Raw genomic sequence first — 72,089 nt, forward strand, 5'->3', positions numbered from 1 at the left:
ATTTCTAGGCTAGTACAACCCAGCCTTGGATCGGCAACTTTACAAAATTGTTGGAATAAGGTGAGGATGTCATGGTCAATTCTACTTGTTGATTAAAGTAGCTTGTCAAATGTGTTTGAAGTATTAACGTTACTGCATGTTAGGGATGAGTGATATCATATGACAATACATATTGTAGATTCGTAGCAATAATATAAAATATGTCACTCGATGGAACTTTTTTTTCTAAATCATTTTGTATTTGTATTTTAAATACATTTCCATGTATTTATGCCCATCTCTGACAATAGTCACACTATTCCTCAATATCCAAGCAGCAAAACCTGTTCCAAGAGACCAAAAACAACATCAAGACTTTGTAAAAGGGCAAAATCTTTGCAGAAGACAGTGTGCAGATGAAAATAGACACCATTAAATGTCACTTTTGAGCAAAATGCATTAGGGAAAGAGAGTGCATAAGAGTGGATTGTGTCCAATAACATCTTAAACCTTTTTAAAATGTTCTAAAACCATAAACCTTTTAAATTCACCTGTGAGGCGTTCATAGCTGTGTGGTTTAATAGGGGGAAAGGTCTTTGTTCAGTTCCTGGATATATTTGGCTTTTCCTGACTCAAGGTAAAGTACATTTCATCCGGAAAGTATTCACAACGCTTCACTTTATCCACAATTTTTTATGTTACAGCCTTATTCCAAAATGGATTAAATTCATTATTTTCCTCCAAATTCTACAAACAATACCCTAAAATGACAACATGAAAAAAGCTTGTTACAGCTTCAAGTCTTTTTGAGTATGATGCCACATGCTTGGCACACCTATTTTTGGGCAGTTTCTCCCACTCTTCTTTGCAGGACCTCTCAAGCTCCATCAGGTTGGATGGGAAGCGTCGGTGGACAGTCATTTTCAGATCTCTCCAGAGATGTTCAATCAGGTTTAATTCTGGGCTCTGGCTGGGCCACTCAAGGACATTCACAGATTTGTCCCGTAGCCACTCCTTTGTTATCTTGGGTGTGTGCTTAGGTTTGTTGTCCTGGTGGAAGATGAACCTTCACTTAGTCTGAGGTCCAGAGTGCTCTGGAGCAGGTTTTCATCAAGTATGTCTCCGTTCATTGCTGTATTCATCTTTCCCTCGATCCTGACTAGTCTCCCAGGTCCTGCTGCTGAAAAACATCCCCACAGCATGATGCTGCCACCACCATGCTTCACTGTAGGGATGGTGCAGGTGATGAACAGTACCTGGCTTCCTCCAGACATGACACTTGCTATTCAGCAACCCCCACCCCCCCCCCCCCCAGCATAAACAAAATTCTTCTAAACTAACATAGAACACTGCTAAATCTCCACCATAACATTAATCTTGCACAAAAACATTATATAACACTTAATTTTAACATTTACTCTTTTAAAGTGTCATGGCAAAGCATGCTGGGAAATAGAAATACCAACCCAGATTTTGTGAAATTTATGTTAGCCTAAATTAAAAGAACATTCATAAAACTCAAAACCATGAAACTATTCAGATGACTTAAAATGTGTGGGGTTTTGTGAACTCGAAAGAAAAAAAAAGTTCTAAGTACTCATAAAAGTTAATTTTGTTGAACTAATTTCTTTAATTTGAGTTGACTCTACTCAAACCAGTTAATTACTTTGAGCATAAAGGTTTACAGTAGGGGTGTCCAAACTCTGTCCTGGAGGGACGCTGTCCTGCAGAGCTTATCTCCAGCTTGCCTCAACACACCTGCTGGAAGTTTCTAGAATGGACCTGTCTCAAATGGCACACCTCATGTGCACTTTCGGTCTTGTGGACTTAATGGCTGCTGTGTGCGCATGTCAATTAAGTCCACAAGACCGTGGGGTGTCCCATACGTCATTTAATCTTTAAGAAAGTGGCTGTTATGCGCCCTCGATACTCACTTCAGCTGAGCCCGCAAGTTTGCAATCTACGCAGAGGACTTCTACCCGGCAGTCAAAGTGGCATTACGTTGTGAAAGTGCGGACTCAGAGGAAGACCGTAAGGGTTTAGGGTGCCATTTGGGACAGGGCCATTGCCTAAAACCTTGATTAGCTAGATCAGGTGTGTTTCATTGGGGTTGGAGCTAAACTCTGGAGGACAGTGTAGGATTAAACACCCCTGGTTTACAGCATAGCAGATATCGGAGTCAAACTGCTTCTGGAAGAAGAACAAATGTAGGGCAGGGCTTAATTTAGTCCGTGGGGAATTGATTGGATGGCTGTGGTCTGCTATTGTTGGATCTCATTTGAGTGACAGGTTGCCCCGCCCTCATCACCAGAGAAGAGAAGAGAAGAGAAGAGAAGAGAAGAGAAGAGAAGAGAAGAGAAGAGAAGAGAAGAGAAGAGAAGAGAAGAGAAGAGAAGAGAAGAGAAGTTATTCTGATTACCAGGAACATGGATTTAAACAATAATGATGTGCACAGATCAATACATCAGAAAATACTACATTTGAGTATTTTATTATTAATAGCTCATGATGACTTTAAAAAAACAATAGTTCATTGCATTTGATATTTCATGCTTGCTTGCAAAAGATATGTTGACCCATCAGACTGAACTGCTTCAAACTCTATAATGCCAAACCCTGGTTTGTTTACATCTGGTTAGTTCCAGAAAGTAATCTCCAGAGCTGATACTCAGGTGTAATGAGTAAGAAGCTCCTCTGAGATCAGTCGTGAACAGAAGCACGGATAGTCTCTTCAATGCAAGCAATAAAATCTCTGTCTCTCTCATTTCCTTTCTCTCTTTCCCTGCAGCTGTCTGAGACTTATCTCTGTACCAGACCAATTCAATCAAAAATACCAGGCATGCAAACTGGGCGATGATGACAATAAACCTCCTTATCTGACTGTGTTTGCTTTCCTTTGCTCATTTTCTTTCTTTATTTTAGCATATGAAACTATGAAAAAGGCATGCAAACCAAACCATATTAAACCAGATTTAATCCCAGACTAGAGGAAAGTGTGAGTGCTAAATTGCTACATGATACATGCTACAGTGTAGTGAGAATTTGTAAAGGGGTTTCGAGGGTGTTCTGGGTGGTTGCTAAATTTGTGTCATGTAAAGTTATTAGTTGATTATTCCACTATGTGTGAAAGAATTACAGACTAGAGACTTTGTTTATTACAAAGTGTTAAGATATTAAAATATTTACAAAATTAAAATAATTTGTAGTTAACATGGAAGCTAAGTGGTAATCCATTACTTTATGTAAACCCTTTTCTTTAGACATTATCCCTAAAAAGTTATAAATAATACATTTCAGATGTTCAAGCTTAGCCAGAGCTTTTTTTAAAAGCAAATGTATATTCGTTTGTAAAGTTACAGGTAGGCCACTGCAACAATGAATGACCCACTGGAAATCAATCAATGCTTGTCAACGTGTTATCATAATGAATGCAGCTACAACAACACACTTTGTGTGCTTACAGGGCTCGTGCGTGACTCAACAAAAACTGAAGGTTTATAAAAGAGGCCTCGCACGCACTTCTGTGTTCACTGCACTTAAGGAACAGCTCACACACAGCCTTCACACCACACTCTATCCTGCTACACGAGTAAGTACCTTATCTACGTCTCACATGCATGTTTGAGTTTACGTTTAAGTACGAAGGGGAGAGTGGGGTAAGATGAGACATTTTGTACTTATGTGGTCCTTTCAGAATGTTTCCTATCATTATACATAATCAGATAATATCTATAACAAAAGGTTCTTAAAATATGGCTCCTTATAAAAAGTGTTTGTGTGGCTCAATTTTCCCTTAGGTTAGGGATAAGTTGATCCGGATAAGTTGCATCGGGGAGAAAACTGACCATTTAAATGAATCTGAACCTAACCCATGTGAAATTTTAAAGATAATTTGTTATTTGAAACACTAATTTAATAATCAAATTTAATTTCATGTTTAAAGATAATTTAAACCACCTAAATGAAGTTGAAATGTCCATATCTTTAATTGTTTGCATTTCTAAAACAATATGTTGAACACCGAAGTTGTAACCTTCACAAAAACAGACTAAACAGGTGAGTACAATTAAATCAAAACTGAATTAGAATAAATGAATGAATGTCATTGAAACTAATAAACATTTTAATCAGACATTTCTTGGCATGATAGTTTTTCTGCAGTGCCAAACATGTTTGTCTATTTAGGGACTATGGGTGGAAAGGTAAAAAAAACTAGCCTTCTTACCAATTTAGGCTAATATTTAACTAAATAATTTTGATGGTTTTATTCATTGCTAAATCACCAACATAAATCATAAAACAAATGTAGGCACAAAGTTTTTTTAAGTAAATAGGTGCCTTCCACTCCTCCCATGTGCTTCTCCTTTGCACAGTCTGGCAGAAATTAGGGGTGGTTTCGAAATTGTAAGTGTAAGGTTTCCAAGATAAAGGGGGTGGGTCCATTTACACTCTGGCTTATCTTACCCCTCTCTCCCCTACTGTATGACCATTATTGTCAGATGCATTGCTTCACTTGCAAATAATTACATTGCGCTGCTACAACAAATGATTTATGGTGTCATTTGTCATGTACTTTTTAAACAGATCTACTCAAGTCAATTTAATGCATGCATATCAAAAGTGTGCTGCATAGGTTTTTAGTACAGTGCAAATCTTATTTTCATGCATTTCACATAACATTGCATGACTTTTTTTCATTTTATGTGACCACAATGACCGGAAGTGTTACGTAACGTTCAAATGCTTGTGTATTGAGGGGTGTGGATGGAGCATGCAATTCAATATCCAATACTAGAATGCAAATCTCCCTTTACAATCACTGTAATGCATTTGTTTTAGGATGATTTCATATGTTGCGCAATTTCCGCTCTTGACTGTTTTACTTTTATTTTTAACTTTTTTTGCAGTGCCTCCCTACACACTCACATACTTCGCAATCAAAGGTTTGTATGAAAGCCTGTTTCATAATCTTGCATGATGCATGTCTCTCTAAAGTCTGGGGTTCAGTGTTATAATGCAACGGAGCTGCGAAAAAAGAAGAAGTGCAAGTTGCATGCAACACAAGCCATAAGCAACTATTAAAGAACATTTTAGTAATTGATTAAATTTGCATGCAACTTTAAAACATGCATATCATAATATAGCTTATTACTAGATGATGCACAACTGCACGAATGCACTCTTTGTTCAGAGAATATTCTTCGCTCCACTGAAAATCTTTGGCTTCCTCCATGTTCTCTGAGCCAGCTCTTGGTTTCGCCAATCAGAAGGCATTTGCCCTAGATTGGAAAGGAGGAATGAATGGCTGTGAACCTTTTTTCTTCAGTGCATGTATTCACTGCTTCTATTGGCAAATTGCAACACCCCTTCTCAATCATTGAACGTGAAGTTGCCTGTAACTACAGTCTAAAGTAGTTTTTGCATTATCATTGAGTCTAATCATGTCTAACTGATGCATGTAATTGCACACTGAGAGGATTGTAGCTGTTGCTATAGTAACTCCCCAAACCCTGTGTCATGTGCCCCTGTAGAAAACTGTACATTTCTCGTCATTACCACCCACTGCTACTTAAACCAATGACAGAAATAGCTAAATATGTGAGAGAGCGTTGCTTTACTGTGACGATTTTGTATCGGAATAGAGGTAGCACATGAACGTAATACCAAATCAAAACTATAGTTAGCATATATTTTGCAATTGAAAAATTTGAATGAAAAAAATTGGCTTATGCTTACACTTAAAATTGTTCCAAAAAAGATGATGTATGAGAAGTATAAGATGATGATAACTTGTACCATTAATCGTACCCAGCAACAATTGCTGGGATAGAAAGAGAGAGAAAGAGACAAAGAAAAAAGGAGGCAAAGAAAGAGAAGAGCAGAGCCAAAGAGCAGGCCCTAAGGAGAGAGAGAGAGAGAGAGAGAGAGAGAGAGAGAGAGAGAGAGAGAGAGAGAGAGAGAGAGAGAGAGAGAGAGAGAGAGAGAGAGAGAGAGAGAGAGAGAGAGAGAGAGAGAGAGAGAGAGAGAGAGAGAGAGCATAACAGAGCACAGAAACAGTTGCAATAGTCAATTATCCCTTCCTTGATCATGTGACTGAAACCCAAATGGGAGACATTTAAACTGACCAATCAGATTTTTACAATTTCTCCACTGTAAAGGTGTGACACACATTTTGGCCTACAGCCCTCATCTCTTTGTCTTTAGGAATGCCAAATGGCCCTTGTGATATGAAAGATAGGGGTTGAAACAGTAAAGCAAACGTCTTTGTTCAAATATGATTATTTTCAATCCTACACCCCTTACAGGCAGATGTGGAGCCTTGAAGATTTTGCTGGCAGACAATGGGCAGCAGCTGAAGGAGAACCTGGTGACCTATGAAGAGTGGATGAAGGGTGATATAAAAGCCAGCTGTGTGAGTTTCTTCATTTTCAGTTTGGTTTTTATATTAGAATTACCCTTTGAATTGCATACATGTAAATATTCCATATATGGTTTAATGTAGCTTGAACAGAATACCTTGCGCTTCATATTATTGATAACATCTTACTTTATTTTTTTTCAGACCTTTGGACAGTTGCCTAAATTCCAGGATGGTGACCTGGTCCTGTATCAGTCCAGTGCCATGTTGAGGCATTTGGGTCGCAAACATGGTAAAAAAAGCACAAAACACATTTAACCTAAACCTTTACCTACAAACTTCACACTATGAGAATTGTGACACAATAATGCAGAATAAAATCAAGCTTACATAAGTTTTTTGATAATGTGATGATAATGTGATGATCATTGCCTTATATGAATAAGAAATTTGGAAATCTTGCACTGTAAGCCATGCTTTTTATATACATTGACTTGATTTGTACACTTTGTATGCATGAATTTCTGAGACGATATCTTAATAGCATGTGCTAACAGTTTTGTATAGTACTTTTTGAACTCTTTATTGCATAATGCATTCTACTGTATGCACAGAACTTTCATAATTGATCCTTTTACACATTCAGCTGCATATGGAAAAAACGACTGTGAAGCTTCTCTTATCGACATGATGAACGATGGAGTCGAGGATCTGCGCTCAAAGTACATTAAGCTGATCTACCAGGAATATGTGAGTGCTGTAAATCTTGCAGACAATGTCGTAGCAAATTCTAAGTCCCAATTGTCTTAAGTATGTCAATGAAAATCTCACTGAGTCGAAGTTCCAGGTCTCAGGAAGGTAAACTTTATGATGTTTGAACAACAAAGTGAGACGCCAGCTGAACATCTGACCATCTCTTTCTAAGCTCACACTTTTATACAGAGCTAACTCATGATTTCATTGCAGGTGCATTACTCCCCACACTCTTTGCCACAGTTGCTCTATTCATAAACTTAGCCTTCTTTGTAATGGTGGCCAACTGCCACTTGTTTTTCTTTCTCATCCAATAGGCATCATTCTATTTATCTTTCTTGATAGTCACCTCATAGTTTTTCCACAATTATATACAAAAGCCATTCTTTTCGCGCTGCTGGACAAAGTTACTATAGTTAATTTCCTCTACACAATTCACAATTCGACACTGGAAATAAAAAATAATCAGTCTTTGAGCCATTCAGAGCAAACGCAAGATAAATATCAAGGTTTTGTCAACGATACGCTTGATATTTATCATGCATTTGCTCTAAAATAGCTGAGGGCTACTGTATTTATTTTTTTATTTACCCAATAAATGTATATTATTTTTACCCCATCTGTAGGAAACTGGTAAAGAAGCGTTCATCAAAGATCTGCCCAACCATCTCAAACCATTTGAAGCCATTCTGGCCAAAAACAAATCTGGGTTCCTAGTCGGTGATCAGGTGAGATCCAGCAGAAATGCTAACCGATGTAATAAAGTCCTTTGTTCAGTTCTGACCACCAGCCATGTTTCATTTCTCCTCACAGATCTCATTTGCCGACTACAACCTGTTTGACCTTCTGCTGAATCTTAAAGTGCTTTGTCCCACCTGTCAGGAGTCCTTCCCGGCACTCAAGAGTTTTGTGGATAAGATTACTGCCCGTCCCAAAGTCAAAGCCCTGCTGGAGTGTGACAATTTCAAGAAACTTCCCATCAACGGCAATGGCAAACAGTAATTCTTCAGCCCTAGAGAACATTGATAGAACATTCTCAAACAATGGCTCTTCCTGTTAAAAGGCCTCGACTGGTGCTCGTGATCAGAAAAAATATCTCAAGTCTTTATATGAATATGCATTTTGTATGTTTTTGTTTCAATTAATGTTTCAATTATTATGAATAAAACATTCAAACATCCAGAATGGTTTCATTACTGCTTGTATATACTTTGTTATAGAACAACCCTGTAACTATATATAAAACATGTTTTACATTTTTATATTTATTAGAATTCATTAGAATAATTTTGAAGCACTCCAATAAGCCCTTCTTTACATTAAAGGGTTACTTCAGCCATTAACATATGGCTTTGTATCAGTAGAAACCCTGGAGTATATTCAAATGATCGTGCTCCCCCCTCATATCCCCCTGAGACAAGAGATTTATGCATTTTATTTCTGGAAAAATTCCTCTCGTGACGCAAATTGACGATATTTGCGTCACGAGAGGAATGTTTGCCCAGAGCCTAAAGACTACAGCCAGCAGAGGGAGCTATTCCGCATGTTTTCAACTCATGCATGGGGAATGGAGATCACACTTACAGCACAGCTCAGCTACAGGCATTCATTTAAACGGATGCTGAGCAATGTAAGTGTTTTAACTTCTCAAATTAATTTCTATGAAAGTTAAGCTTCCAAAGGCATGAACTGAAAACGCGTTGTGAATGTATGCCGCGAACGTGGTCGCGAATACCTCAGCTCTCATCACGAGAGCTCATCAACTCATTTATGACGTTAAATGTAATCTGACTCCTAATCTGAGTCTGCTGTGAGACTCACACGGCAACTCGATCGTTATATTGAACACACACGTTCAGTATTTAATTGCACTTTCTGAACTCAGTCACTGTAATCCAGTAGCGGTGGCTTTGAGAATGGCCTCACAGGGCAGCAAAGCATTCTGGGAATTGTAGTCTTTCATCCCCATGAGACAAAAATACATTTTCTGTCTTTTCTCAGTCTAGAAAGCACCAAATTCAAAAATAATTTCACATTTCTACTACATTAATGACCCAGTTTAAATACAGATTCATCTTCCCAGCGCTGAAGTACCCCTTTAAATATTTAATATGTACCTCTCCTTGAACTGTCACCTTATCAAGATGGAGGGGTTTGAGTACTCAGATGATCCTAGGAGCTATATGTTGTCTGGGGCAATATGCTCGTAGTAGGTTCTCCCAAGGCAAACAGGTGCTTGGTGACAGGCCAGACTAAGAACAGTTCACAAACCCGTTATGACTACAATTCAATCAAGGAACGAGACATCACTCTGCATGGCGCAGCCAGGGACCCACTCTGGAGCCAGGCCCGGGGTTGGGGCTCTTATGTGAGCGCCTGGTGGCCGGGCCTCCCCCATGGGAACCCACATTCTGCAGGAGGGATCGTAAGGGGCCTGTGCAGAGTGGATCGGGCGACAGTCGAAGGCAAGTCTCGCACAGGGACCACACTTCTCGAGAGAGGCTGGACTCTCTGACACTCTGGAGTTGCCCATGGTGAGAGTCGAAGAGCTGGAGTGGGGTTGCTTATATCCCCCCAGCTCAGCTGCCATGTGTTGGAGTTCACCCCAGTGAACAAGAGGATCGCTTCCCTGTGCCTTCGAGTCGGCGATAGGTCTCTCACTGTCATGTGTGCCTACGAGCCGAACAGCACTGTGGAGTACCCGGCCCTCCTGGAGTCTCTGGGAGGGGTGCTGGAAAGTGCTCAGAATGGAGACTCCATCGTTCTACTGGGGGACTTCAAAGCCCACGTGGGCAATGACAGTGACACCTGGAGGGGCGTGATTGGGAGGAACAGCCCCCCTTATCTGAACCCGAGCTGTGTTCTGTTATTGGATTTCTGTGTTAGCCACGGCTTGTCCATAATGAACACCATGTTCAAGCATAAGGGTTTCCATCAGTGCACATGACACCAGGACACTCTAGACTGGAGGTCGATGATCGACTTTGTTGTCCTCTCATCTGGCCTTCGGCCATATGTCTTGGACACTGAACTGAAAAATTAAGAAGTAAAAATCAAATCAATCAAAAGCTCTTCTAAAAAAGGTAAGTTTTACTTTTAAGATCACGTTTAAAAGCATCTACACTCTGTGGGGTCCACAAGTGGTCAGGAAGAGCATGTGGATGTTTGTGTGGTGAGAAGTTCCTTGAGATGGATGCACTGGTGAGTAAGGAGGGAGATCTTATACTCAATCCTGAGCGAGACAGGAAGCCAGTGGAGTGATTTGAGGCCATGGAGAAAAACTATGGTTTTTGAAGAGATTCTGGCACACCGTTTGATGCCTCAGGAGGGGGAAGCAGTGCCCAACCAAAACTGTTTACAGTGGAGATTGGCAGCTGTTGACCTCAATTAGGGATATCATCAGGCGTTAGAAGGAATACTTTGAGGATCTCCTCATTCCCACCAACATGTCTTCCATTGAGGAAGCAGTGGCTGAGGGCTCAGAGGTCTCATCCATCACCCGGGCTGAAGTCATTGAGGAAGTTAAAAAGCTCTGCGGTGGCAAAGCACAGGGAATGGATAAGATCTGCCCTAAGTACCTCAAGTCTCTGGATGTTGTGGGGCTGTCTTGGCTGACAAGCCTCTGCAACATCGTATGGCAGTTGGGGACAGTGCCTCTGGATTGGCAGACTGGAGTGGTGGTCCCTCTTTTCAAGAAGGGGAACCGGAGAGTGTGTTTCAACTACAATTCTCAGTTCTACAGTTCAATCACACTTCTCAGCCTCCCTGGGAAAGTCAATGCCAGGGTACTGGAGAGGAGAATTCGGCCGAAACCTAGGATTAAGGAGTAACAGTGTGGTTTTCGTCCCAGTCGTGGAACTGGACCAGCTCTATACCCTTCCCAGAGTGCTGGAGGGTTCATGATAGTTTGCCCAACCAGTCCACATATGTGTTTTGTGGATTTGGAGAAGGCATTCGCCTGTGTTCCTCTGTGTACTGGTTGTTTAAAGTGAGCACAAGGGAAGAATCTATTAATCGTGTTAGGTGTCACCCAGCCCGCAGCATATCTCTGTCAGTGAGGCGTCATGCGCCAGTACCCAGGGAGAAGCAACACTCCTAGTGGAGTGGGCTCTCATCCCGAGCGGGCAAGGCCTTGGGCATAGTACGTCAAGGCGATGACATCCACTATCCAGTGGGCCATCCTCTGCTTGGAGACAGCCTTTCCTTTCTGCTGGCCTCCATGACAGATGAAGAGCTGTTCTGTGGTCCTGAAGCTTTTGTTCTGTCCATGTATACCACGTCCACAAGCGCAGACAGGATAGAGAAAAGCCAGAGCTGGGTCTGCCTCCTCTGAGGGCAGCACTTGCAGGTTTACCACCTGGTCCTGGACCTTTGGCACATATTCGGACTGGGGTCTCAGGATTACGTAAATTAACCCGTCTGAATTACAGGTATGAATTATTGACCAAAAATGAATAGCCTCATAGCGGTCCCTTGAGGTGGCCCAGTGAAAGACATACTGCTAACAACTTGAGGCAGTTGATGCGCCATTGCAGTTGAGACCCCCGTCCAGAGATCCAAAATTGCAAGCCGTTGTATGTGGCTCCCCAGCCGGTGGTGGAGGCATCTGTTGAGACCACAACATGCCTGGACACTTATAGAAACGAAAGGTCCGCCCACGGGCAGAAAGTTTGGCGGCAAATCTGTGTTATTGTTATACAGAATGAATCGCTCTGCCACGCCCATCTCAGGACTCTGTCGTGTAGCCAGCGTTGAAGCAGTCACATATCAAGCAATCCGAGCAGCGTTAATGTGGCTGCAGATGCCATATGCTCCAGGATCCTCTGAAAATGTTAAATCTTGAACGGCAGCCTGTGCAGGGACAAATTCAAGAACTGCAGGGATTGGCCGTAACCCAGAGGCCTGTCTTCATATCCGCTGGAGAGACTGGCTCTATTGCATCCTTTGCCAGTAGCTCTCTACCCGTAGATCAGGAGCACCCTCCTTTAACACAGAGGTGAAGTGGATGCCCCTGAATTTGGGGGGCGCTGAGCAAACAAAATCATATAGATGAGTCTGACAGTATGGATGAGGAGTGAGATGGGCTGGGGAGCACTAGCAAGGCTCCCACCAACCGAGCAAATAGGAGCAATGGCACCACAGACGTACCCACAGTGAGGCAGCGGGGTGGCATGCAGGGACCTGACTCTGGCAGCAGAGTGTGCAGTGCAACTGTAACCCAGGTTACTTCCTGCTTTATTTTCTCTTCTCACAACTCCCCACTGTTCACGTTATCATGAGATTCGTGCAAGTATCGCAAGACTTGACACAGAGGCTGTGTCACTTCCCTTTAAATATTTGTGTGTGTGTGGGAGACGATGTGTTGAGCAGCTGCAGGTATTTAACCCTGAAAATGTTATCCATGCCAACCTGTTTAATGCCTCCATTTCGGTTGAGACTGTGCTGTGTTGAGTGACTTAAGGATACAGAAACTGTTGAGTGTCATTGTTACAGTAGTTTTTTATTTAAATTACACACACACACACACACACACACACACACACACACACACACACACACACACACACACATATATATATATATATATATATATATATATATATATATATATATATATATATATATAGGGTTATTTGTACAATAATATGTGTATTCTGTGTATACTACGTGTGCGTGCTGAGTGTTGCTCCTGGTACAGGTTGTGGAAAAACATTTAAGATGACAATAAAGAATAAATCTGAAATTGTTTGTATCAAACGGCACTAAAAGGCTAATGCTAGCGCTCTTGTGTATTGCATATGGATCTGTTAGCCGGTGCTGGCAGTATTGTATTTAATCAGATTATATATTATGTGCTTAATTGTATCAAATTCATATGAACAATGCACTAATATTTGATGACATTTATAGCAACATTGGTATTTTAATGATTATGAAACGGTACACTATTTAATACTGAGTGAAGTTTTTATTAACAAAATTTCGGGAGGAGCACGGGCAGATAATTAAACCTAATTAAACACAAGTGAAGTACATCAAGCTAATCAACAATAAGAGGTGTGTGTGTGTGTGTGTGTGTGTGTGTGTGTGTGTGTGTGTGTGTGTGTGTGTGTGTGTGTGTGTGTGTGTGTGTGTGTGTGTGTGTGTGTGTGTGTGTGTGTGTGTGTGTGTGTGTGTGTGTGTGTGTGTGTGTGTGTGTGTGTGTGTGTGTGTGTGTGTGTGTGTGTGTGTAGGCATATATACAGCAGATTTACCTTGACCATTTTCATTTTAGCATGGATGGCTTTTCCGGCTGGTTGTCTCGCCAGCCCTTGCTGTATAGATCGCTCAAACAGCTCGAAGCAATTCTATAATCCTTACAGAGTTTTAAGCCATTTCAGCCACTTCCATCACGGTAAAACCAATTCTGCTTTTCCTGAATGTAATTGTGTTTGCTACAATTCACAATTGCGTTTCCGTCTTCCAGAGTCTAATCATTGTTCTAAGGTAACGTTATGTTCACAGCTGGTTGTTTTAGAAAAAAAAAGAAAAGAAAAAAGACGACAGAGTCGCGCTCGGACAGTGTAAAAAGTGCACACTGCAGACTTGCAACAGGGGAAACTACAACAGAAATAGAAAATGATCTTAAATAATTTGTTACAGGCATCAATCTTACTTGCGATTGCCACCTCTGCGTACTACAGACAGATACTTTTCACACGAGACAATTGCGTCCATCATGGACCCGCACACGGTTACTGCAGTGATGACTATAAATATAATGTTACTTGCTGGTAAAGCTAAATCACTAATATATGCCAAAACTAAGCGCATATTACACCAAACGATCAGCCACTAGTTCAAACCAGCTGATAATGCGAGCCTCACGTTTCAGATTCTGATCAGTAACTCACCAAAAGCCTTTTTTACGTACCAAAGTTTGTAGTACTGGCCAGACTTAGGCTACTTACTACAGGTGAAATTAACTGGAGTAAACCTGGCTTGACATGGTCATTCGATGCCCGTGGATCTAGGGGCCGTCTCTAAAGTTATATACAACTTTGGTATAGGGCTGCACAATTCTAATTGAATTTCTAATCGTAGATGTTAAAGGGATCCCCTGGTGTTGAGACTTGTATGGCTTAATATAACATAAATGATGTCTCTTACTGAAATATGTAGAAACCCCATGAAAGATCTACTTTATTTTAAAAAAATTGATTATTTATTTGGACCATGGGCGGTGCCATTTTGTTTGCGTTCTAGGTTGATGACGTAGAATGGTTGCACTCGGCTGGCATTACCCATAGCTATTTTTACCACAAACACTTCAAAAGCAGTGAAGTTTAACACTTCAGAGTTAAACAAAACCAATGAATTGCTTTGTAATTGTACTTAAAACACACTCAAACATACTTGTGCACACAAACTCACCTACACAAAGCCACAAACAGATCGGCAGGCGCGCACACACTGACAGCTGTCTCAACAAACACTGTTGGGCTGCTCAGTCTCCACGACAGGGGCTGAATCTGAAATCGACCCCTTATACCCTGACATAGGGCATTATTTGAAGGGACAGCCATTTGTAATGTTGTTCGACACCAGTGGACATGTTCGAGTGCACTCATTCAGTCTCACATTGCACCGCAATAACGAGTGTTCAGCCGATTTACACACAACAGCTGTCCGACTTCACGCACTTGTCTTCATTCACTTCTTCAAGTTGAATTAGTGAACAAAAGTAGGGAATGTTATTTGTGTCTTAAAGGGTTAGTTCACCCAAAAAAGAAATTGATGTCATTAACGACTCACCCTAATGTCGTTCCACACCCGTAAGACCTCCGTTCATCATCGGAACAGTTTAAGATATTTTATATTTTAGTCCCAGAGCATAATGCAGTCAATGCCCACTATACTGTCCATGTCCAGAAAGCTAATAAAAACATCATCAAAGTAGTCCATATGTGACATCAGTTGGTTGATTAGAGTCTCTTGAAGCATCGAAAATACATTTTGGTCCAAAAATATCAAAAACTACGACTTTATTCAGCATCGTCTTCTCCATGTGCCTCCAAAAAGAATCAAACGGTTAATGAATCAGAGAATCGATCAATGATTCGGGTCGCCAATGTCACGAGTATGGAAGTAAAACTGTGCCACTGGATTTTGAATTCTAATTTTTAGCACTGAATTTTTTTACATCGAATTTTTAACATTGAATTTTATTTTGCATCTAAATCAGACTGAATTTTAAAAGCCATCGAATTTCTAGCACTGTTTTTTTTGCCTATGACATTTTTTCAACGTTTAAAAAAAATTCAGTGTAAAAAGAAATTCAACGTCTCAAAAAATTCAGTGTAAAAAAATTCAATGTCTCAAAAGATTCAGTGTAAAAAAATTCAACGTCATTCAATCATTTACGCTCCATTGGTCATGTGAGGCTGAAACAGAAAGGCGGGGAAGTTCACTTCAGGTGAGCTCCAGAGCTCAGCAGCATGGCTCAGAACACACACGATGGCGCTTCGGTGAGTTTACTCATGACCAATGGAGCGTAAATGATTGGCTGGATGTTGGATGATTTGATACAGGGATCGATTGCCTCTCCTTGGTTACCCGGATGTTGACTCTGAATATTTTTACACTGAATTTTTTGAGACTTTGAGTTATTTTACACTAAATCTTTTGAGACATTATTTTTTTTTTTACACTGAATCTTTTGAGACGTTGAATTTTTTTACACTGAATTTTTTGAGACGATTTTTTTAAAACATTGAAAAAATGTCATAGGCAAAAAAAAAAACAGAGCTAGAAATTCGATGGCTTTTAAAATTCAAAGTCTGATTTAGATGCAAAATAAAATTCAGTGTTAAAAATTCGATGCAAAAAAATTTAGTGCTAAAAATTAGAATTCAAAATCCAGTGGCACAGTTTTACTTCCATACACGTGATTTCAGCAGTTCGCGTCAAACTGCCAAACTGCTGAAATCACGTGACATTGGCAACCCGAATTTTCCTCCCTGAGCTGAATTTAGTTCTTCTGATACTGGTCCACTATTTCAGTCTATCATTGCAGTATTTATGCATGTTACATTTGGTGAGCCAATTCGGAGGAATTAGGGTGTTTAATAATGAGTTAATGATTTGGGTTTATTGCAGTTCAGTAACAATAATGGATGTGTTTTTGAAACATGGTATCAAATTACCAAATGCTGTGCTGGTGGAGGGCATAACAGAAGGTAATACATTTTTTTTTTTTTAAACAATATGGTTCAATCTAAGATAGCTGCAGCTTGAGTCAAGGCCTGGAACAATTGTGAGAGCAATCTTGAAGATGAGAAGGAGAAAGGTAATTCAACTCAGTCTGGATGGGGAGAGGCCGATAACAAATCCCTGCTGAATTCTGAGGTAAAGTCGTTCCATTCTCAACAAGTCCTTCATAAGATAAAGACAACTCAAGAGACTGAGAACTTAGCTCAATTGTTAGCAAACTCCCTAAGCATAAGTCGATTACCTGTTCCAGAGCCAACGACTTTCACTGGTGATCCGTTGAAGTTAATTGATTGGAAAATGTCCTTCACATCACATTGATCATAAATAAATGATTTATTCTAATTCCTTGCCTTTCTTCGCGAGCCATCCATATCGAAATTTTGAAAGATCTGTCAACAGTTTATTAATCCTCTAAGGTGTTTCATAAGCCTTCATGGAGCTGTTCGACAACTTTATTGTGAATGTGGCACAGATTTTGTGGGAGCCAGGAATCAGAGCTCTTGAGGAATGTGATGTTGAGACATTAGAGGCATTTATTACATCAGTGTGAGTTCATCTTTAATGCTGCTTCAGCTAGTCACGCCGGTGGTGTCTGGGAACGCCAAATTAAGACTGTGCGAAATGTACTGAAAGCCACACTTTCTTAGTGCTCATGCAGACTTGATGACTCTTCCCTTAGAACATTGATTTATGAAGTGATGGCTATCGTTAATAGATGGAATAAATGACCCCAAGACATGGAAACCCCAATATCCTAAAGAAATCTAAGACCACCGTTCCTCCTCCTGGGAAATTCCTGAAGGAAGACATATAGGCCTATGCTAAAAAAAAAAAAATGGTAGCGCAGAGTCCAGTATTTAATTGAACAGTTCTGGAGTCGATGGAAAAGAGAGAATCTTCGAAATATACCCACATGACAGAAGTAGCATGCAATCTCCAAGTTAATGACATAGTCATCATCAAAGACAACGTGTTGCCAAGGAACCAACCCAATAAGGTTGAGTTGTTTAGGTCATTCAATGGAGCGATGGCTAATGCGTGATATCCACTGACTTGCGTTCATGAAATAAAACAGGAAAAGGAAAAAAAAGAAGAAAATGGACAACATGACATTGTGTCAAGATGGACAACAGTTCCCACTTCCCGTCATAATAAGATTAAGTAAGCTAATATTAAATATGAATTAATATTTAAATAAATAAATATAGTGTGAAAGTAAAACAAGTAGGCTAGCCCTAAATTAAAAATTAAATGGTTAAACTTCTGCTTTCGCGCAAGCGCAGTGAGGAAAAATAGGGTAATCAGTTCGTGGTTTTGCTTGAGCTGTGTGAAAACCTCGAGGGGCGAGCAGAATATCTGACACGCCAGAAATTCATCCGACCATCCAATTCCCGATCAGGAGAGGTTTGTCGCCTCTCGTTTCCCCCTAAACACTGCACAACACATCACAACAAACGACGCACCATAAACCTGAAAATCGGGGCAACCCCAAAAAGAGTTGCACGAGTCAGAATTCGGCTCGAAATCGGAAAAAAATCTCACAGTGTATGCTCAGCTTAAGTCAGATGAGTTAAAGTTCAAACAGGAGAAGTAAAATAAAGACCAAGTTAGGGCATCACTCTAAACCTTCGACCATTGAGCGACCAATTCAAAAATGTCTGGTTCTATTTGAGAAAGAGTGAGTGATTCATTAATACAGGTGACTCTCTTGTATTAGACAATTCGGGTTAACACAAGGGTTAAAATTAATTTCTGTTTTGTTGTGTTGTGTAATTTTGTGTTGAAAAGGGTAATTGAAATTTGAAATCATGTATGATTTTAGTGTGTGTTTTTTATGACATGATATGTTGGGAGTGTAAAGAGTTTTAATAATAAATCAAGGGCACCAATACAAAAATTCTCTGCCTCATTCTTCAATGCCAAAGGGCCGCTACAAGCACGGTTTGGGTTAATCAACCAAGAGTTCAAGGTATATGGTACGGTAAGTTAACCTTGCTTTCTGGAATACCCCTTAGGTCCATGTTTCCTTTTATTTAACTCACCTGGGTGCCTATTAAGCCGTGCCAGCCTGGCAACCTGAAGGAGGTGCTACATGTGTATGTAGTTAAACAGCTTTTTGGCCAGATAAACAGATACAAGTTGGTTGTCTCCCCCGGCATTTAGGTTTTCTAGAAAATGAAACAAAATTCTGATAAAAAATATCACACAATATTTTATTTTTTATTTATTATTATTATTATTTATTTATTTATTTATTTATTTTTTTGCACTTCTCTGTCTTGGCTTGGACTGCCAAGGATGAATCCCCCATAGACCAAAATACTAAAATAGGTGTAAGTTAATTCTCCATGTAGCACTCTATACGTCTCTGTATCTAGAGTGTGCTGGGTTTGTTAAGATTTACTTCTAGTATTTGTCAAGGAAACTGAATAAAACCGTAAACTCACAAAATGTCAACTTAAACAAAAAAAAAAAATGTATTGTCAGCTTCACTTCCCTGACTCTCTTCATTTTTTCCCCTCTAAAAGCAGAAGCAGGAACAGGTGGCAGTGGTTTGGTGAGAAAATTACACGCTATAGTATCAAGTCCGTCTCAAGTCCGGAACAGCGATGTCCATGGGGATTTGGTTTCAAGACTGGTCAAGACCACAATTGCTGAAATATTACTAAATTGTTAGTGATTTAATTATGAACATCATTACTGGGATTGGATGTAAAACTTACTGCTTCATATGGAATCAATAACTTATTTCTTATTTTATTTATTTATTGTGCCGATTCAAAAATTAATTGGGTATTGTGTCAAAAATGTCACCAAATATTAAAGGGATAGTTCACCCAAAAATGAAAATGTGATGTTTATCTGCTTACCCCGAGGGCATTATGTAGGTGTGTCTGTTTCTTCAGTAGAACGCAAATTAAAAAATAAGATTTTTAACTCCAACCGTTGCTGTGTGCCAGTCATACAATCATGTGAATGGGTAACAATTCTATGAGAACAACAACAACAACAACAAAAACATGCACAAAGAGCCCTGTGGCTCATGACGACACACTGATATTAAGACACAAGGTTTACGTTCAAATTCAAGATTTTATGTGCATGCAACTCACCAATCCACACTTATGCACACACTTTCCCAAATGGATTTTGTGTCTATATTAAAGTGACATTTAATGCTGTCTGTTTTCATCTGCACTGCTGTAGCTCCACTCTGAGGGCATAAATGGATTAACTTCAAGGCCTACATCCAGAAATATTCCATCTTCATTTTACACTGGCATGTGACATTGTGACATAATTTGAATACCAGTGTGTACACATTTAGATTGTGTGCTTTATACATTTATACTGTAGCCTTTAAACCTGATATATAATGGTGATCCTGCACTTTTACATACCTGACATTATTCACCTTCACAATGGAACTGAACAGGAAGAGCCAGTTCTTATGATATAACAGCAAATACAATCCCAACGGCTGACTGGTGACAGGAGGCATCCAGACAAGTAGCCCATTTCTGTCATATGTAACAGATAAATGTACATAGATTAAGTTTAGGTCTTTTCTTTCCTATTGTGCCGTATATCTGAGTCAAACGGCCTCTGGAAGAAGAAACAAATGTTCAATGATTCAAGATTACCAGGAACATGGTTTAAACAATAATGATGAGTATGGGTAAGTAATTTCACGCAGTGCAATATTTCATTATTGATACAGGGAGGCAAACGGGTGAGGGGTAAAAAAAAAAAAGGGTGAGAACATTCGTGGACAGAGAAAACATTCCCCAAGTTTTTTTTTGTATTATTATTATTATAATAAATTTTTGGATTACATATTTACTTTCATGCTCATTTCTAGACACTATTAAGTATCTTTACATCTGCCTGAAAACTAATTCTAAAAGAGGTAAAACGTTTTTTGTGTTTTATGCAGGGCAAAACAAACCTTTATAAAACACACAAAAAATGATTCAATAGATATGAGCTGAATACATTAACAAAACAAAAACAAGTCGACAACAACCAGATCAAATGGATGTTGGAAATCAGCTTTATTAACACTCAAAACTAAAAATCCCACTGGTTACAAATGCATTAATATAGGATGCACTGCCTCGTATGTTAAACCCTATTTCTTTATTACCTTGTAATGCCACTTCACAAAACGAGAAAAGAAAGTAAAAAGGTCACCCTGACACCCCCTCCCCAAAACACTTTCTCATTGGACCTATGCAAATCTTGTATTAATGGAGTTTGCATCTGTGTTGATAGCTCGTTTTAACAAATAGCACATTACATTTGATATTTCCTGCTTGCAAAAGATATGTTGACCCATCAGACTGAACTGCTTCAAACTCTATAATGCCAAACCCTGGTTTGTTTACATCTGGTTAGTTCCAGAAAGTAATCTCCAGAGCTGATACTCAGGTGTAATGAGTAACAAGCTCCTCTGAGATCAGTCGTGAACAGAAGCACGGATAGTCTCTTCAATGCAAGCAATACAATCTCTGTCTCTCTCATTTCCTTTCTCTCTTTCCCTGCAGCTGTCTAAGACTTATCTCTGTACCAGACCAATGCAAGGGTGAGAATGACAATAAACCTGTCTGACCTGAACTATGTCGGCTTCCTTTTGGCTATGATAAAGACAAACCATACTGGATTCAATTACAAACTAGAGTAAAATGCAAAGAGTAACAGACATGATACAAGGTGTGGCGAATAATATTTTAGCTAACATGCAAGCTGTTAATCCCTCACTTTATTTCTACCCCTTTCTTCAAGCATTATCAACAAAAAAAAACGTTATGCTATTTAATAAAGTTCAGATGCTCGGGTGCTTCCAGAGCACGCATATTTCTGAAAGTCTAGCTGCTGAAATACTTATTTTAACAGCAAACGTGTTCATTGTTTAAAGTTATACAGGTACTAAAAGATGAATGGCCCGCTACGCTTTTATTAGCGTTGTCATGATGAATGCAGCTACAACACACTTGCGTGCTAACAGGGCTCGTGCGCGTGACTCATCAAAAATTGAAGGCTTATAAAAGGAGCCTTGTGCGCACTTCTGTGTTCACTTCACTTCAGGAGCAGCTCACACACAGCCTTCACACAGCACTCGATCATACTGCACGAGTAAGTACCTTAACTACAGTTCACGTGCACGTTAAGTGCGTAAAGTTACTGTATGAGCATGCATATTAGTGTCGGATGCGTTTCTCCGCTTGCAAATAATTGCACTGCTTCGACAACAGATTTATGGCGTCGTCCCTGTCAGCTCTGTGTCTAAAGATATGCGCCTTCATGTGCTATCGGAGACTCCGTACTTCCCTCTTCTGAACTCGTGATAAAGAGAGCTCCTCGCTTTCAGGTTTTGTCCAAAGAGGACGTTGATGTCTAATGTTTTAATTGGGAAACTTGTATTTACGATGAATCCGATGTCACGTGAAGGCATGCAAGCTGATGTTACATAATGTGCAGCTATATAAATAGATCTAACGTTAATCGATTCTGTGTAATGCAAGCATATCCATACTGAGCTGCATAGGTTACTGTGCTTATCATTTCAAGCATTTTGCATGACTTTGCATAACTTTTTATCGTATTTGTACAACATTTGTGAATGGAGGCAAGTGTTACGCAATGGTCGACCAAAGCCATGGGCGGTGTGGCGACTGGATCTACCATATTGTTCAGAATATAAAACCCTGAATGGATCCGAATAGAAGACCAAATATAAGAAAATACATTATTTGAAAATAGTTTAATAATGCATATTTTTTTCAATTTCGTTAGTGTATTTATATTATAGTAAATACTGGTAAAATGTACTAACAACAACATCCAGAAATAAACAATTTATGGCATAGCTGTACCATAAAAATAACCTAAATTTCTCATTTAGTAGATTTCACTATGATGGATTGCTCACCTTTTTTTATGTACAGTGAGAGTAGTCGGCCTCAGACAAGTCTAAAGCATATGGCACACTTCTCTGGAAACACTTCAGGAGTTTCGAAGTCGTCATCTGATTGGTTGCATTCTTACAGGATGTCCGCGAGACGTGTGTTTTGTTCCGCCTGGAAACAAATGCTGCCAAAGTCCCTCGTAAAAAGAAGAATGCCGTCGAGTTTACAACCATGACAGTCAGTACCAGCTAGGATAAACTAAAAGTGTGACGATTTCAAAGATTTTCAAAAGTGTGTGAAGTTCACGACTCCATTATTTAAGTGAACTTGCACAACATTCTTGAATTAATAAATTTTAGATTTATGCTCCTCTGTTAATTACATTTTCATGCCCCTTAAACATGATGCATTTTACATGTCAGTCTCAACTACATTTTCGTGACACAATAACAGTAGTATTTTTAAATTATGTGTATTTTCTCATTTGTTATTGACGCGTACTGGTTGGTGCAAGATGCATTCTGGGATGCCTATCTGTCTCCAGTCTGCAAGTCACCACACAGATCAAGGACCCATCCGGGGATTTGAACTGTACTTGGCTAAATGTGAACTTGGGCAGTGTTTCTCAAGTCCACAAGAACAGATACTAATGCATGCGAAATGGCCCAGACCTTCTGCTGTTAGTCTGTCTGGCTACACGAGACTACTCCGAGAGATGCTGTATCGCAAATAAAAAACTGTTTAGTCGGCATCTAGATAGGATACATGATGTTTTTTGTTTTTTTTTCCTTAGGCTGATTTTAGCTATGTTTTGTTCATTTTTTAGCTGTGTACTGACACACTTGCTTGTCAGTTTTTGTGGGCTTGCCATCACCTGACACCATATTTCTTGGCTACTTAATGAGTATTGTTTGACTCCGCTGGGTTTATCAGTCCTGGGAGAGACGCTTGTTTTACTCGTAGTTTGTGCTCCCTCTTGTGTGTATTCTTGATATGTAACAGTTTAGACCTTTGTTCAGATGCATTTCTAAGAATAAAAACCCTGTCTATATTCAGAACAGTATGGTAGTATGCAATTCTGTAAACAAATAAGTGAATTGTGTGCAAATCTTTACAAATCGCTGTTCTAGATCTCATATGATTGCTTCCTTTTAGGTTGATTTTCATGTTATGTAATTTCCTCTCTTGACTGTTTTACTTTCTTCGTTTTTTGCAGTGCCTCCCTACACACTCACATACTTTGCGGTCAAAGGTTTGTATGAAAGGCTGTTTTATAATCTTATCACATGATGTGTGTCTAACCCTTCAGAGAAGTCTGGAAAAGTTCTGTGATGTGGTTCAGTGTTATAGTGCACTTTTGTTTGCAGCTCCATTGCAAGTTGTAGGCCATAAGCAACTATTAAAGAACTCTTATATTTTAGTAATTGATTACATTTGCATGCATATCATAATATAGCTTATTATTTAGGCTACTAGATGATGCACAACTGCACGAATGAACTCTTTGTTCAGAGATTATTCTTCGCTCCACTGATAACCTTTGGCTTCCTCCATGTTCTCTGAGCCAGCCCTCGGTTGTCCAATCAGACACTGGTCTGAAGGCATTTGCCCTAGATTGGGAAGGAGGAATGAATGGCTGTGAACTTCAGCCCACATGCACTGCTTCTAAATTGGCAAATTGCAACATTGCAATCATTGATTATTGAATGTGAAATTGTTGTCTGTAAAAGTCTAAAATGTTTGCATTGAGTAATCATATGTCTAGCTATGTACTTTGATGCATGTGATTACACACTAAGAGGATTGAAGAATGCTGTTGCTACAGGAACACCCCCTGACCCCGTGTCATGTGCCCCTTACAGGCAGATGTGGAGCCTTGAAGATTATGCTGGCAGACAATGGGCAGCAGCTGAAGGAGAACCTGGTGACCTTTGACGACTGGATGAAGGGTGAAATAAAAGCCAGCTGCGTGAGTTTCTTCATTTTCAGCTTTCAGCATGGTTTAATGTAGCTTGAACAGAATTCCTTGGTCTGCATATTATTGATATTATTTGATCTGTTTTAGGTCTTTGGACAGTTGCCTAAATTCCAGGATGGTGACCTGGTCCTGTATCAGTCCAATGCCATGTTGAGGCATTTGGGTCGCAAACATGGTAAAAAAAAAAAAAAAAAATAGCAAAAAGGTCTCTTTCTTCTGTTGAACACAAAAGCAGAATGTTTGTAATTAAAGGGTTGCCGGTCCCCATTGACTTCCATATTATAGGCACAAATCCTAGAGAAGTCACTGAGGACCAGAAACCGATTGATTACAAACGTTCTTTAAAATCTTTTATTTTGCACAAGATTGAAATGAATACAGGTTTGGAACAACATGAGAGCGAGGAAAGCCAGGTGCACACTGCAATTTTATTGAAGTCCTTTATGATCCTATATAGTGACTGTATGATCATGAACCACACTGTAAGATCTCAGTTGTCATTACCGGTAATCAGACTGTACGATAGTCAAGTTGCATTAAAACGGATGCATGGAAGAACTTGTCCGGAGTTTTATATCATGAGTCATGAGTGAATGACGTGTTCGGTGGCGGTGAGCTGCGTTACACACAAGACTGAAATGACGCTACAAAGACATCATCTAGAGCTAATTTTGGTCATGGTTTGTCTTGAAAACTGAAGACAATATGACGGTCATCCTAGGAGAAGTCACACTGCAGGACTGTGTTCCAAATATTCTGACACTGCCAGAATTTCGTCTAAGGTCAAATTTGATCGCAGCCGTCATTGATCGGCTGCCGGTGAACATGTCAAACTAAGGATCAAAGACATCAGACTTTAGCCTAGGATCAGAGGAATCTTTTTGGATCGTCTCATACGGCCAAATCGTGGCCAAAATCACACAATGTGCATCCGGCTTAAATGAGAGGACTCAAATCAAGCTAACTTAAAGGGTTCGTTCACCCAAAAATGAAAATAATCCCATAATTTACTCATCCTCAAGTCATCATAGGTGTATATTCCTTTCTTCTTTCAGCCAAGCACTGCTAGTTATATTAAAATGTCCTGGCTCTTTCTTCCAAGCTTTATAATGGGAGCAAATAGTACCATCGATTTTGAAGTCCAAAAAAGTGCATCCATCCATCATAAAAGTAATCTATACGGCTCCAGGGGTTAACAAAGGCCCTTGAAGTAAAGCCATGCTTTTGAGTGAGAAAAACATCTATCCTTTTTTGGGCTTCAAAATCTAAGGTACCATTCACTCCCATTATAAAGCTTGGAAGAGCCAGGATATTTTTTTTTAATATAACTCCGATTGTGTTTGTAAATGATGGGATCCTTTTCCATTTTGGCTGAATAACCCTTTGTTTTATAATATGACCATCTGAGGATGGTTACTGCTTTATATGTGAATGAGTACTTTATCCCAAAATACGAGCTGTTCGAGTTGTACATAGTGCTAGGCACTGATCATGTGACGAGAAGACTGACCGGACCGTGGCGGAGTATTCGTTGCACAACAGAAGCGTCAAAATATTAGTATATTTTAAAATGGGCTTTCAGCACCACTAGTCACAGAGTACGCACGTTCATGAAATTAAGAGCAAAAGTAAGCGCGAGCTCGCTTCAGTTGCGATTTTCATCAAGGTACATGAGCTTTGCGAATATCTCCCAATATGAAAGCTATCTAGTTGTAACCATCTCATAGCTCTATCATTTCTGAAGAGAAAATGTCTCTATTTACTCTTTGACTATTGAGTACTTTGGTTATTGTTTGCACTCAGAGAACTCCCATTATTTGAGTTCAGTTAGGAGGTCAAAATAAGCTCATGTGTACTAAGGTCTGAAGAGACTCACACAGGAGAGAAGCCAGTCCGTTGAGTTTGTGCTAAACCTTTTACAGGGCTTGAGTATTGTTGTCTTTTACTGCATATGATTATTAATTCTCAGAAAGTAAAACTGAAATGACATTCATTACAAGATGATGAGTTAAAACCTTTCAAATGCACCTGCAAACATTTTTTCTAAGCATGCATTTCATCATTGAGGATTTCTTTAAAATACTATGTAAAAATCATCTCTTGTTTTTGTGAGCCCTGTTGCATCTCGTCTCTGAGATAAGTGTCTCGTCACACACTTTTTATGCATGAATTCCAGAGATGATATCTTGATAGCATGTGCCAACCGTTTTGCATGCTAGTGTTTGAACTCTTTATTGCATAATGCGTTCTACTGTATGAACAGACCTTTCATAATTTATCGTTTTACACATTCAGCTGCATATGGAAAAAGCGACTGTGAGGCTTCTCTTATCGACATGATGAACGATGGAGTCGAGGATCTGCGCCTGAAATACATTAAGCTGATCTACCAGGAATATGTGAGTGCTGTAAATAAAAAAACAACGGTCTTTGAGCCATTCAGAGCAAACGCATAATAAATATCAAGGTTTTGTCAGCAATACACTTGATATTTTGCATGCATTTGCTCTAAAATAGCTCAAAGGGCTACTGTATTTATTTTTTTATTTGCCCAAAACATGTATGTGTGTATATATACAAATATATGTATATATATGCATGTATGTATAAATTTTTCCCCCATCTGTAGGAAACTGGTAAAGAAGCATTCATCAAAGATCTGCCCAACCATCTCAAACCATTTGAATCCGTTCTGGCCAAAAACAAATCTGGGTTCCTAGTCGGTGATCAGGTGAGATCCAGCAGAAATGCTAACCGATGTAATAAAGTCCTTTGTTCAGTTCTGACCACCAGCCATGTTTCATTTCTCCTCACAGATCTCATTTGCCGACTACAACCTGTTTGACCTTCTGCTGAATCTTAAAGTGCTTTCTCCCACCTGTCTGGACTCCCTTCCGGCACTCAAGAGTTTTGTGGATAAGCTTGCTGCCCGTCCCAAAGTCAAAGCCCTGCTGGAGTGCGACGACTTCAAGAAACTTCCCATCAACGGCAATGGCAAACAGTAATTCTTCAGCCCTAGAGAACATTGATAGAACATTCTCAAACAATGGCTCTTCCTGTTAAAAGGCCCTGACTGGTGCTCGTGATCAGAAAAATATCTTTAGTCTTTATATAAATATGTATTTTGTATGTTTAACTGTTTTTGATAGTTTCTGTTCGTAAAAACTAATGTATCAATGAATTCCATTAAGTAATAAAAAATAAAAACATCCCAAATTGTTTCGTTGCTGCATTTATATATTTTACTACAGAATATCTCTATACCTATGTATAAAACATGTTTTAAATTGCATTCAAATATAACAAAAGTATTACTATTAGAATTATTTTGAAGCACTTATGAGTCCTACTGAATATGCATGTTAACAAACAAGTGCAATCCATGGAGGCCCCTCCTCGCAACTTACAGGGCTGAAAGGATTTGCTGCCATCTTGGTGGGAGCAAAAGGGGGCCCAATACAAGTTTGTTTGATTACAATACAGTATACATATACAATACATGTCTGATTGATGTATAGTAGATGTTTATATATTCTAAATCTAGTCATAAATCAAAATTCTGAGATTAAAAAGGTGACATTCTAAATTGTAATTTTGACTTTTATATCACAAATATGATTTTGAAAGCGTGTAGATTAGGCTTTCATTTTGAATGCGTGTACATCAGGCTTTTCTTTGGAAAGCGTGTATATCAGGCTTTAATTTTTAAAGTGTCCTAGTTCAGACTTTATTTTAAAAGCGTTTTAGCTCAGACTTTTATTTTGAAAGCGTGTAGATAAGGCGTTAATTTTGTGTAGAGAAGGCTTTTATTTTGAATGCATGTAGATCATTGGTTTTTTTGTGTGTGTTTTTTTTTAAAGCGTTCTAGCTCACTTTTATTTGGAAAGTGCTCTAGTTCAGACTTTAATTTTGAAAGCGTGTAGAACAGGCTTTTATTTTGAATGGATGTGTAGATCGGACTTTTATTTTGAAAGCGTGTACATCAGGTGTGTCTCTGCCTTCACGCATCTGTCAGCTCCATCTGCACAGTTAGCAAAGTGCAGTTTCTGCAATGTCTTCTGTTGAAGAAATGTCCAACTCCGTGGAGGAGAATTTGGAGGAGGACGGAGTAGAAGAGGAGAACGCTTTAGAGGATGCGGAGATGGAGTATGAGGAGCCTGTTAAAGGAGGTTATATCTTCTACAGGTGAGCTTAGCAGCTAGCTTAGCACGATAACTGAATGAGTGTGCGTCTAATCAATTCAATTAGATTTTTAATGTAGTTATTTGCCTCTTTATTGTAATTGGACGCCACCGCATAGTTACAATTATTGTTGCATAGAAGCAATATAATCGTTACTTCAGTTATGTATTAATTATGTATATGAGCGATTCAAATGAACTGAATCAAGAGAGCATAAAATATCTGAGTTAAAGTTGTACCAAAACACCTAAGCAAGTTTATGTAAATAGTGTTATTCTGTGTTAACCCCTTTAAAAATGTGTTCTAATGTCACTTCAGAGTGATTCAGTCACTTGAACCGAGTCAACACGTCAGAATGGTTCATTTGATCCGAATGAGCAGGATCTATTAAATCTAAAGGAGACTTTTGGATAGTTATTATTATTAATTTCAAATTTTCCTGAGTGATTCAGGAAATCACTTTTTTGTGTTTTTCTGAAGGCATTTTCTCCTCAGTGATTCTGAGTCACACAAGATTAATCCATAAATTTGAGCCTTGTTAAATGCCGAATCTTGTCTGATGTGAACCTGTCACTTTGCCCATTTACTGATTGATTCAAATGAACTGAATACAACACAACTGTCAGAAGTCTATAAGAATGAAGGGATTTAAAATTAAATGTTTTCTTTGATTCATTCTGTTGACTCTGTCATCTGATGTTCACTTCTCTTAATTTCTGCCCAATAATGAATAAAACTTGCAAAGAGAATCGTGAAATTTTAATATGAACTTAATTAGAATAAATAGGTTAGACTAAACGAGCCTTAAAGTTCCAGTGAACCGGAAGTTGCTCTAGTCTTTTCTTGTCTAGTGTGCCGTATATCCGAGTGAAACGCTTCTCAAACAAGAACAAATGTAGGAAGAGAAGATATGAAGAGGGAGGTGAAGATAAGATATTAATTCTAAAGTGGTTTATTTAATGATGTCTTGAACTGTCACACACTGTGCTTGTTTGGTTCATTTAGGGACAGAAAAGATTGGGCCGATCTCGAACCTGTTCCTCAAGATGATGGACCAAACCCTGTGGTGAAGATCGCTTATTCAGAGAAATGTAAAGTGTCCTTTTCCATCTAGCTCGAACCGACAACTGCTCTTTTAACCACAAAATAAACCAATTCAGTGCAACCCGATCATAGTGTCAGGGTTTATTTTGTGATAGTGACTAGCTCACTGTAAGATAGTTGTTTGTTTAAGGCAGATGTTAAACGTGTGTCATGTCATCTGCAGTCACAGACGTGTTTGACATGTTCAGAGCGCTCCTGAAGAACGATGAGAAGAGTGACCGAGCGTTTGCACTGACCGCTGAAGCCATCGAACTCAACGCCGCCAATTACACAGTATGGTGAGAGAAATGATGTTTAAATCAACACATCAACGTGAATGTTACAGCCCAATGCACTTTTAATGGCAAACCTAACACGCTAGGATTTTGAAAGAAGTTTCCTCCGTTCACCAAAGCTCCATTTTGAAAAAAAATATATAGTGCAATTAGTTACAAATACAATTTAAAACGGCTGTTTTCTGTGAACATACAGTAAAGTGTAACTACTTTCGAGTGAAATGAGAAGGAAGCGTTTTTTTTTTTTTTTTAATTGGTGATTTTTGCTTTTTTTTGCAGAATCTGTTAGTTGAGATCACGAAGAAGCCTCTCCGTGTTTGAGATGGCAGTATTGGTGATTTAAAAGTGTACATTTTGAGGTTGAAATCGGCTTGTTTTTCGGAGATTCTCGCATGCAGTAGGGGCGTGTCATTGTCTGTGTGTATTTCGCTACTGGATAAGCCAGCTTTTGTTATTGTACCCGCCCTCCCAGGGAAGCGTGGCAACTTATTATGCAGTGCTCTGGCCGGCTCTAGCTGATATCAAAATTCAATAAAGATGGACGCCGCAAAAATTATCGCAGCCAAGCTGAACCGTGGCCGTTACACCGAAAATGTTTTGAAGTAAGACAAGCCGGATGCTTATGAACAAGCACTCACTGACAAATAGAAAGTGTGCCTGAATGACTTATTTCATTGGAGGCAACGAGATATGAAAATAATACTTTTCTGTTTCTTATGGGGTGAGTTTCCATAAATATCAAAGTTCATCATTTTGTCAGGTTGTCAAAGTTTGCCGACTGTCACTCCCAGCAGGTGAGAACAGGTGAGAACTGCATAATCTTTAGGGTCCGTTTTCCCCCTTTTAAACATTTTTTAAATGCCTACATTCAGATGGCCACAACTTCTCCAAATATTATAAAACCGACTTGTGTCCCTACTTTCCGTGATTGGTCGCATTTATTCCTGTAATCAAAGCTGAATTAACATCACTACTCCAGTCTTCAGTGTTACATGATCCTTTAAAAGAACAGCATCTATTTGAAATAGAAATCGTTTACAACAATGTAGATGTCTTTAACTCTCACTTTTACTGTGGCTTATCAGTTTAATGCATCCTTGCTCCTTAAAATTATTGTAATCTACACTATTCCAAAGTCTGCACTGGATTGCATAGTTAAACATTAGCATTTTTGTTCTGCAAAAAGCTACAAAGCAAGTGCAAGACACTTGTGTCCTGCATTAAAGTATGTTTTGATGTCTGTAGGCACTACAGAAGAGTTTTACTGCAGGCTCTAGATAAAGACCTGAGAGAAGAGATGAAGTACATCACGGCCATCATAGAAGATCAGCCCAAGAACTACCAAGTTTGGTAAGTAAACCTCAGCCTGCAAATGATTTTGAGCTTTGGGCAATTATTTAATATTCACAGACACTATTCTATGTCACCAGATGCGTTCTCAGGGACTGAAATTTGGTACCCATTGAATTAATGTGAATCGGTAATGTGGAAAATACAGAGTTTGGCACCAAAACCTGTAGTGCACCCCTACTTGGGGGGGTTCCCCACTTGAACAATCACAACACACTGCTCCAGCCGGTCAATCAGAGCACAGTGTGCTTTTCAGATGGAGGGGTTTCATAGAGACAGGAACTAAACAGAGCATTACTGACAGACTGGGAAGAGATGAGCTGCAACAATGGAGAATAATTATTGTTTAGTAAACAATTTGTGCACATTATCAGGCATCACAGGCGGATGGTGGTGGAGTGGCTGAATGACCCGTCGGATGAGCTGCAGTTTGTAGCAGAAATTCTCAGTCAAGATGCCAAGAACTACCACGCGTGGCAGCACAGACAGTGGGTCATCCAGGTACTGATTCACAGCCTCAATGTGGCCTGTAAAGTGTTTGCTGATCTGCATGTTCATGGTGTGTCTCTGTGTGTCAGGAGTATAAGCTGTGGGATGGAGAGCTGGAGTATGTGGAGGAGTTGTTAGAGGAGGACGTGAGGAATAACTCCGCCTGGAATCAGAGACACTTCGTCATCAGTCACACCAGCGGTTACTCCGACCCGGCCATCCTCGACAGAGAAGTCCAGTGAGTCTTATTCATTGACACAACCAGACCGAGCCTTTTTGCTCAAAGATAAAATATTAAAAATGTTGTGCAAAAATACCAATGATCATAATTCATTTTCAGTTTAGTTCTCAAGTTTTCAGAAAATTTTTAAAACTTCTGAAAAACGTTCAGTAAAGAAAAGTTTAAACTTTTTGTTTTGTCCTTAGTTCAAAAGGAAATCTATGTACATTTCTTCGATATATACTAGCGTTGTGTTTAACATATTCTCATGATATTGATTCTAAAACCCCAAGAGTCGATCTTTCAGCCTATGCTGTTTTCAGTTGATGAATGAACAATTTTGCAGTAAGCTTGGTTTAAATGTTAAAAGCTTTAAAATTTGCTTTGTAATTACTTAGCTCATTTGCATTATAAAATTCAATAAATACCATTTTGTGGCTCTTTAATGTGCCTCAGATCAAGCAAAGCGGCTCGTGAACCAATCTTCTCTTCCGCTTTACTACTAGTTACAGCACAAAATAAACATGAATGAACATCAGAAGGTATGTTGAAAGATATTTAATGTATGTTTGAATAAATAATTTTTTTTATGACAACCACCATTTTAATGTTTATATTTAAAAAACAAATGAGTAGAAACTTGTCATAAAAATATACAGTAAAGAAAATTAAGTATTTGAACACCTGTCTATCAGCTAGAATTCTGACCCTCAGAGACCTTTTAGTCTGCCATTAAAATCTCCACCTCCACTTCATTTATTATCCTAAATTAGATGCACCTGTTTGAGGTCGTTAGCTGCATAAAGATACCTGTCCACCCCATACAATCAGTAAGAACCCAACTACTAACATGGCCAAGACCAAAGAGCTGTCCAAAGTAGGCATGTGCCGATATCAATTTTTCATGTTGCGATTAATTGATGAAGTTTTATCACGATATACGATATTATCACGGTATTGAAATAAGTTGCAAAAAAAAGTGTTGCCATAGCATAACAGCTTTAAGAACTATTTTTGTAAGAACAAAAATAACGGAATATTTAAATACAACAATGCACCAAAAATATATACAGCTCTGGAAAAAAAATTAAGAGACCCCTCTTGAGAAATCAATGTTAAGTGGTCTCTTGATTTTTTTCAGAGCTGTAAAAGTACAATTTTCAAACAGATTAAAGTGCAAAAGAATTAGGCTATAAAGAACAACAGGTAGGCTTACAAATTACAATAAGGTCTCATTAGTTTATGCATTAACTAAGATTGAGCAACAGCTACATTTGGTACAGAAAGTATAATGTTTTTGTTAATGTTAGTTAAGAAATACTGATCATTGTTAGTTTTATCTTAGGTCCATAAAAAATTGTCAGTTTGGATAATAATGAATTAACATGTTAACTAATGAAGTCGTATCTCAAAGTTATACTGAACAATAACAAATAATTAGAACAGTTCTAATTATTAGGGTATGTTGTAGTCCAGATTAAAACATAAAAATGTTTACATTTGAAAATAAATAGCCTATTAAGTCTTTAAGTATTAAGTATTTGGTGCTGTGATGAACAACATTGAGATTACAAAAACGAATGGCTGTTTTAAAAACTACACGTGGTTTTTGTTTGTTTGCTGGTTTCCGGGGTAACCGGCTGCCTTCTGCAGTTCATCAGCGCCCTCTGCTGTCACTGAGCGGCACTTCAGCAGCGCGTCTCCTTCACCGGTTCAGTCATGTGCAAACGCACGTTGGGCTTGTTTATATCTGAGCGCGTCCCTTTGACGCAGAATACAGCGGTGTTGAGCATTTATACGGTTGATGGGCAAAGTATTCTTGAGTGCATTATAAAAAAATTATAAATTGTTAATAAATTATTATCTACGATATTTTAAAGTGCCCACGATAACAATATTGTGCATATTCATTATCGTGATAAATCGCATTATCGAAAATCGGCACATGTCTAGTCCAAAGACAAGAGACAAAATTGTACACCTCCACAAGGCTGAAAAGGGCTACAGGGAAATTGCCAAGCAGCTTGGTGAAAAAAGGTCCACTGTTGGAGCAATCATTAGAAAATGGAAGAAGCTAAACATGACTGTCAATCTGCCTCGGACTGGGGCTCCATGCAAGATCTCACCTCGTGGGGTCTCAATGATCCTAAGAAAGGTGAGAAATCAGCCCAGAACTACACAGGAGGAGCTGGTCAATGACCTGAAAAGAGCTGGGACCACCGTTTCCAAGGTTACTGTTGGTAAAACACTAAGACGTCATGGTTTGAAATCATGCATGGAAGGTTCCCCTGCTTAGACCAGCACATGTCCAGGCACGTCTTAAGTTTGCCAATGACCATTTGGATGATCCAGAGGAGTCATGGGAGAAAGTCATGTGGTCAGATGAGACCAAAATAGAACTTTTTGGTCATAATTCCACTAAACATGTTTGGAAGAAGAAGAATGATGAGTACCATCCCCAGAACACCATCCCTACTGTGAAGCATGGGGGTGGTAGCGTCATGCTTTGGGGGTGTTTTTCTGCACATGGGACAGGGGGACTGCACTGTATTAAGGAGAGGATGACCGGGGCCATGTATGGCAAGATTTTGGGGAGCAACCTCCTTCCCTCAGTTATAGCATTGAAGATGGGTCGAAGCTGGGTCTTCCAACATGACAATGACCTGAAGCAGCCAGGATAACCAAGGAGTGGCTCTGTAAGAAGCCTATCAAGGTTCTGGCGTGTCCTAGCCAGTCTCCAGACCTAAACCCAATAGAGAATCTTTGGAGGGAGCTTAAACTCTGTGTTTCTCAGCGACAGTCCAGGAACCTGTCTGATCTAGAGAAGATCTGTGTGGAGGGAGAAAATCCCTCCTGCAGTGCAAACCTGGTGAAAAACTACAGGAAACATTTGACCTCTGTAATTGCAAACAAAGGCTACTGTACCAAATATTAACACTGATTGTCAGATTTTTCTCAGGTGTTCAAATACTTATTTGCAGCTGTATCATACAAATAAATAGTAAAAAAAAAAAAAAGATTTTTTTTTTTAGATTATGTCTCTCACAGTGGACATGCACCTACGGCGACAATTTCAGACCACTCGATGATTTCCAAGTGGAAGAACTTGCAAAATAGCAGGGTGTTCAAATACTTATTTTCCTCTCTGTATATTAACATTATTATTATAAAAGCTTCAATAAAATATAAGAAGCTTACTCGAGTGGTTCCCAAACTTTTTCGAGTGGCGCCCTTGAGGCGTTTAACGTCCTTGTCTTCCACTCTTCCACTACAAGTTTTTCTAACCCTATTAAATATTTTTCAAAATTCCATTAATTTAATTATTAATATAATTAACAAAGCAATAGATTAAACTACATCAATAACTTCAGTCAAATCCAAATTAGTATTAACAAAAGCCATCTTTGCACTGCAAGCTGCATCTAGATGTATTTACACAGTTTAATGCTGCTCAGAGGTTGGATGAATGCATTTACAGTGACATAAATAATATTAAAAATAAATAATAAATAAATAAATAAAAATGTGCAGTAGAGAAATATTAAATGATAGTACAAATTTATTGATAAACCACCTGTAGGTGCTGATTAGTCCTAATGAGTGAGTCGTGTGATACCAAATTTCAGTACCTGAGAACGCCTCTGGTGATATAGAAGTGTCTGTGAATATGAAAAAATTGCCCAAAGCTCAAAATCATTTGCAGGCTGAGGTGGACTTACCAAACTTGGTAGTTCTTGGGCTGATCTTCTATGATGGAGATACTTCATCTCTTCTCTTAGGTCTTTATCTAGAGCCTGCAGAAAATTTGTCCATGCCTTAAAATAAAAACTGTGACTACATCCTATGCTAAAGCCGCCCACATGTTGAGGTGATTAGTCACTCACAAGATGACACCGTCGATTTCAAACCGTGCTTTTGAGGCTGTCTTTGAGTAACTGCAGTTTTAAAGAGAGAATACTCAGCAGTTGTGTTGACCGGAATCTGCTCATGGTTTGTCTTAAAGCATATTAAAAAGACTACACAGGTGTATAAAAAAAACAATATAAAATGGATCATTAGAGTTTTTGTTTGAAGAACATGCTAGTGTGCCTAGTCTCTAAACAAAAACGGCAACATGTGAATGTTTATTTGATTCCACCTGCTTTTAAAGTAACAATTTCTGCAGAATGCACTTGTAAAGACTGTTACTGGTATAAATGGCCAATTAAAACCATGCAATGTCTCTTTCTCTCTCTTTAGGTACACACTGAAACAAATAAAGAAAGCTCCTCACAACGAGAGTGCTTGGAACTATTTAAAAGGGTGAGTGTTGCAAACAGATGTAAACAGTCTGTGAAGTCATCTGATCTCTCATTCAAACATACATCCAGCAGATGGCAGATGCTTACCGCTAACAGAAGATGTGCAGTTTGCACTGAAGAGTCTAAAAATATATATATGCACAAAAACAACATGGATCAGTAATAGTGTTTGCCATGGCAAGCATCACTATTACTGTTGCTCATACGTTGAAATAAATAAACACATTTTTTTGCATGACTTTAAACATTGCATATATATTTAGATTTGCACCGTGTCTATCTTGGGGGGTCATGGTTTATGTGTCGGTTGTGTGACTCAGAATCCTGCAGGATAGAGGTCTATCCTCATATCCTGGTCTGCTGGAGCAGGTGAGCGAGCTTCAGGACTCGTGCAGTTCTCCATATCTCACCGCCTTCCTGGTGGACCTCTATGAAGACGCTCTGGAGACCAACAACTCCAGCCATGACCAGCGACAGACGCTCAACAAGGCATTAGAGGTGAGCCATGACTTCACACACAGAAAACGAGCCATTATACAGACTTTACGGCAGACAATGATCAACCGCGCTCGACAGCGTGAGCTTTTCACTCGCATTTGCCACTAAAAATAGACATGTGCGAACTGTAAAATTGATTTTGGAGCACGTTTGAGAATAAACAATTCCTGCTGATTAGTTTTTTTAAATATAAGATCTTAAGTCTTCAGTACATAAATGGTATAACATAACTTAATGGTAATTTTAAGCATATTATATTTTGAGAATGGAAAAACATAAATCACAGCCTAATGTGATTATGAAACTTCAAAAGACTGTGATTTTTTTCAATAAATGTGAGCGCTTCATTTCAAATCCTGAATGTGTTGCTGTGCGTTCGACAGGCTCACAATCCGTGAATAGCACACATTTATGGCAAGCGATAGCTTATGATCTAATGTGGCTCAATTAGGACCATTTTTTTTATTGCGTTTATATTGTCATGTTGTACAGTTGTTAAAAGGCATTAATAAAGCATAGGTATTTCAAAATAAGAGTCCCGAAACATTTCAGGCTTGTTTATTAAATAAAAGTCACGCCGTGTGTCCGATTTCCTCCCTGGTTATTATTTGGTTACACAAACTGTATGTAATTTTAATTAGCATTTAATTTAAAGTAAACTATTGTCTGGGACACCCCGTCACAGGAAAGAAAGACTTAGAACATTATTTGATGCATATTATTAAATATATAAATGTTATCTGATAATAAATGTTCTTCTTTTTATTAAGTTTCATTAACCTGACCAAACTAAAACTAAAAGAAAAATGAATAACAACTTTACAGAGATTTAAAAAAAAAAGACAAAACAACAGAATTACAAAAACTAAAATGAAAGCAGAATAAAATTGAATTAATAATATTAACAAAAACTATAAAGTATCTCTAAGTGATACTAAATAAACACTAGTTACTTACCATGTAATCTGTTACCAAGTGTTTTATATGTGCGTTTTAAATATATTAATATAGAAATAGTTAGTTGCACCCTAAATAATCTATATGAGCTCCTCAATTTTTTGACTTAAGAGCTCAGGTGCTCTTTGGGAAACAAAGCAAGCATCAAGCACTGATCAAAATGCTCGTCTTTCCTCCTCCTCTCTTGTATACGGTCATGGGCCAACTGTGTTAATGAATGCATATTCAGAATATGTTTGGAGGTTCCTCATGACAACACCATCTACTTGATCTTTAAAAATGATGACTATTTTGTAATTTATCATTTAAATCTGGTTAATTTCCAAATAGTTTGTCATAAATCACCATCTCAGGAAAATGTTATTGGGTTCCTAATCAAAATATGACTTTCTGTTACAAAACAGGGCATTAATTTCACAGGTCCACTATAGAGGACACCAGGATTTAAGCTTGTTTATCAGGCATTATGAGAGGAAGAAATTACATATTAAATGGTCCTATAAAAAGATTAGATATTAAGAAATTTTTGCCAATTATTACTCCCATTATTACACATTTTTTTCATTGCATATTGCCCCGAGAAGTCATTAGTATGCAAATAAGATCCAGTGTTTAGATACATTTGTATTGAATGGGAAAAACCTCACTAATAGCCATTTTACCCACATATTGCATAAAATATAATGGTATATCAGTTCATAGCGTTATATCTTTCATAGCATAGTTGAGGTATCCCAGAATGCATCTAGCATCAACCATCAAGCATCAATAGCGGATGAGAAACCCTGCATAATTTAAAAATACTACTGTTAATGTGTGACGAATTGTAGCTATAAGACTTTTTTCAGGCGAGAATGTACTTGTTTAAAGTTTAAAATTGCGGTTTATTTATTAAAGGCCGTTTTTAGTACAGAGGAAACAGCGCTGTACAGATAAGTAAATTGTGTGAGTACGCAAGAACACGGAAAATAGGGGGCGTGGTCTCGTTGCTCTCTCACGTGGAGAAGAGCGCGCATTCAGCGCTTGCATCTCCCCGTTATGGTAAGAGGCGGGACCTTTCCGGGCAAAGTGCGCTAAGCTGCTGTCCAATCACAACACGGGACGCGCTGGCCCAATCAGAACTCGTTACGTGTTTCTGAAGTAGGGACTTCATAGAACAAGGAAATCATCAAGTCAACTGTGTGAAAAATACTGTTTTTTTTACACGCGAAACATGAACTCATGTTATATTGCACACTTCAAACATAATCAAAGCTTCGAAAACACGCGAAGAACGGGACCTTTAATACAGTCAGTGATAATTAAAATGTACACTTATTGCCTGAACTTATGTTCTTGATTTTTTTTTTTAAAGACTAAAAAAAAAAAGAGGCAGGGTTGTTTTATATTTTTGTTATACATGCATTGAAGATAATCAAGGTATTTTTGTGAACCACATTTTTGTGGCTATTAAAGTTTAAGATTTTTTTTTAATGAAAAAAAGAGACAGAGACTGGTGTTTTATGACATATTTTGTTATATTGTACCCTAAAATATAGCTACATATAGAGATAACTGGAGTGAGAGTGAACTGAGTGACGCTATCAAGAACGCTGAGCTCCATTAGCAGAATACCAGACCTGTGTCCTGCCCTCATCAGGAATTCGTTCTCCTTTGTCGAACTTGGCAAGTTGGAACTACTATACTTGGTATTGAGAAATGGCCACTGTCCTGCAGAGTTAAGCGATAGCCCTAGTTAAAGAGAGGTGAAGTTTCAGGATCACTTGTTGAAAACACACAGGCAGGTGTTCTGAAGCAGGTTGGAAATAAACTTTGCAGGACATTGGGTCTCCAGAAGCAGGGTTAGAGCAAGACTAGGGATGCACGATATTGGATTTTTGCCGATATGCCGATATTTTTCAGCTCATTTTGGCCGATGCCGATACCGATGCCGATATATGTCCTTTGTTTGGAAACAACACCATTTTGAGCAAAAACTATTTTTTTTCATTCTGGTTTCAGATTTCTGAGGTATCCTTACTAAAAGGATTCTAGTTGAAGATAAATAAATGTTAATAAAGTTCTTTTTATGATAAGAGTATATTAAAAGCTCTGAAAATAACAATAATAAAGTCAGTAATTTTTCACCCCAGATGCAGCTGTAACCTAAATATTGTATTTTTGGATTTAACGTTTGTGCACATGAAGTGTGGGTGGCATGACGTCCATTGATGCTGTCTTTTAATTCTACAATTATTGTAGAGCTCCTTGGATTATTTTTCATCATCCATTTTGTAAATTTTTATTACAGATTAATACACTTTATATAAAAGTATTTGATTTACAAGTGTCATGCTTGTGATTTATGACATCATTACTGATTTGTTTATTCAGAACAAGAAGTAACTTCAATTTATTTGTGTATTCTACTTTTCATTGTATTACTGTAACAACAGCGCCCCCACTACATGTATAAATATATAGCAGTCTAGCTGGAGGGCACTAGGACCTGGAGGAGCTTCTGCTGCTGTGGAGGCTGCCGCACGCGCTAGAGAGTGGGGAGACGCGATTGGGCTTGTTTTGGGCTAGTTTTGTTGTGAAAACGTGGCAAATCTGCTGCTGACGGTCACGTCCTTCTGTTCGTGCATTCAGAAATTCAAGGCAGCATTTAAAAACAGTCAATATAAAATCACTGTACATGCAATGTATTTTCTTGTTTTCACTTGAAGAATGACCGCAGTGCTGACATGGTCTTATCGCTGTAGCACTCCTTGCACACGTGAGTTATTGCAGGCGCATATCAACACGTTATCATATCGGCAAGGCATATCGGCATAATGTTTTCATATCGGCCGATGCCGATTTTTATATTTTAAGCGTTTATCGGACGATTCCGATGTCGTGCCGATAATATCGTGCATCCCTAAGCAAGACCTCTGCTCTAAGCAATATAAGTACATGAAAAATTATTTTCTTTTCAGGGTCTCAGGAGGTGACAGTAAATGGCGCCATTTTTATTGTTTTAAATCGTTGAATATTCACCAAATCGTATCATTGATGCAAACCTTCTGTTGCAAAACGTACATAATTATTTTATCATAAATATTTCATTAGCCCATTTCACATGAAAACGTTTTCTTAAAGAATACATGGTTTTATCTGTAGGAGTAGACTAATTTTCATCTCTTGTAGTTTCACTCACAGATATCTATATTTTATAGAATCTGTTGAATATTTCACAATTTGGTGGTTCGTACAAAACAACAGACATTATCCACGTCCAGAGACTTGTTGAATTCTGTCTTTAGCTGAAAGTCTTTAAATATTAACTCGACACAACTTTAATAGATGTTAATTAATTATTGATCTATGGTTCCATATCAAACTAAATGCTTATAAAACATTACATGGCTGCCTCCGTACAACAAAGAGCTCGTCTGTAACCACTAAGGCAGGCAAATCGGAACAGAGAAAGTATTATTCGTCTCCTGAGGATTTCTCCGTGACAGGCCTTGTGTTTTCCTCTGCAAACGTGCGGATGTTGAGGTTAATGAGATTTCTTTGCTGTGGGTTTCTCATCCTGAGCCGCAATGATGATGGAGTTGAAAATGATTTTATGTTTTTGAAATTGAGGCCATGTGCAGATGTGTTTTGAAAAAAACTTTTCAGCTGGAGTCAGACTCACAAGCATATGAGATGAGGAATATGAAAGCGTACGGAGGAAAAATGTCCACGGATATGAAATGAGTAGTTCTTTTATGTCAAGACAAAAAAATTAACTACTATAGTAACGTGGAGTGGATGGTATTCAGTGAATTGCATAGCTGAGTCCTCACGATTCTAGAATTAATTTTATTTATTTATTTCAGTTGAGGAGTGGATAAAGAGAGCATTCATTGTGGTTCTCTAGAATTGTTCTAAATCATTATTTGTTGCAACCCTCAAATGGTTCTAGAATATTTCTACAATGGAACCCTTAGAATAATAAAAATTGATTGGTTCCACTGTGAAAACTAACAGAAAGGACTAGGACTGTGTGAGGTTTTCACCTTAGAACTATTATTTTTCTAATGGATTCTACAGTTGATCCATCATAACAGTTCTAGAATATTTGTGATTGTTTCTACTGTGGAACTCTCAGAACTCTTCTAGAATGGTTCTGAGGCATTCTATATTGGAACTTTCACTACAATTCTAGAGAGGTTCATCTGTGGAACCCTCATTTATAAACATCTGTGGCACTTTCTATAGTGGAACTCTCACATACAGTAGATATAGAATATTTGCGATTAGTTTCTACATTGAAAATCCTGAGAGGTTCTACTGTGGAAACCTCATGGTTCTAGAATATTTCTGCTTGTTTCTAGGAACTCTGAGCCATTCTAGAATGGGTCTTTTCTGAAACCCTCACACAGGTCAAGAATATTTGTGATGTGATGGTTTCCTTAGAACCCTTAGAATAGTTCTAAAATTGGTTCTGATGGGTTCTACTGTGGAAACCTCAAAGCAGTTCTAGAATATTTGTAATGGTTTCTACAGTAGAACCCTCACAGCAGTTCTAGAGGGGTTATGAGGGGTTCATCTATGGAATCCTCAGTTATAGAATATTTGTGATGCTTTCTACAGTGGAACACTCAGAATAATTCTATAGTGGAACCCTAACATTTTTTATGGAATATGTATTATTGTTTTTACTACAGAACCCTCAGAAGAGTTCTAAAATGTTTCTGAGATGTTCTACTGTGAAAACCTCACTGTCCTAGAATATTGCTAATAGTTTCTACAGTAGAACTCAGAACCGTTCTAGAATGGCTCATATGTTGAACCCTCACGCAGGTCAAGACTATTTGTGATGTGATGGTTTCCTTAGAACCCTTAGAATAGTTCTAAAATTGGTTCTACTGTGGAAACTATCAGAAATATTCTAGGACTTATTTGTGATGTTTTCTACTGTAAAACGTTTACAGTAGTTTGGAGGGTTTTAACTGTGGAAATGTCACAACAGTTCTAGAATGGTTCTGAGTGATTCTGTAGTGGAAGCGTCCAAATTCTTGAAAGGTTTTTAGAAAGGATTCTGCTCATGTTTCTGGAGAATTCCTCATCAGGTCGAGATGGAGAACTCCGACTGCTGACCTTTTCCGTGAGACTGCGAAGTGCAGAATATTGATGAGCGTAACTAGCAGATTTCCTTTCATAAGGTCTGAGCTGGCTTTTACTGCAGCTCAGAAGAGAGCCAGCGGTCTCACCGCTGTAAGCAGGCGCTCGTTACATGGGAAAATGTCAGAGCTGCATTTAGACTTCTTCTCCCCTGTTGTTTTACACACTCTGAATTCAATGTCATGTGGTTTTAAAATCCATATGTTTTGATCTTCTCGTCACAATTGTGTTTTTCCAGCCTGCATAGTGTCCAGATGCTTCTCTGCTGTCTCCGTCAATGATGAAGAGCCTTGATTTTGTGCTACTCACACCTGTTTGTGTGTTTTAGCTTTGTAAGTTGCTGGCTGAAGAGAAGGACACCATTAGAAGGGAATACTGGAATTACGTGTCCCGCTCTCTGCAAAACACGTATGGCTCAGGTGACTCCGCCCCCTCCTCTTCGGACACGCCTCCTCCCTCCTCCCAGCAGCCCGACGTGGAGCCCAGTGACCCCTGAGGAAAAGCACAGACCTGGATACATGCTTAGAGAGGAGGAAGAAGAAGAAATGCTGAGACATTATAGACTCTTTATCTTTGTATGAGTGTGCGTGTATGCACAGCCAGGCTTTAACAGCAGTGCTTGCAAGTCAGAACGGTGTTAAACTCCCAAGTAGCCATATGCTTAAACGCTCTCAGAGTGAGCTGTACACTTACCTTGCAGTGAATGGAGTGGACTGTGAGAGTTTGGCAGTAATTCATACCAGTCACACTCATGTTTTAGACTAGCATTTATGTTTTCAAAGGTGTCATTTATCACAGCAAATACATAACTGACATGCTTCAGGTGTAGTCAGGAGCTTCTCTTGCCAAAGCATCTTCTGGTCTGTGTTACCAAACTCTGCTCAGACACTGAGTGTACGTGCATTTTGAATGTTCAGAAATAATAATGGTTAATGCTGAAGCTGAATGACTTTCTTTTTCTTTGTCTTGCCTTTCTTGGTTGAAATCAAGATCTGAAAGAGTTTTGATTCATGGACAGATTTCAATATTTTTAGCAGGATGACATCTAAATGGTTTTGGAAAATGAATATTATGCATCTGTAAACATGCTTAAATACACTAGAATTATTCATTTTGTGTGTACTCTACCATTTAAAAGTTTTGGGTCAGTAAGATTGTTTCAAATAAATGCCGTTCTTTTGAATATTTTTGGCATACAAAAAATCCTAAATAATGAAGAAATGAAACGGCAGTTTTCAAAATTCATCAATTTAATTATGATTATGATTTTAGTCATGATTAGTGAAGGATCATGTGACACTGAAGACTGGAGTAATGATGATAAATTCAGCTTTAATCACAGGAATAAATTACACTTTACTATATATTCACACAGAAAACAGATATTTTACATTGTAATAATGTTTCCCGTTTTACTGCATTTTGAACAACTAAATGCAGTCTTGGTGAGCAGAAGAGACCTTACAGAAAAAAAACCTTACCGACCACAAACTTTTTAACGGTGTGTCTACTCTAAATGCACAATCTTTTGCTAGTTATGCTTAAAACATGATTTTTATCTAGAAAAGGCTGAAAGGTTTCAGTTCACACGGTTGAATTTACTTACTGATTAAGCAGTGTACATGCAAAGCGAAACCAGGGCTAAAGGGCAAAACCATTACATTTGCCAAATAAATGACCGATTTCTAAAGGCGTTCACACCGACAGCGGTTTGCATAAATAAAAGCATAAATACATTTATTTTTGTATGTAACATGTATGCATACATTTATGTTGCATGCATACATAACGCAGATTGTTTACCAAGAATCTTTTCCAGTGACTGTGGCCATGAGGATTTTAACAGTCATCCAAACACTCCTCACAATGATGGTGCATGTCAAATATCTGTTTATGTTTTGATATCAAGACCGGAGAAAAACCTAATCATTCTAAAACATACTTTTTGAAAAATGTTTTAGTGTTTGCTGCACATTTAATCACTCGTTTTCTTCAAGTGCAACTTACTGCTTGGCTGTTCAGGCAGTGCAGGTTTGAGAAAGTCTGTCCTGTGAAGGGCATTTCTAGCCCATTAACTGAAGCTACTGTTTGCTATGAGTCTTTTCTTTTTTTATATACACTAAGCCCAGGCTGTATTTATTCTACCCAATCTTGTCCCTGACTTCAGCAGACATCTGTGGGCAGAGACCGGGGTCAGGACAGGACAGCTTCCCTAACGTACAAGAGGGTAATGATCCTCATTCAAGGGCACTCGTCTGAAGAAGAGCCTGTGGCGGGATCTGAAGTGTTTACGGCGCAGAGCTTCACACTGGAGCATTAAAACATTACAGTATTGAATCGGCGGAAACTTGATGATGAGGCGTTTTGTAGGCCGACCTGTAAGTCCACATCACCCTGGTTCACTTGTTAAAGCCAAGATTTTCCATTGGCTTTCAGAAAATGTGTTGCCAACAAAGGTTAATGATTCCTACACATTTTGTTCATCCTGATGATCTTCACAAATTAATGCAATATGCCTAAAAACAATCGGCAGAAGATAAAAGCTAAATGTGGCCTATAATCAAACACTACTTCAACGTTACCCTCGCTAAGCTTCAACAACTCTTCCAGATTCCTGACATTCAGGATGAGATGCAAGGGACTTGGCCTACAAAATTACATTATTCCTGTAGAACTTCGTAATCTAATGAGAAGAATTGCTTTTTTTAAGTTGTCTTTTTTTTTTCAGGATTATGTTTTCAGCAAACAGCTAAAATGTTAAGCAGCTGTTGTGCTTTTTTCAAGTTGTGCACATAGCCCCTTATAAATAAATAAAAAGTTGGAGCCATACCATTGTACAGAAATAAGAAATTCAGTGTAAGAAAAATATAGTATTACCATTGTGCATGTCCTAAAAAACATGGTTTTACCATGGTAGCCTACTACTTCCTAGCACAGATGGTTTGTTAGTTGCATAGCCATTTTTGAAGACTTGTATGCTAATTAATTGAAAGTTTGCTTGAAGTTTAATGTCTCCTAAATGTAATCTTGTTAGTGTTTACATGTGCACTGCTTTTGAATGCCAATCTCTTTGTTGAAGCTTCAATCAGTTATTTAAGTTGACTTTAGTCTTTGGTTTGATGTGTTAACTTTGCACACTCACTGTCTGATATTGGCAGTAGTATTTCAGAACTGTTAGAGCCGGTTTAAGTAAGCACACGAGTTTTGTGTTGATGTTTTACTTATGCTGCATTGAATCGAGGTCACAAAAACAGTTTCACAGCAACATCTTCAAGTCAAGTCTGCTTTTCTTTGCCAAGTGAGTGTGCTCTGGAGCTTAATTGAGATGCACTATAGTGTAAGTAAAGAGGATTGTATCTCATTTCCAGATGCAGACAGGATCATGACTGTCCGCATGAAAAAAGAAAAAAAAGACTCCCAAATAATGCAGGGAGAGCTGCAGAATACAGAGCAGGACGAGCCCAGGGTGGGAGCTCGGGGTCAGGGAACTTTGCTGCATCCTCACTCAGGCAAACTTTAAAGGAATGAGGTTTAGATGCAGCTGGATGATTTTTGGTGTTCGGAGAGATGTCAGAGGCGACGGACGGCTGTGGCTATTACTGCTGCCACAGCTGTGGGTTACTGGGAGATTTGACCTCTGAGTCTCTTTCTAGTCGATTTACCGATGTAGATGATGCTCTGTCCTTTTCTATTCTGTTTTGTTTTCTTTTTCAGGGCTTTGATCACATCAGAACACTCTTTTTAAATGAAGTTAATCAAGCTTATGCTTTTCTCGTTTGCTTTTATTACCTCCATGGATAAAGCTCGAAATGCTTATAATTCAATAGTTTAATTCAATAAATTTAAATGCATTGGGAACATTACACATTCTATTCTAAATTAAAACATGAAGTAAAACTGATCAAATGTGTTATTGCTTTACAAAAAGTAAAGAAAAAGGAATATTAGGCTGTTCAAAAAAAAAAGTATCTGCATTTTTCTTTACAAAGTCAAACATTTACTGTATAAACTGAAAAGTACTTGACGATTTAGCTTTCCTGTCAATCATTGAACTTATATTTAGTTGTATAACTGTGGTTTCTGGGACCTGCTTCACATCTGGGTTGCATGGAGTTGACCAACTTCTGGAATCTGTGAACACTGTTTTCCCCTCTAATCAACTTTTTAATCAAAGTATGTTGTTCTTCTGAACAATGTCTGGAACAGTTACAGTACAACATTCGCTGCCTTTATCCTTAAATAAGGGCCACTTGTTTGACACCAATTTTTTTCACAGAATGAATAACCTCCAATTGATCACTAATTGAACTCCACACTGATATCATTTTGAACATGCTCTTTTCAAATACTCTCTAAAAAATGCTGGGTTAAAAACAACCCAAGTTGCATGGGTTAAAAATAGTCAAATCCAGAAATTGCGTTGATTGAACTCATTGAATGGACTTATTCAAACCACCCACTTTCTGGGTTTGTCCATTTTCAACCCAACTTGGGTTGTTTTTAACCCAGCAGTTTTTAGAGAGTAATGATTCAATTACACAAAATCAGCAGCATGCATGTCATGACTGTTGGGTCTGTTGGTTTTCTATTACTCTACTCCACCTACTAATAAAATATTTGCCATGTAGAAATATAATTTCTACCAAAAACAGTGATTGATCTGGTTAGTGGTATGCCATATATAATCTGAACACTGCCAAACTAATTTAGTATAGTATGTGAAACATTGTGCAACAATACACTTTTTAAAGGTTTGTGTAACAAGTGCCCTCAACATAACGTTAGAGCAATGGACCAGTTTCTAGGTTGGTGGAGAACAGAATTAATACTGGCAGTAAATAAACCACAGAAGCATATGAGGAAAATCACTCAAAAAAATATATTTGTAATTTAACAGTCACATAGACAAAACAAACAAGATTTGGAAACGGAAATAAATTATAAAACAATAAATTGATAAACAAAATATGAATTCTCTGTGTTGTCTCTTGTCTTGTTTCTCTTATTCTGTTAAGATTTCGATTTCTTTTTTTCCTTGAAATAATTGAATGTACGTTACCTCAATTGGCAGACTGTAGTAAGACCGTTAATTATTTATTTGTTTTCTGTATTTCAGACAGCTATTAAACTTCACTGTCTCTTTAAATTTGGGAATTTTTGTTCTATATTGCGTTCAAACCAGAACCTTCTTTAACAAAACCCCGTAACAAGGTAATAAAACCACAATTAACCCGTCAGCAAAACTGAAATCTCTTATCACATTGAAATGGAAAAAGAAACAAAATTAAATACAAAATATACATTTAACTCACACGCAATAACCAAATACCCTTGTTATAACTTTTTTTCTGAATTTGTCTTTCAAATATCGTCCAAGAATGGTCCTTTAACAAGTCCAGTGAGTGAGTGCCAAATCGGCTCAGTCCTACCAGTTCAGAGAAGTGTCCAAAGGAAAGAGAATTGTCCTCCTGAAGCAAGTTGATGCAACGCAACGAATGTCCTTGATACAGTGGATACAGCAAAAGTGTGCTTTCCCAGGTCCAAGAATCAGCATTCAATTTTGGTGGCTCGCCATCTCAAATCCATGAGAGAGGTTTTCAACTCAAATCAACAAACCTGACCTGTTTTACCAAAACAGTGTCATTAATATATAACCATCTCATCAACTTCTCTTTTTCCTATTTAAACTGTGTTTAAATATGCATCACAACTTTTCATGTCAAGCATGTTATTTTACAGGCATATTGAGAAATGTATATTATACTCATATTGATATGGACATCAATATTCATTCATAGCTTAACAAAATATATCACTCAACATCTCAAAATAAATCATATGAACATGAAATATGAAAACGATTTTTACAACATGCATAATGATATGCAGGTAACAAAAAAAACACATCTTTTAAAGAAAAGAAAAATACAGATAACTCACCAAATCCCGTGTTTTCAGTTTTTTAAAACACCCGCTTCAGATTCACAGGAGTTTCACAATCATCTAGCATCCACGTTTACATCGGCAATCATCATTCTACAATGATTTATCATCATCAATCATAAAGTATTATAAAGTTGTTTATAACAATATTAAATGAATTTTAACAATATAAACCTTTTTAATCCCGTTTCTGCATCACTCATCTCGTGTTCAGCGCATCTCTCGCACTTCCGTGAGTCATCCGCTTGCGTCATACACAGCTTGTGTTACGTGTAATACGTCACATGATCTCCGCTCAAATATGATAATTATTATTTTTATTTATACATAGTTAATTCACAATGTACTTTAATAGATCGTTTCAATATTTTAATTAGAAATACAACTATTAGACTATACAATTATATATATATTTATTTTCCTAAGGCACCACATTTAACATGGGTTACACCCTCCCCTCTTTAAATCCATGCAAGTCCCTTTGCATTGCAATTCTGACTACTAATCAGTGTCAAGGGTTATATCTTAGTGTGCTTAACTGATCTGGGTTGTTCTGCTAATGTTTCAAAGGAAGCTGTGTTTAGTCCCTGCAAAAGAGATTGAATAATAGATATCATAGGATTTCCCAATTCCGGGTAAGTCAGTCTTTTGGATTTTTGTCTCATTCTTTTGGACTTCCTTAATCTACTCTCAGCTTCACATTCATCTGACTCTGTATCTTCTTCAGATACTTCTGATTCAACTGGATCCACTCTGTCTTTTTCCACTGGAACATGAGGTATGGGTTTTCCATTTTGCTCTGTGTTAGTTTTGTTCTCCATTCTTGTATTAACAGGTTAATTCAAACTTTGTTGCCCTGTTTCTGACAGAAAACTTCTCTCTTCAAATCTTTTTCTTTCAGGTACCATATCACTGTGAGCGGAGGCTGGTCCAATAGAAGACTGAGTTTCAGGTAAGTATTCTGGTTCAGGTAGGTATTCTGGTTCAGGTAGGTATTCTGGTTCAGGTAGGTATTCTTCATGCGTATCACTGACATTAGCACTGGCAGGGTTTGAATCAGGTTGTGTCTGAATTACAGGTTCAACGCTTTTGAGGGGAATTTCTCTTGATGCTCTCACGACTTCAAACTCCTTAACAAATCTCACCGGAATGGTTTCGGAAATGGGCTCAATTCCTTGCATAAGATAATCATCGTCCTCTCCGTCATTATCCAGACACTGCTCTGAACTCTCTGGTTCTTCCTCATTTACTTCTCTCAGAACTTTTCGCCCTCTCTGCTGCTTGTGTGCCATCTTTTCTTCCTCCTCAGATGGTGATAAGAAACCGCAAGGCAACAACAGGTCCCTGTGGAGCGTTCGCAAGGGTCCTTCTTTTCCTTCTGGTTTCACGGTGTACACAGGAAGTTCACCAGCTCGGTTTACCACAATGTATACTTCAGAGTCCCATTTATCAGCCAAGTTGTGCTTTCCTCTGAGACGCACATTTCTTACAAAAACTCGATCACCCACATCAAGTGAAGACTCTGTCACTCTTTTGTCATATCTTGTCTTGTTCCTTGCTGCAACCTTTGCTGCATTCTTCCTGGCAAGTTCATAACTCTCCTGCAAATGAGTTTTCAAAGTTTTCACATACTGGGAATGGAACTCATTATGGCTGTTATTCACAGGTACTCTGAAAGCGAGGTCTATTGGCAACCTAGGCTGTAGGCCAAACATTAACTCATATGGTGTGAATCCTGTAGTTTCATGTTTAGTGCAATTATATGCATGCACAACAGGCTTCACAAAATCTCTCCAATGGGTTTTGTCCTTGTTTCTCAGAGTACCCAGCATACTCAACAGAGTTCGGTTGAACCTTTCAACTGGGTTTCCCCTGGGATGATACGGTGTAGTTCGAACTTTCCGAATTCCAGCAATCTCACATAACTCTTTAATGGTCTTGCTCTCAAAATCAGGTCCTTGATCGCTATGAAGCCTTTCAGGTACCCCATAGTGAACAATGACATTTTCCCATAGGTTTTTTGCGACTGTCTTAGCCTTCTGATTTGGTGTGGGGATTGCTACAGCGTATTTTGTGAAGTAATCAGTTATCACCAAGATGTCCTTTGTATTAGTACGATCTGGTTCCAAAGATAAGAAATCCATACATACCAACTCAAGTGGCCTAGATACCTGAATGTTCACTAATGGCGCTGCTTTCTCTGGTGGAGTCTTCCTGCACACGCACCGGTTGCATGTCTTGATCTTCACTTCCACATCTGTAGCCATCCTGGGCCAATAAAACCGGGCTCGAGCAAGGTCAAGGGTTCTTTCCATACCTAAATGACCCATATTGTCATGCAGTTGCTCCATGACAATAGGCCTTAGATCCTTTGGGAGAACAAGTTGGTAAACTGTATGGTCACCATCCACTCTTTTCCTGTAAAGAATACCATCCCTCAGCTCTAACTTTTTCCATTCTCGCAGAAGAAATGGGAGTTCTGGCAATTCTTTCCGCAGTACCGGTAAGGACGGTTTCCCTGATTCCAGTTGTAAGATTATCTCCTGTATTGCCGGATCAGCTCTTTGTTTATCTTTCAGCTCTTGCTCCGTTAACTGAGGAACCACTGGAAATCCTTCAAAGGACTCATAAGTCTCAGGAATCGCCTCTGAACTCACAGAAAGGGACTCAATTAGAGGAATGTAATCACCATCTTCAGTTGTGCGTACCAGATGTTTGTCGCTGATAGCTTGGACAACTTCAGTGTGGACCAAGATAGAATTTCTATCCTCAGGTAAGTGGTGCAAGGTAAACTGATTTATGCGCTCCTGCTCTTTCTGTGATATCCCGTCGTTGGTAAGCATTCCATGAGGACGTCTTGACAACCCATCTGCATCTAGATTGCTCTTTCCCGGCCGATACTGAAGCGTAAAAGAAAATGTGGACAAGGCACAGAGCCATCTGTAACTTGTCGCATCCAGTTTTGCAGATGTCAAGACATAAGTCAACGGATTGCTGTCTGTGACCACTTTAAAACTGCCTCCATACAGGTAATCAGAGAACTTCTCCGTGACTGCCCATTTCAGGGCCAAGAATTCGAGTTTATGAGCAGGGTAACGGGACTCACTCCTTGAAAGCCCGCGGCTGGCAAATGCAATTGCACGTAGCTCTCCTCCCTGCTGCTGGTAAAGGGCAGCACCTAGCCCAGTGGTGCTAGCATCGGTGTGCAACTCGTAGGGGAGTGTGGGATCAGCGAATCCCAATACAGGTGCTGTGGTGAGTTTCTCTATGAGTGTGTCAAAAGCCTGTTGACAACTCTCTGTCCATCTCCCTCCAAAAGGCACTTTGGAACTCAGGTAAGATGTACTTTTGCTCTTTCCTTTACAGTTCTTACGGAGAGGTGGGTATCCGACAGTCAAGTTGTTTAGTGGCTTTGCGATCTTAGCATAGTCTCGGATTAAACGGCGATAATAGCCGGAAAACCCCAAGAAGGAGCGTAATTCTTTGAGGGTTTTAGGACTTGGCCAGGTTTTGATTGTCTCTATTTTCTGAGGATCGGTTTCCACGCCGTTCTGTGACACAATATGTCCCAAATACCTAACAGAGGTCTGGAGAAATTTACATTTCTCTACTGAAAGCTTCAGACCATAGTCTTTCAAGCGATTTAGGACATGCAAAAGGCGGGTTTCATGTTCTTCTAGTGTCTCAGAAAATACGATCAAATCGTCCAAGAATACCAGGACTTCAGTGAGGTTAATATCACCCATACACTTCTCCATAAGTCGTTGAAATGTACTGGGAGCATTCGTTATCCCCTGAGGCATTCGATTGAACTCCCAGAACCCAAGAGGACAAACAAAAGCGGTTTTGGGCTTATCCTTTTCCTCAACTTCAATCTGGTAATAGCCGGACTTAAGATCAAGCACTGAAAACCATTTAGATCCACGGAGTGCCGAAAAGGCTTCCTCGAGATTCGGCAGTGCATAAGCATCCTTTATGGTCTGTGTGTTCAATTTTCTATAGTCGATACACAGCCTCACATCACCATTTTTCTTTTTGACAACCACAATGGGTGACGAATAGGATGATTCCGATTCCCGGATGATTCCAGCCTCGAGCAACTCCTCCAAATGTCGACGAACTGCTTCGAAGTCATCAGGATGTATGGGTCTGGCCCTGTGCTTGAAAGGGGTATTATCATGCAGCTTGATGCTATGCTTCACCTTTTCAGTTCGCCCAACATCGAAATCATGTACAGCAAAAACTTCGGACATATCCCGCAACTCTTGTGTAATCCTCTCTTTCCATTCTTTGGTTATTGGAGAGTCGCCGAAATCAAAACAGAGTTCCTTTGTAGATTTGTCTTCTACATTAGAGGACATGGCTCCCTTCTGAGTGCTCTTATTTGAAATGACTCTCTCTATGGCATGGACATCCTCGATTACACACTTTCCAGGAATGGTAATATCATGCTCGGTTTCATTTTTTAGCACTACAGGGACTTTACAGGATGGATGCTCAGGTAAGTTAAGAAGACAGCTAGCGACTAAAAGTCCTCCCGGAACAGAAGAATGGGAAGGGGGTTCCATCACTACCCATCTATCTGTCACTTGTCCTTTTACACTCACAACTCCTTCCAAGACAAGATTCTGCCCTGCAGGTATGACAGCAGCCTCAGCGCTGGGGAGTCTGACAATTCCTACATTGCTGTTTACTCTTTGATCCCATCGATACTCAATCGTTTTCACTACTGCTTTGTAGCCGAATGGAATGGATTTGCAGATGGAGTCATTGATTTCAAGATGCTTTCCGTATGCCAAGTCTAAAGTATTGGTACCAATTAGTACTTTTGGCTGAGCAGTGCCACTGGTATCTGGAATAACCAGTGCAAGTGTTGATACTTCAACAGTACTTCCGAGAAAATCCTCAGGAAACTTGACTCTCATTTTTACATACCCCAAATAGGGTACTGCCTGCCCATTTGCGGCTTCCACTTCCAGCAGGTTCTCCAAGGGAATTATACTTAGCTCAGACAAGTTTTGCTCATGATAGGATTGGGAAATTGTTGTCACTTGCGACCCTGTGTCTAAAAGGCAGGAACATAGTTTACCTTCAATGTACACTTGAGCAGTACACTTGGCCCCTATCAGTCCCTTTGGGAGTCTGGCCAACTGACCCCTACTACAGGATAACTCTGAGCTACCCTTCCTTCCTATTGGCCTTTTGAGACTAGTTCTGCACACAGTAGCCCTTGTACGTCTCGCTACAGGGGCTAATTCCAGTTTAAAGACTCTGAGGCCCCTGGACACTTTTGCCGGTCCCACAGATTCTGTCGCTCCCTCAGCTGCTTCCGTTTTTCATTCACTAAAGATAGGTTTGGATCATTCTCGCAACCAGAAGCGATATGCCCATCTTCGCCACAGCGGAAACAATATCCTGGCTTAGGTCTTTCTTGAAAATTTTGGCCAGTAGTTAAAGCACTTGGTTGAGTGGGCTTAGAGTAAACCTGTTTGGGCTCACGTTCTCCTTTTTGCTTTAGAGGTTTCTAAGATCCTAGCTTTGTAAACTGACTCTGAAGTTCTGCAATCTGTTTCTTCAAGTCAAGCACATCATCACTCTGCAATAGCACATTTTTCTCTGTCTGTTTAGCTCTCTGCTTACTGAGCTGACTTTGAAGTTTTGTGACTTGCCGTCTTAATTCTGTGACCTCATTTCCCTCTGATGCAGCACCTTGCTCTACGTCAAGAGAGCTTGTGGATACTACATGGGAGCTGACTTTATGACGATGCACATTCAGATGCTGACGCATGCGGCTCTCTTTAGCAAAGTGTCGATTTTCTTCACTGCGCAGCTGCAAAAGCAGTTCGGAAAATGAAGGTGGACTATCCCGTTTAACCTCTAGCTGAAGGTTTGTTATCAACGTGTCATTCCAACAGCCTCGGCAGAACTGTTTCAAGAGCTGTTTATCAGCTTCAGCATTGGAGACAGCACCTCTTTTTATTGCTTTTAAGAGCGCTGCCTGTAAGCGCTGTAGGAACAAGGAGGGCTTTTCGCCTGCATTTTGCAATGTGTTCAAGAATCGTGCAAAAAGATCATCCCCGTCCTCAACTGCGTCAAAAGCAGAATCCAGAATGTCAAGGTATTCAGTACGTAGAGCTGTTGCACCCAAATGCCTCACAATCTCCGATGCTGGAGGTAACAAGCTGTCAAATATTTTTCTGGATCTGTGCAAATCAGAAAGAGACGGATCCTGGAGAATCAGTTCAACACTCCCTCTCCAAGCATCATAATCAACTTCAGTGCTCGGACGTGGAATTTTCCCAGAAAAGACCCTAAGTCTGAATGGTGAATGCATTTGGGGAACTCCCTCATTCTTTATCAAGTGTTCAACTACCACACGCTGGATTTCAGGTGGATTTAAATCAGCCACATCCAAAGCTGACATTTTCTTTTCAATGACCACTGAACGTACAGTCTCTGGGCTTTGACATCCTGCGCCTTTCCCTCCTTTGAATGAGGTAAGAGGATCATACGTGGGAGTGGCAGTCCCTAAGGAAAACTTTGGCTCATTTTCATCTGTTGCAATTGCAGCACCTGATGTAGTGGCTTGAGATAACTGCTCTCTGAGAAGTTCCTCAAAAGTCTTTCCACTAATCGTTGCCAATTTCTGCAGCTCAGAGAAGTAAACGGCGGTAGCTTGCTTGGTGGCTACTGGCAAGTAGGCGCTTGACAAGAGTGTTATGACATAAGAGACGTTATGAGGGCTTCTGAAAGTGTACGGCAACACAGGTTCAAGAGTTTCAAGGGCAGCACAGCTTTCATATTCTACAATGACGTCTCTATGAAAAGGCGACTTTGGGTCATCTACTCTCAGATGTCTACTAACACGTCCGTGCTTATTTAGAAATTCAACTAAGTCTTCGTCAAACTCGGTGTCAGTCAACCCACGAACTATCACGGAATTCGCAACTTTAACTTTCTCCATTTCAACGATATCCATGTTTCTTAAGACTAACGTGATCTTAGTTTTGTATAATCAGTTGTGTTTTGTTTTGTGAACCTGTTCACAAGATATTTACTACCACTGTTCTCCTGGCTGGCTCGCCAAAATTTATGTAACAAGTGCCCTCAACATAACGTTAGAGCAATGGACCAGTTTCTAGGTTGGTGGAGAACAGAATTAATACTGGCAGTAAATAAACCACAGAAGCATATGAGGAAAATCACTCAAAAAAATATATTTGTAATTTAACAGTCACATAGACAAAACAAACAAGATTTGGAAACGGAAATAAATTATAAAACAATAAATTGATAAACAAAATATGAATTCTCTGTGTTGTCTCTTGTCTTGTTTCTCTTATTCTGTTAAGATTTCGATTTCTTTTTTTCCTTGAAATAATTGAATGTACGTTACCTCAATTGGCAGACTGTAGTAAGACCGTTAATTATTTATTTGTTTTCTGTATTTCAGACAGCTATTAAACTTCACTGTCTCTTTAAATTTGGGACTTTTTGTTCTATATTGCGTTCAAACCAGAACCTTCTTTAACAAAACCCCGTAACAAGGTAATAAAACCACAATTAACCCGTCAGCAAAACTGAAATCTCTTATCACATTGAAATGGAAAAAGAAACAAAATTAAATACAAAATATACATTTAACTCACACGCAATAACCAAATACCCTTGTTATAACTTTTTTTCTGAATTTGTCTTTCAAATATCGTCCAAGAATGGTCCTTTAACAAGTCCAGTGAGTGAGTGCCAAATCGGCTCAGTCCTACCAGTTCAGAGAAGTGTCCAAAGGAAAGAGAATTGTCCTCCTGAAGCAAGTTGATGCAACGCAACGAATGTCCTTGATACAGTGGATACAGCAAAAGTGTGCTTTCCCAGGTCCAAGAATCAGCATTCAATTTTGGTGGCTCGCCATCTCAAATCCATGAGAGAGGTTTTCAACTCAAATCAACAAACCTGACCTGTTTTACCAAAACAGTGTCATTAATATATAACCATCTCATCAACTTCTCTTTTTCCTATTTAAACTGTGTTTAAATATGCATCACAACTTTTCATGTCAAGCATGTTATTTTACAGGCATATTGAGAAATGTATATTATACTCATATTGATATGGACATCAATATTCATTCATAGCTTAACAAAATATATCACTCAACATCTCAAAATAAATCATATGAACATGAAATATGAAAACGATTTTTACAACATGCATAATGATATGCAGGTAACAAAAAAAACACATCTTTTAAAGAAAAGAAAAATACAGATAACTCACCAAATCCCGTGTTTTCAGTTTTTTAAAACACCCGCTTCAGATTCACAGGAGTTTCACAATCATCTAGCATCCACGTTTACATCGGCAATCATCATTCTACAATGATTTATCATCATCAATCATAAAGTATTATAGAGTTGTTTATAACAATATTAAATGAATTTTAACAATATAAACCTTTTTAATCCCGTTTCTGCATCACTCATCTCGTGTTCAGCGCATCTCTCGCACTTCCGTGAGTCATCCGCTTGCGTCATACACAGCTTGTGTTACGTGTAATACGTCACATGATCTCCGCTCAAATATGATAATTATTATTTTTATTTATACATAGTTAATTCACAATGTACTTTAATAGATCGTTTTAGACTATTAGACTATACAATTATATATATATTTATTTTCCTAAGGCACCACATTTAACATGGGTTACACCTGTATGCTTCTTTGTTACATTTATGCATTTAGCAGAGGCTTTTTTCCAAAGCGACTTACAGAAGAAGAACAAAGCATTCATCAAAGAGCCAACATCGCAAGAGGGGTTCTTCAGCTGCTTCTGCTCTCAGCAGTTCGGGTGGAGGTTGCATTCCACCAGAGAGGAACAGAGAAAGTGAAGGTTTTGCCTTGTTGTCAGGGAACAAGACGTCCTGAGCCAGCAGGAGGGAGCATGCATTTAATAATAATAATATGTTTTATTTATATAGTGTCTTTCCCAAGCTCAAGTTCGCTGAAGGTGTCATTTGTAACTTGTGTTTTGACGTAGTGGGGATCTGTTTCAGTGGTAGTCCTGAAAACCAGCATTATAACCATGAGCCAGTGGAGTGAGGTCTGGTGGGGTGTAATATGGGTTCTCTTGTGCTGTTTGAAGACTAGACGAGATGAGGCATTCTGGATCATCTGCAGAGGTCGTGCTGGGTTGAAGACCCAATAGTAAAGCATTGCTGTAGTCTTGAAAATACAAGCAGTTGGCCGAGTAACTTTGTTGCGTATACTGGTATGAAGGGTCTGATTTTCCTGATGTTGTCGCAAATCTTTGATCGGGCTTTTGTTTTCATGTGGGTGGAAAAGCTTAGCTGGTCTTCAGGTTCCTTGCTGTCCATGGTTAGTGTTAGTGTTGTGGACCTTCACAGTGATGTTGTGGCCAACTTATAGGTTTGCAGGAAATAAGGAGCTCTGTCTTCACACGGTTGAACTTCAGATGACACTCCTTCATCCAAGCAGAGAAAGGCAGGCAGAGATATGAGATATTTTGGTCATCATCAGGATTTAATGAAAGATAGAGCTGCGTATCTTCTGCATGGCAGTGTTAGGACTAGGAGAAGCCATGTGCCTTCATGATCATGATGAGTGAAGCTGTCTAGGTTGAGGTGAGGTCATATGAAGTATTTGCATGTTTAATGTCATAAACAATCAATTACTCCGATCTGGTATCATTCAGGTGTTGTTATAAACATGATGACAGTTTAACTAACTTCAACAGATCCTTTTTATTTGATACTTCAATAAATGAACGAACAGCCTTTATTGCTGACAGTGTCAGACTTGAACAGGTGAACTATGACATAGTACAAAGTCGAAATTAATTGATTAATAGTTTTTTTTACATGAACTGTCCGTCTAAACAGTTCACTGGAATGAAAGGTGTATTCCAATGCTACAATTGTACAGATTAAGAAGAAGCGATTCACTAAAGTCAGTCGAGACTTTCCAACGCTATATACCAGAAAGAGTACCCTTTATTGTGAACCGATTCACTCGGATAAACCAATTCACTAGAATGAATCGTATATGTTCCAATGCTGTATATTTAATTAGTCACTCACTAAGGAGTGTCCATATTAGCAGCGCTTTGGTGAAATTGCACGGGCAAAATGTGTCGTTCGGATTCAACGTTAAACCAAGATCCTGACTCTCTGCGGTCATTAAAATTCCCAGGATGTCCTTCGGAATTCCTTTGTCAAAAGTGTCACCAATCATATAAGCACAGCTCACACTCTTCCATCCATACGTTCTTTCAAAGAATAGTATTTGCATTATTCTATTTATAACACACCCCTGGATTTTGTCGTTAAACGGTTAGTTCACCCAAAAAGGAAAATTCTGTCATTAATTCCTCACCCTAATGTCGTTCCAAACCCATACGATTTTCGTTCATCTTCGGAACACAAATAAGGATATTTTTAATGAAATCTGAAAGCTTTCTGTTCCTTCACAGACAGCTATGCAAGTACCAATTTGACACTTTAAAAACTTTATAGACATCATAAAACTAATCCATGGGAATTGAGCGGTTTAGTCCAAGAGACTCAATCCTTTTATATGTGGAACATATTGAATTTAGGCTTTTATTTACATAAAAAAAATTACCAACAAACATAAACAGCTGCTTAACCTCATTGGTTCTTGCTGAAGCTCAAACGTGATGCGTAACACGAGAATGAACCTCATTGGTTCTTGCTGAAGCTCAAACGTGCTGTGTAACACGAGAATGAACCTCATTGGTTCTTGCTGAAGCTCAAACGTGCTGCGTAACACGAGAATGAACCTCATTGTAGTGTTGTAGTACTCGAGATCGGTCACTTTTTAAAGGTCTTGGTCTCGTCTCGGTATCGACCGCATTTTTACTCGGTCTCGTCTCGGTCTCAGGCAAAGATGACTCGGGATTTTGTCTCAAGACCGGTCAAGACCACAGCTGAAGGCATATAAAGAGCAGAGAACTCCACCCTGCGCGCACTCTCTCTGTCTTCAAAATAACACATAAGCTCTCTCTGATACTTCACATATTAAAGGTGAACTATGTAGTATTTTTGCAGTAAAATATCCAAAAACCACTAGGCTGGTGTTATATATTTTGTTCAGTTGAGTACCTACAATATCCCAGATGTTTCCAACTATTTGTAAATTGTGAGAAAATTGCTATTTTAACTAAGGACAGGGACGTTGCAGCATTGCATTTGAGGGAGTCGCCTGTCAATTGCGTCAGATCTGCGTTACCCTCGGTTTCGGCTTTTATTTGGCAGGAGCGCTTTACTCTTAGCAGTGTGAACAACTGAACGCACGGAGTAACGTCATAACATCGTTTTAAACACACTTAAATGTATCTTATATGATAAACAGAGCTCCATTACCTCAAAATCATAACCGGAAGAGCGGATCTGTGCAGGCGCCCGGCAAATGAGTCCCGTCCCGTCATAATAAAAGTCCCGGTATTCGCAAGGCGGGTATTTGTTTAACAATCGCTCCAGCAGCTTTGCTCAGGTCCATAACACTCGGTCCTGCTCTGCTTTAGACTACAGTAACGTTAATAACCGCATGCATGAACGTGATTTCTGCCCGAGTCCTATTTTTCACCGGCTGTGATGAGAAGACCACATCTCCCAAGATGCTGCGCTCACACTTTGCGTCATCAAACTACGCATTTGTTTTGCATAGTTGCCCTCCAGTGGACAAAAGCTGCATAGTGCACCTTTAAGCTAAATCAAAAGTTCAGAAAACCGAATCCATGTTGAACGTTGCGCGTTCGGACAACTGTTTTGAAGTAGCCTACCGCTCGGTGTGAATTGCGCTCAAAAAACGTTTGACCAGCTAAACAGCTGACATAAATCATACATTAAATAAACAGGAAACAATTTCTATCCAGTTATGAAGTGTTTTCTGTGTGACAAACCTTCTGCGATGTTCTGACAGCCGTGATTCACACACAGCGGGTCTGCTAATGTCCGATTCACGACCAAATGACTCATTTGAACTGAATCATTTTAACGACGGTAATAAGAACTGATCTGTTCAACAATGAACTGAACGAATCAGTTTAATCATTTACTCAGAACACCTCAGAAATGAGAACACAAGTGCGCTTACCCAATTTAGCAAGAATGGAGAGTAAGAATTATCCAACTATCCACAGTATTTTAGCTTATGTATGTTGAATGTGTAGTAAAATAAATAGTCTAAAATCATTTAGTTTAGACTGGAGTGAGGTGAAAACAGAACAAAGTTGTTTGTTAGCTAGCTGATCATTTTATTAAATTGTATATGGCAGAAAATGTGGCTATTTGTTAACTGTTAATGCTATTTCTAATATTGATATGATTATATACCAAAACAATTCAACCTGTTGGAACAAAAGAAACATCAAGATAAGAGATCATACATAATATGAGATATAAACAAAAGATAATAAAAAAAATGATTGTTTCGTTGCATTTTTAAAAAATTGTGTGTGTGTGTGTGTGTGTGTGTGTGTGTGTGTGTGTGTGTGTGTGTGTGTGTGTGTGTGTGTGTGTGTGTGTGTGTGTGTGTGTGTGTGTGTGCAGTTACTCAAAAAATGCAAGTGCAGGGTTTCTTTTCCTTGTTGTTGCACAATAAAGCTGCACAATAACATTTTCAATTTGTAAATATGTACATAATTTGCTTAAGCAGCATACTAACGCATATCTGTATGATACATATTCCACCTCCTGTTATTCACATTCATTTAAGACATAATGGACTGTGTCTGAGATTAATACCTCATCCAGATTAGCATTCTTAGGGAACTTTGAGTTTTAAAATGGGATTGAGCACTTTTCACAAAACTCTGTTAGTGTCAGATTGGTATTTGTGTCCACCATAGACTGTAAACATTATGGACATGTCGTCTTCAGTGCCTCCCATTGACGAAAAGTTAAGTGTTATTTGCTTATTGAAGAAAAAGATTAATTCCCACAAAGCTGCAATGCCTTTTGATTATTTGATCAAAACTTCTCTCATGGTACACATAAGCCCTATTCGGACTGGATTAGTTTAACATGGGGACGTGGGGGTAAAGTAATTATTACCAGAGGTTCTCTGTGATTTTAGTCCCGTCCGAATGTGCCATCTCGGTAATCATTACGGACAATGTCAGTAAAGATTACCGAGACTTTTACCTTCTGTAAAAAGGTCCGGAAAAATTACCTCAGGTAATACTAATCCCATTCGAATAGACCTGCTGTAAAAATGTGAGGTAAAATTCCATCATTTCCTGTTTAAAAGTTAAAAAAGAGCACATTTTGCGACCTTGGAGGCGCTTGAAGCATTCGGTTGCGTTGTAGGTGGTGGGACAAATCTGTGGAAAATGTCCAGTATTTTCCGCATATCATTTAAAGCAAAAAGAAGATCAAAAGCACTTATTAGAAGCACAACACATTTTAGCTCTAGGAAAGTGTCTATTACCAACATAATCCAATCAGAAGCGTTAGACTGGACCTAACTGTTTATTAAAACACACATATATATTGGAGACGGAGTTCAGACTGGCGCTCAGGTTGTGTTTGCTCACGTTATAACGGTAACATCATACGCACATGACGTCAAGGAGGTGTGTAAAGCGAGTTACTCCTCCCACTTCTGCTAGTTTTACTGAGATGTCTTATCCCGTGCGAATTGGCCATTAATATTACAGACGTCCTGAGGTAAAATGACTTTACCCCCATGTCCCCATGTTAAATTAATCCAGTCCGAATAGGGCTTTACACACCCACACATACGAGAGAAGTGCCAATCATATGCATATTCCACATTTTATCATAAGCGTGGGGACATGCATTGGTCTTGGTCTTGACTCGGTCTCGGCCCTTCAAAGTCTTGGTCTTGACTCGGTCTCGGCCCTTCAAAGTCTTGGTCTTGTCTTGGTCTCGGCCCTTCAAAGTCTTGGTCTTGTCTTGGTCTAGGTTTAGGTGGTCTTGACTACAACACTACCTCATTGGTTCTCGCTAAAGCTCAAACGTGCTGTGTAACACAAGAATGAACCTCATTGGTTCTTGCTGAAGCTCAAACGTGCTGCGTAACACGAGAATGAACCTCATTGGTTCTTGCTGAAGCTCAAACGTGCTGTGTAACACAAGAATGAACCTCATTGGTTCTTGCTGAAGCTCAAACGTGCTGCGTAACACGAGAATGAACCTCATTGGTTCTCGCATGTCGAGCAAAGATAATAATAATATTAATCATTTGTTACATTTATACAGCGCTACATGGAAGGGGGAATCTTCTCAACCACCACCAATGTTTGAGCTTCCATTTTTCACAACTGATATGTGAGTTGATGAATATTTAAATGTGAATTAAAGCCTAAATTTAATCTTTTCATTATATATAGCAATTGTATCTCTTCAGAAAATGTGAACTAAACGGCTCAATTAATTATGTTTTATGATCCCTTTATGAACTTTTTGAAGCGTCAAAGGGGCAGAAAGCTCTCAGATTTCATTAAAAAAGATCTTCATTTGAGTTCCGAAGATGAATGAAAGTCTTGCGTGTTTGGAAAGACATGAGAGTGAGTGATTAATGACAGAATTTGCATTTTTGGGTGAACTATCCCTTTAAGCAGAGCAATGAACAGATTGTAGCTAAGTGGCTTCTCAACTCAGTCATTTGGCAGTTTCTGATAAAGTGGCATCCATTACAGCAGATGAAAACCTAGTTTGAACAAAGCTGGATGAAATGAGATAAAATATATACCCTCCTCACTCCCACACGGCCTTTATCAGAACCTGACACAGGTCCGCAGGGGCACAGAGCTTTAATGAAGAACAAATCCACATTAATCGTGTCTCTTCAGACCCCAGTGATTCTAATAGCAATCCCATACTGTAAATCCTCAATTTGCAAGTACGCCATGACAGGATTTTACAGTCATTTGTGTGAGGTGACATGTGCAGCTGGATTTCATGGTCTGTTTCATAACCTTCCCATCCAGCAATAGACTGCAGAAGAACAGAGGCCTTCTGAATGGAGAATGAGAGAAAGCGAGACGCAGCTCAGCCGGCTTTAAAGAGTTCCCTCGAGGAACGCCAGGAACATGATCCTAAATGAGGCAGAAACTCATCAGAGGAGGTCTGGGGGAAATGCCTTGTGCTGTTCCGTGTGTAAATAACATCCATCCATTATTAATTGCAGCCTGAGCCAAGACCTGCATCTCGACACATACAGCGGCGCCAGAGGTCAGACAGCTCATCACCTGCCCTGCTGCCTCACAGACTCAGAGGCTTCATAAATCTACTTTTTCTCCACGTGAAATGTTTGTGCTAAGCAAACCAAGCAGCCACACAGTTTTTTATTTGTTCTCTTCACACTAAACTTTGATACTTAATGGAGATGATGGTTGCTAAGCGACACTGGGGTAAAAGTTGCTTCATCATAAAACCATGTCTGTGTCTGCATGAATGAGATCTCAAGCATCAAATGCAGCTATTGGTGGGCAGGTAAACCTTTATCTGTTGCTGAGCTCAGGGAGAGAATACTAATAGAATATAAAGCCCTGCTGATGGAGATGAAAGTCAGTTTGAAATGTGAGGATGTAAGGCCACATTGTTGTTGTTAATCTGACATGAATATTTGTTTAATGATAGAGATGTGAAACCCTTACAAAAAAAAAAACATGCATTTCACATATGCAAAAACACATGGTCATATATGAGCACATGTTCATGTGATTTTGCATGTGTAAAAATGAACATATGAAACACAGGGGAAATGTGTGCTTCTGGAGGGGGAAAAATTGTGTGAACCACATGTAAATACCCACGGGAAACACAAGGGCATGTAAAAACACATGTAAACTCAAATGTGAAACATTAGTCAAATTCCTTGAAACCCATGAGATTAGATGTGAAACACAATAGATTACATGTGAACACAAGATCACATGTGAACCATAAAATTACCATGTGAAACACAATATCACTTAAAACACATCTGAACTCAAATGTGAAACATTTGTAAAATTCCCATATGAAACCCATGAGATAACATGTGAAACAAATGTAAAATTCCCATGTGAAACACGAGATCACATGTGAAACGCGTGTCAAATGACAATGTTTTAACCCTTAAGATCATGTAAAACATGTCAAATTGCCATGTGAAACACAAGATCACGTGAAACACATGTATGTGAAAAACAATAACTCACATGTGAAACACGTAAAATACATGTAAATTCACATATGAAACAAATGTAAAATTTCCGTGTGAAAGCTGTGTGGAATTCATGTGTTTTCAATGTAATAAAAGTTCATGCAACATTTTGAGATATCTAGTAATGCAAAGCCACATCTTAATGAAAAGTCTTTTACTCACCCCATTGTCTTTTCAGAACTGTATGATTTTACAAACCTGATTCCAAAGAAGTCGGGACACTGTACTACAAATTTAGCCTTACAAGCCAGACCCACATCAAGATGTTTGGTCTGGAAACTCTCCATTGACAGCTCAATCTGAGGGGCGGATAAACGGTTGTCTTTCAAACTCCCTCTGCACGCGATAGGATAGCGCTACAACCAACCAGAGCAACGAAGGTGAAGCAGAGCTCGTTGACAGATTAAACATTCGCCGTATCCGGTCGGCTAAACTCCGAACACATCTTCCCTTTTTAAGAATGACTTCAGTGCCGTTCTTTGTTCTTTTCTCAGAGAAAAGCTTAACTCCAAGTCTTCCAGAATCGCAGTCAAAGCTGATTCGAAAGACCGCCGCCATTCGCCAGTTTCTGTGCTTACTAGAAGCACGGAAACGCAACTCGGCCGTCGTCATTATGGCCCCACCCACCGACTCTATACACGATGTGATTGGCCCGTCCAGATTGTGAGGAATACAGCTCAGAAGGGTATTGAGAGTTCCTAGAGGACACTTGCGGGCAGATTAAATTTGCTGCCGCTAGGGTGCGTCTAGATTTCTAGGCTACTACAAATTGTGAATAAAAAAGAAATGCAATCATTTACAAATCTCATAATCTCATATTTCATTCACAATAGAATATAGATAACATATCAAATGTTGAAAGTGAGACATTTTGAAATGTCATCCCAAATATTGGTTAATTTTGGATTTCATGAGAGCTACACATTCCAAAAGTTAGGACAGGTAGCAATAAGAAGCCGGAAAAGTGAATTATACAATTAAGGATAAGCTGGAGGACAAATCTGCAACTTATTAGGTCAATTGGCAACATGATTGGGTATAAAAAGAGCGTCTCAGAAGTGTCTCTCAGAAGGCAAGATGGGCAGAGGATCACCAATTCCCCCAATGCTGCAGCGAACAATAATGGAACAGTTTCAGAAAGGAGTTTCTCAGAGAAAAAAAACTAACAACTAAAAACTCTATAGGTCAAAAAAGAAGTCATATCTAAACATGATCCAGAAGAGCAGGCGTTTTCTCTGGGCCAAGGCTTATTTAAAATGGACTGTAGCAAAGTGGAAAACTGTTCTGTGGTCAGACGAATCAAAATGTGAAGTTCTTTTTGTAAAAAACGGGGACGCCATGTCATCCGGACTAAAGAGGACAAGGACAACCCAAGTGGTTATCAACGCTCAGTTCAGAAGCTGCATCTCTGATGGTATGGGGTTGCATGAGTGTGTGTGGCATGGTCAGCTTACACATCTGAAAAGGCACCATCAATGCTGAAAGGTGTGACCAAGTTCTAGAACAACATATGCTCCATCCAGACATCGTCTCTTTCAGGGAAGACCTTGCATTTTCCAACATGACAATGCCAGACCACATACTGCATCAATTACATCATCATGGCTGTGTAGAAGAAGGATCCGGGGACTGAAATGGCCAGCCTGCAGTCCAGATCTTTTACCATTAGAAAACATTTGGTGCATCATAAAGAGGAAGATGCGACAAAGAAGACCTAAGACAGTTGAGCAGCTAGAAGCCTGTATTAGTCAAGAATGGACAACATTCCTATTCCTAAACCTGAGCAACTCGTCTCCTCAGTCCCCAGACGTCCCAAAGTTCACCATCGTAACATGATCAATTTCAACTATAGTCCTACTACACAATTAACATAGTTAATTTGTATTGTATGCATTAAATAATCTTTTTAAATAAACAAAATTACTGGTATAAAAAAAAAACACCTTAGTATCGATTTTTTTTTTGAGTATCGATGCTTTCGATGCTCACACCAGTATCGATATATCGATACTTCATAACGATACGCCCATCCCTATATTTGAAATGTATTAATAGTCAGTGGATGGACTCAACGTTACTGATTGCTTTTGGGGATTTTCTACACAGAAATCAATCGTTTGGCCTCGGGACACGTGGAATATTTGCAGTTTCTGAATAAACTGTGCCTGCAGTATCTGTGTATCTGCCTGTTATATCCTGTTTTTTATAATACACAAATGGGTAGGTTTAGGGAAGAGATTGAGTTACGTGTTCAAAACGTGTCTGAATAAAAATAAAATGAATGTAAATAAAATTATGCTGACTGAATCAAACTGACGAATATAAGGTGTTGGAACTGGGAATCTGTGTGTGGACCACGGATGCTGCCTGCATGTCATTTACTTACAGAGGCATCACTTCCGTCGACCCATCACAACATTTTCGGCGATTCCGTGAAACTACCACAGATTTTTGAGTAAGTAAGGGTCCGTGTTCATTTCACGGAAATCTGTGAGATCAGGTTGACATCGCTTCTTTGAGCATATAGGGCCCTTGAGTTGGTTTAATGTGTTAAACAGTCATCTCAGATTATTATCTCAGATCTCGCATCGAAGGTTCTTCAGATCAATGTTTTGATTCACATTTTTAATGCACCAGTGAAATATGGTTTTCCACTTCCATACATTGGAAGTTATAATGTGCATGTGCAACCAGTGCATGATGCTTTTCTGAAGAAATAAACTTAAAATGTCTTAAAGAATATATTACAATTGAAGTCAGTGGGCAAATACTTGATTCCCAGCATGGTTCTTGTGTTGGTCTTATGCTAAAAGGTGAACTATCTAGTATTTTTGCAGTAAAATATCCAAAAACCACTAGGCTGGTGTTATATATTTTGTTCAGTTGAGTACCTACAATATCCCAGATGTTTCCAACTATTTGTAAATTGTGAGAAAATTGCTATTTTAACTAATGACCGGGACGTTGCAGCATAGCGTTTGAGGAAGTCGCCTGTCAATTGCGTCATATCTGCGATAACCCTTAGGTTTCGGCTTTTATTTGACAGGAGCGCTTTACTCTTGGCAGTGTGAACAAGTGAACGCACAGAGTAACGTCATAACATCGTTTTAAACACACTTAAATGTATCTAATATGATAAACAGAGCTCCATTACCTCAAAATCATAACCGGAAGAGCGGATCTGTGCAGGCGCCCGGCGACTGTGTCCCGTCCCGTCATAATAAAAGTCCCGGTGTTCGTGAGCTGTGTGTTTGTGTAACAATCGCTCCAGCAGCTGTGCTCAGGTCACATCTCCCAAGATGTTGCGCTCACACTTTGCGTCATCAAACTACGCACTTGTTTTGAATAGGCACCCTCCAGTGGACGGAAAGTTGCACCTTTAAAACGTAATTAATTCTTCGGATTAGTGTTTTGGTTTTTAATTCTTTGCACCTGTGCATGATAGTCCGAAGAAATGGAAAACACCATCCTTTAGTCTTTAATGACATCAATGGTAAGTTATTTTCTACTTCTTTCACACTGTCATAAAATTATAGGCCATATTGAGAAGCCAATCTTTGTATTTTCAAAAATGTCACCAAAATGTCTGTGCCACTAGTTTCCTCAAATGGACTTGAACCTTCCTTGTTTGAGTGGCTCAACACGGCAACATTGGTTCAAACAATGGCCTGAGTGTGGCTGGGAGGGTTTGTCTGGTTCTTGTGTGTCATTATTTTTGACTAGTGGTATAGCACCCTGGAGGAGAGTTGTAGTCTTGCATTCAGAATATTATATCTCTGGTTCGTGTTTAATATGAAAGTCATGTTGTCTCTTCTCTTCCTCCTGGGTGAGTTCTGTCGCGTGTCACTGTAATATAATTAGTCCAAACAGTTAGTCAATATAAAATACATTCTGCCTTCATTGTGGCTTGACCTTCTGGTTTACATGTCACTGTCAGATTCACTGAGTCATTGCTGCTCCATTTGTGAGAGTGAATTTGTTAATAACAAAGTCTAGATAAAGCGCACATAGTAAGAAACAAGGAAATCATGATTACATCTATAATTAGTAGTGTTTGCAAAGGAATACATTGCTGCTGATTATTGATCATACTTTGAGTACGTGATTTGAACAAACCCCTAACATCCTGCATGTTTGTGCTCCAGACATAAACGATTCTTCACATGAGTTTTTCTTATACAATGAAAATTGACCCGCATCTACCAGCAAACGGTCACAGAACTGTAACATTATGGCAACGTTTTCTTAAAGTTGAGAGCAAACATATGACCAAAATAATCATGCAACGTTTTTACCTAAAGTAAAAATCTCATTATGTTTGCAAAATGATGGAATGGACTGTTCCCTTAACGTTCACGTAGCCAAGACAAAATTAAAAGTTTTTAAAACTTTTATTTTTTATGGATGTTTTGAATGTTCAGAGAACATTCAGAAATATCATTTTACAGCATTTTTAGAACATTTCTTGCTGGGTAGCAACCAATAAAAACGAAAGTGTTGTAATTAAAGTAAATGACAGTACTGGGAGTATTGTTGGCTCTTGTGTGATACATTGCTTTTGATGATCCTCATTTGGATGAAGCATCTGCTAAATCATTAAATATAATGTAAAAACCATTTTGAGGATTTTTAGCAACCCCATGTCCATTGCTGCAGGCTGCTGTGTTAGCAAACACCACTCACATATCAACTTAAATTTGTTATATTTCCGTACAGCATTCCATACCCTAAATATGTCTAAACATCTGACGTGTTCTTGACACCAGACACGGGAGTCTTTTTCATTTAATTCTGCTTCCAGTTTGAGACCCGCTCCAGCTCATCCTGATTTTGAATAGCGAGATCACTGTTGTTGTTATTTGTAAGTTATTTGGCACTTCTGTGTCTCCGGCTTCCCATTTGTTTCTCCTGGGATTTCATAGATCTAGCGGTGTGCCAATGAGCGTCTGTGCCGGAGAAGAGAAGTGAACAATTTACACAGAAGAGTTCTGTTCACTCTTTCCCATACAATTATAATAAATGGGGACTGACTTTTCCCAGCAAAAAACTGATGCAAAACAACTCAAAAAATATCTTATCAAGTTATACCGATCAGGCATAACATTATGACTACTGACAGGTGAAGTGTATAACGCTGATGATCTCTTCATCACGGCTCCTGTTAGAGGGTGGGATATATTAGGCAGCAAGTGAACATTTTGTCCTCAGAGTTGATGTGTTAGAAGCAGGAAAAATGGGCAAGCGTGAGGATTTGAGCGAGTTTGACAAGGGCCAAATTGTGACGGCTAGACGACTGGGTCAGAGCATCTCCAAAACTGCAGCTCTTGTGGGCTGTTCCCGGTCTGCAGTGGTCAGTATCTATCAAAAGTGCTCCAAGGAAGGAACAGTGGAGAACCGGCGCCAGTTCATCACAGTTTGTTGCGTATGGAGCTGTATAGTCGCAGACCAGTCAGGATGCCCATGCTGACCCCTGACCCTGCCGAAAGCACTAACAGTGGCACGTGAGCATCAGAACTTGACCACGGAGCAATGGAAGAAGGTGGCCGGGTGTGTGTGTGTGTGTGTGTGTGGTTTACCTGGGGAACACATGGCCCCAGGATGCACTATGGGAAGAAGGCGAGCCGGCGGAGGCAGTGTGATGCTTTGGGCAATGTTCTGCTGGGAAACCTTGGGTCCTCCATCCATGTGGATGTTACTTTGACACGCTCCACCTACCTAAGCATTGCTGAGACCATGTTCAGCCTTTCATGGAAACTGTATTCCCTGGTGGATGTGGCTCTTCCAGCAGGATAATGCTCCTGACATAAAGCAAAAATGTTTCAGGAATGGTTTGAGGAGCACAACAATGAGTTTGTGGTGTTGACTTGGCCTCCAGATTCCCCAGATCTCAGTCAAACACAATATTAGGTTATAATGTTATGCCTGATCAGTATATGATATAGCCTTGTGTGAGAAACAGATGGAATTTTAAGAGCCAGTGGAAGTCAGGATTATCAGCGAGTTATATTTCGGTCTGCTCTTCACGCAACACTGTTGACTTCGGATGACTTGTGTGTTTCTGCATTTTATTTTGAAGCCTGAAAGCCTCAGTGCCCTTTCACTGTAATTGCATGGGGAAGCTTGCATTGCAATTCTTTAAAAGGTGTCCTTTTATGTTGCATAAAATATAAATTCATAGTTTGGAATGTCATGAGGGTTAGTAAACAATGGCCTAGATTAAGGCTTAGTTAGATATAGGACATTTAATACATGTCTTTAATAAGTGTGCTTTAGAAAAACAAACATTAATGATGTGCATCTTGAGACAAAACAATGACATATTTTAAGCTCAAACATGCATTTTAGTCTGGGACTAGCATAAGTCTGAGAAACGGGGAATGTTAGTTTTTGGGTGAACTTTAAGCACTGATAAAGCTGAGCAAGACTGAGAATAAATAACTACTTTTATTATTAATATTATGAATAAACAACTCTTCCAGCAAGTATAGTTCATCAGCCGTAGGCTGTTTGCAGTTGTCAGGTAATGTAGCCAATCGGTACATCTCATAAATTACATTTTTAAAGGTCTTTTGAAGATGTATCATATTTAAATGTCTTTTTCTGTTATCTTTGGCCTTGGGTTGTATTTGTCAGTCTGACAAGATTTTGATGTCTGATATGAAAACAAAAGTTAGAGATGATAAAACTACCTGTTTCGAGCAGGGTTATCTGCTTTTCAGAGCCATTGGCAGGCAAAGGGAACGAAAAAACAGTTGACAAAGCCGTGGCTTTACTAAATATACTATATATTGTATAAATATAGCTGTACTCTACACATGACCCTGTTCTTAACTTTCAGTTTTTTGAAGCTTTAATCGGATGGGATGGTAGTGGTAGAAGCCAGCCTGGACAAGTTCAGGTAAGGGTGACCATGTCCATCATTTCAATGTGCAAAATGATAATAATAATAATAATAAATCAGTAAGTTTCTTTGTAATCTTAAAACAAAATAACTCTCTGAAGGGGTTTTTCAAAGTTTTGAGGATGTTTTTGGGCTCTACTAGAGCAGTTTTTCCTGCTTGAATGTTGATTATTTCCTCATATTCTCCATTGTTGCAGCTCGTCTCTTCCCAGTCTGTCAGTAACGCTCAGGGGTGCGTTTCCCAAAAGCATCGTTAGCCAACTATGGTCGCAAGTTTTGTTGTTAT

General features: G+C 39.1%; 3 protein-coding genes and 2 long non-coding RNA genes across 5 annotated transcripts; 3 read left to right on the forward strand and 2 right to left on the reverse strand.

The window, feature by feature from the left end:
* Window positions 1–3,462: 3,462 nt before the first annotated feature.
* LOC137092454 (glutathione S-transferase P-like) lies at window positions 3,463–8,269 on the forward strand. Its single transcript, XM_067456700.1, has 7 exons — window positions 3,463–3,568; window positions 4,887–4,922; window positions 6,285–6,391; window positions 6,542–6,629; window positions 6,984–7,087; window positions 7,717–7,818; window positions 7,904–8,269. Coding segments are annotated over exons 1-7 (627 nt in total). The 5' UTR covers window positions 3,463–3,567; the 3' UTR covers window positions 8,093–8,269.
* An 11,153-nt stretch (window positions 8,270–19,422) lies between these two features.
* On the reverse strand, window positions 19,423–23,458 carry LOC137093275 (uncharacterized). Its single transcript, XR_010908418.1, has 3 exons — window positions 22,275–23,458; window positions 19,744–19,863; window positions 19,423–19,556 (listed from the first exon to the last, which is right to left on the reverse strand). It is a non-coding gene; the product is annotated as an uncharacterized lncRNA (long non-coding RNA).
* Window positions 21,357–27,448, forward strand: gstp1.2 (glutathione S-transferase pi 1.2). Its single transcript, XM_067458087.1, has 7 exons — window positions 21,357–21,478; window positions 23,468–23,503; window positions 24,114–24,220; window positions 24,317–24,404; window positions 26,525–26,628; window positions 26,859–26,960; window positions 27,046–27,448. Coding segments are annotated over exons 1-7 (627 nt in total). The 5' UTR covers window positions 21,357–21,477; the 3' UTR covers window positions 27,235–27,448.
* A 749-nt stretch (window positions 27,449–28,197) lies between these two features.
* On the forward strand, window positions 28,198–43,681 carry fnta (farnesyltransferase, CAAX box, subunit alpha). The gene is made up of 9 exons (XM_067458089.1): window positions 28,198–28,414; window positions 29,417–29,502; window positions 29,679–29,793; window positions 31,036–31,140; window positions 31,515–31,641; window positions 31,719–31,867; window positions 36,089–36,151; window positions 36,471–36,648; window positions 43,070–43,681. The coding sequence occupies exons 1-9, from the start codon at window positions 28,281–28,283 to the stop codon at window positions 43,235–43,237; spliced, it is 1,125 nt and encodes a 374-aa protein (XP_067314190.1). The 5' UTR covers window positions 28,198–28,280; the 3' UTR covers window positions 43,238–43,681.
* Window positions 43,682–56,260: 12,579 nt separating this feature from the next.
* Window positions 56,261–57,315, reverse strand: LOC137092455 (uncharacterized). The gene is made up of 3 exons (XR_010908292.1): window positions 57,139–57,315; window positions 56,962–57,057; window positions 56,261–56,642 (listed from the first exon to the last, which is right to left on the reverse strand). It is a non-coding gene; the product is annotated as an uncharacterized lncRNA (long non-coding RNA).
* Window positions 57,316–72,089: the final 14,774 nt, after the last annotated feature.

This window comes from Pseudorasbora parva, chromosome 11 (genome assembly GCF_024679245.1).
Source record: "Pseudorasbora parva isolate DD20220531a chromosome 11, ASM2467924v1, whole genome shotgun sequence".
In the NCBI taxonomy this organism is placed as follows: domain Eukaryota; kingdom Metazoa; phylum Chordata; class Actinopteri; order Cypriniformes; family Gobionidae; genus Pseudorasbora; species Pseudorasbora parva.

Bases quoted from the DNA above. Each gene is read 5' to 3' on its own strand.
- gstp1.2 (XM_067458087.1), top strand. The intron at 23,504-24,113 runs GTTTGTATGAAA...TGCCCCTTACAG, and splicing joins CACATACTTTGCGGTCAAAG to GCAGATGTGGAGCCTTGAAG. The intron at 26,961-27,045 runs GTGAGATCCAGC...TTCTCCTCACAG, and splicing joins GGTTCCTAGTCGGTGATCAG to ATCTCATTTGCCGACTACAA.
- LOC137092454 (XM_067456700.1), top strand. The intron at 6,630-6,983 runs GTAAAAAAAGCA...TTACACATTCAG, and splicing joins GCATTTGGGTCGCAAACATG to CTGCATATGGAAAAAACGAC. The intron at 7,819-7,903 runs GTGAGATCCAGC...TTCTCCTCACAG, and splicing joins GGTTCCTAGTCGGTGATCAG to ATCTCATTTGCCGACTACAA.
- fnta (XM_067458089.1), top strand. From the start codon at position 28,281: ATGTCTTCTGTTGAAGAAATGTCCAACTCCGTGGAGGAGAATTTGGAG. The intron at 31,141-31,514 runs GTAAGTAAACCT...GCACATTATCAG, and splicing joins CCCAAGAACTACCAAGTTTG to GCATCACAGGCGGATGGTGG. The intron at 36,152-36,470 runs GTGAGTGTTGCA...TGTGTGACTCAG, and splicing joins GCTTGGAACTATTTAAAAGG to AATCCTGCAGGATAGAGGTC.